Source organism: Astatotilapia calliptera, chromosome 18 (assembly GCF_900246225.1).
Source record: "Astatotilapia calliptera chromosome 18, fAstCal1.2, whole genome shotgun sequence".
NCBI lineage: Eukaryota > Metazoa > Chordata > Actinopteri > Cichliformes > Cichlidae > Astatotilapia > Astatotilapia calliptera.
The window spans coordinates 13,855,028-13,927,116 of NC_039319.1; the positions used below are offsets into that span (position 1 = coordinate 13,855,028).

Below are 72,089 nucleotides of genomic sequence, written 5' to 3' on the forward strand. Positions count from 1 at the left end.
TTTCACAAACACTGTAGGCAACTTCTAACTGTTCCTTACAACCGTTGGGTTTATAAAGAGAAGTAATTAAAAGCATAATATGGTATGGCCCCCAGCAAATGAAAAAAACTGCAACAATACACAACAGCACAGCTACAGTCTTGTGCTTCTTTCTGTTTAAACCTTGCAAAACTGTCTTGAGGATGGCAGAATAGCAAAAAATAATGATGACAAATGGGAGGAAGAATAGCAGTGATACTTGGAGATAACGTCCAAGCTGTTCATCAGATTTATCGTAGCAATAGTTTTTACCATCCAAGTTTTCAACCTCTACTTTCATTGCATCATGCAGGGATGCTGAGATGCTGATGACCCAGGCAGATATACAAGCACCGACTGCATACTTCTTTCTTTTAGTATGATTGCTATTCAACTTGTGCAGCACCACAGCAATAAAACGATCCACTGTCATGGCAGTCAGTAGAATGACACTGCTGTACAAACCAACAAAGAATGCAGCAGTCACGAATTTGCAACTAGAGTCCCCAAAGACCCAGTGGTGTAGGTGATGAACAGCCCAGAATGGAAGTGTGATGGTGAAGATCAAATCGGAGCAGGCCAGGTTCAGGATGAAAATATTTGTGATATTTTTCAGATTCTCGTAGATGAAAAGAACACATAAGAGGAGGCTGTTGCATGTGATACTGATGATGAAGATCAAGATGAAGAAGGGACCAGTGATGGTGGGAACATTAATATCACAAATGTATGCAGCATGATCGCTCACTCCATCATAAGTGGATGTGAAGTTTGCCATTTTCAATTTTCTGGAAAACATAAACACAAACCTACATTTTAAAAACGTAATTAAACACATTAACTCAACACTTTTCTGTAAACAGAAATTGTTGATTTTAGTTTAAGTTTTTGTATTTTAGGTAAATATAAAAAGTAATTATGTAGCACATTTGTAATAAAAACAAGTACTGATCAACTTACCGCAAACGTCAACTGCCACGTTGCTGACTTGCACTATGATGTGAAAGCTGTGATAGTCTTGAGATAAGTAATAGTTCCTTTCCTCATTTCACACGAAATCAGAGATACCGCCCTTAACATAAACCACATCTTGAAAAAATAAATAAATAAAACCCCATAAAACATTTTGTCTTTTAATATTTTTGACATAATTTTACACAAAAAATTTTTGCAAGTATATAAAATATAATATGAATATAAGATTTTTTGTTATTCATTTATTTGTGTGTTGTTATGTATGGCATAGTCAGTAGATCAACATGCTATCAAAACTACTACATTAACAGCACTGAAAGGCTCTTTGAATTAGAATTAAGGATTAGATAATCACAGGTAACTACATTGAAAAAACTTTATGTAATACAACATGTTACACATCCTCACCCACTGTATTCTTCTTGTTTCAGTTACCCCTCTGCAGTACCTGGTAGGACGTCACTCTGACCACACCAGCCTGAATTCTCTCAGATCTTACAATCTGCATGACACACTTCACAGCAACACTACCAGTGGGAACAGTAATTTTGGAATAACATGTTGGCAGTTAATTCCTAAGTGAAGCAGATTTGTAATGTACATGTTGCAAAGTCACAATAAAGATAAAGATATTCTTTTTTTAAGAATCATGAATTTACGTTAGAAATTTTGAGAACTGCCCATGTTAATGAATAAGATGTCTTTCTTCTGGATTTCCCGACATTAAGGCACCACTGACAGCTCTTCAGCATTTGTCAATGATGTCACTGTGAGTTGATTTTGCCTACTGCGAAAGCTGTTGTTGTTGTTTTTTGGGGGGCCTGAAATCTTTATCAGATTTTTTAGGTGGCTTTTGACTTTAACCCCCACAAACACATAAAACACGGGATTAAGGCAGCATTGCGAAAATGCAAAAAGTCGAGTAATCTCAAGCGCATAATCCAGGTTTTTGCTATATTGACAATCTTCCCCTAATGAGTCACTTTCTCTGGGCCAGTAGGAAAAGGACTGCAGAAATATCACTACATTGTAAGGTAACCATCCAACAAGGAAAACAACCATGAGAATAAAAATTAGTTTCCATGTTTGTTTCTTCTTTTTTGTTCATCAGGATGAAGCAACCTGCACATGATATGAGTGTGGCAAAACATGAATACCACTGAGGTAATTAGAAAGAGGATGTTTCGCTGGTAGATTCCCCACAAGCTCCCAAAAGAATCTGCATATACACAGTACTTTGACTCTGAAACTTTGCTGGCAGCGAAAGCTAGACTAGATAGCAGAACGCTAACTAATAATAATAATAATTTATTATTTATATAGCGCTTTTCTAGGCACCCAAAGCACTTTACACTTTACAATTCCACTATTCATTCACTCTCACATTCACACACTGGTGCAGGCAAGCTACAGTTGTAGCTGCCCTGGGGCAGACTGACAGAAGCGAGGCTGCCATATCGCGCCATCGGCCCCTCTGGCCAGCACCAGTAGGCAATATGGTAAAGTGTCTTGTCCAAGGACCCAACGACCAGGACAGAGAGAGCTGCCCAAATGATCACAGATGCTACAATACTGTAAAAACCTGTGGCAGAAATAATGTCAGACAGAGGCTTTAGATTGGATTCATAACAGTGAGCAGTCATCAGGATGAGGAGGATACCGCTGCTGTAGAATCCAAGGCAGAAGATAAAGTTCACTATTTTTTATGCATGCTCCCCTAAGGTCCATCCGTGCATGTTGTAGTAGGCCCAGAAGGGCAGAGAAGCTGTGAAGAAGAGATCTGATACAGCCAGATTCAGGATGAAGGTGTTGGTGAGGGATTTCAAATTCTCAAACTTGACCAGCACCACGAGGACCAAGATGTTGGCAAAGATGCTGAGAATCACCACAATGGAGAAAAACACCAGAGTGAAGATTGCTCCAAATTGGATGACACTTGTTTTGTTACAGAGTTCATAGCTGTCATAATCATAGTCCCAGGTAAAGTCATAGTAATCATCATAGTTGTATAAAGTTGAGTCCATTGTATCCACTTTCTTCTTGCACAAAAACAAAATCCAAATTTTAAAAAAAGGCTTTGTTAGTCAAAAAATCAAGTACGTCAAATTACACAGTAAGACATGATATTATGACAACTTCAGCTTCATTAGATGTTAATCTATCATGCTGTTTTACTCTGACTACATTCACATATTTTTGTTTCATCACATTACGCTAGTGATATTTAGCCACTAATTAAAATTTTAGATTCATTTGCTGAAGTTAAGATTTCTGTCTCCATCCCAGTGCAGAGAAAGCTGATTTTACATTTTGCTCTGAGATTTATTCAAATTCTTCTAAATCCTCTATGATCCCAGAAATATGTCTCCATCTTGTTTCTTTTCACTTTAAATATTCATGTAAGTATGGAAAGGTTTTTTATAAAATGTATTAATGATATCACATCTATTTTCTACCTACAAATTCTACAAAATCTCTTATTTTTGGAGGGAATTCATATCAGCCAATAAAGCATGACATAAAAAAAGATTCATGAAAATTAAACAACAAACATCTTTTTCCAATAATAGTGTTTGTGTTACTTTGGTGTTGATGTGTTTTATAGGTCAGTGAGCAGCTTTTGTTTTAAAATTTGTTCTAAAAAAGAAATAAAACAGAGGTTAATCAGTCCATACATATTATTTAAAGCATGAACTCAGAGTTGTGACTACCAAGAGGAAGAATGTTCAAGAAATTAACTTCACATCTAAAATTCACATCTAAATCTCATTTTTACCCACAAGAATAACCACAGCAAGCAAATTAGTAGAGCTCACCATCAAAGTTAACCAGCCAACACCACTTTAGACCTTGAAATGGGACAAAGAGAAAATATGTTGATATATCATCAAAACTAAGAAAACAGTCAAATGGGCTTATACTGTAATTAATCATATTTACAGTATATCTCACTTATTAATTAATATTGCAACTACACAAATTACCTTCCGCTTGAGCTGAAAGTATACAAAAGTCAACTGTCCAGTTTATATGCAAAATATACAAAACAAAATTTTACGAAAAATACAAAAAAAAATGTCAAATGTCAAAAACAATCACTCAAAAAAAATATGCAAAGCAAAAATGATCGAAATGCTTTTCAGTTTTGTACAGAATAAAAGCAAACCTACAAAGAGTGTGGTAACTAACCACCCAGACTTACTATAAACAATTTAGCTGGTTTTCATGCACCATCACTAAGTTTGTTTGAAAGTGCTCGAAGGCAATAAGATGCAGTAATGTAAAATTTCCACGTTCCAAGTTTACATTACATAGAAATTTGATAGCTTCTTCTGAAACAGGGAGGAGGTGACCTATACAGAGGGCTTATAACTATGAGCTATAAACAAAACAGTAAACATCTGCAACACAAGCTCCAAAAAAAGCACAAATACAATAAGCAGCAATGTTTTAAATTCAGACAGAGGCAGCAGAGAGAAAAAAACAGACTCAAACCTGTGACAGCTACAAAAATCAGGTGAATAAGAAACAAGATGTGCACTGACTTTTCTACCTAATGCAATATGTTGCATTATATTATAAAGGCTTCTTAGGAACTTTATTCTGCTGTGTAGACTTTATATTTTCTCTTAGTTTTTAACTTAACGTTAACTTAACATTACTATTGCGTTTCACATTCAGTCAGATGTGACACCAATATATTTCCTCACAGTGTTTATCTTACCATTAACGTAACATACGTTTGCAGCAATGATGCTTGTGGTTTACACAAAACATTACCAAAGCTCACCATATCTTGGCTCAAATGAAGACTTGTTTGATGCTTCTGTTTAACTTACATCATCATTTATGAATGTTAATGATATTTTTCCTGTTTTATTTTGCTTATTTAATTTTTTTTTCTGCCCCAGAAGGATACATACTTTTTAACATCTACTTGCAAGTTACAATGTGTATGAATGTGATCCTAGCTCTGACACAGGCAGTGGAGATGATTAAACCAGCAGGAAAAATTGGAAAATAATTAACTCACATTTTTGTGTATATTCTTGACAACGTGTAAAGATTTGATATTTACACGTTTTAATATTTAGACGTTTGATATGAAGAATTGCCTGACAGCATCTACACCATGACCTCCTCTTGATCAGTGGGAGCTCACCAGTCGTAGAGTTTAATCATAGATCTGCATAGTAAGTAAACTGTCACACATACAATAACTCAAGTATGCCTTTAAATATAAAGTCTTTAATGTGTGCCATGCAGCATCATTTTAGGAGTATATTGTTAATGTAGGCATGTGAGTAAATGAAGCTTAAAAAATATGTTGTCTGTTACACATGAGAGGTGGAACGTTAAAATTACCCTCATAGGCAGATTTGGGAAGTCTTTTTTTTCTTTACAACATAGGCTAAAGTAATTAGGGTATCTTTGTTTGAGCCTAATCACACTCTTTTACATCACACTCTTTCTCTGAACCTCCATCTGTGTCTGCTTTGTGATAATATATTACAGAGCAGTAACAAAGTACTGTATTTAAGTAGAATTTCTCATTTTTCATCTGCAGTCCGATGTCATTGCTGTATATCCTGGTGTGGATCAGTGAATCGATGTCTCATTCACTCTTGACATACAGCTTGATGTCATCCATAGCCAGTCTTGTCAGTGATCTCACTGAGGCAGAGCCCGCACTTGATTGCGACTTGGGCTTGTAGTCTTATACACCACATTCCCATCGAGTTCCTGATAAAGGCTCTTAGGGTCCTGTTGATTTTGTATAGTTCTAGGCATTTCACAGGTTGGTCAGCCTATAGTCTTGCAATGTCGGGCAACTGCTCTGTCTACCAGTAGCTGGTGTTTTGCGCCTCTGGTGCTCTTGCCAATTTCTTTCTGTGCCCCACTGAAGAGCTTATATTACCCTAGTTCAGGAGTCGGCTCTTTAGTCCTTATAGTGCGGCTCCGTGTGGTTTGGGAAAATAAATTAGAAGTATTTAGCTGAAGTGTATGTAAGTTGTTTTTTAACTTGTAGTTCTAAATTGGAAGATTATTGTGATATTGAAATATAAAAATAGAATTCTATTCTATTTTTTTTTTTTTTCATCGCTCAAAATAAGCGTCACACACACACAACAGCATAGATAGCACAGACGTAAAGGCGGCAAGGCGTGATTGCGGGTGCCGCTCAGGTGCGTCCGCCTCCCCTGCAGCGGCGCTGCAGACCACGCCCCGCCACAAACATTAACCAGGTAAAATACATATTTAGGCAGAATTTTGCAAATATCTATTTTTCATTTTTTAGCAGCATAGTGCTTTTTTTTTCCAGTTATTTTTTAAAAGTCAGGTCAAGGCTCCAAAAGCCCAAAGGCGACATAACAGTTTTTGTTTGCTACATGGATCATTTTAGTTCAGCTGGGTGTCTTTCCTTTTGTTATATTTCTTTAAGAGTTTAAAATGTGTTAATTAAATAAATAAAATTTTATTTTCTCTGTAGCACTTCAAGGATTTCATAAGCAACACACCAATATATACAGTGTTATCTTCATTTTAGATGTCAAAAAGTATTTGCGGCTCCCAGTGTTTTCTTTTGCATGGAAACCGGGTCCAAATGGCTCTTTCGGTGTTAAAGGTTGCTAAACCCTGCCCTAGTTCTTTAGCAGCTTCACTGGTTGCCCAGAAGCCAGGATAAACTTTAAAATCAAACTTCTCACATACAAGTGTATCCATAAATCTGCTCCTTCCTATTTGTGTGACCTGCTTCATATCACCACTGTTTCCCGCCCTCTCAGATCCTCATCTGCTATTCATCTTACTGTCCCGTCCATACGTCTTATCACTATGGGGAACAGAGCCTTCAGTCGCTCTGTTCCTCGGCTCTGGAACGCTCTTCCTCCAGCCATAAGAAATATAGACTCTCTTCCCGTATTTAAGTCACAGTTAAAAACACATCTGTTCAAACTGGCTTATTCGGTTTAGTGCTGATTTTATCTGTTGTCAAGTTCTGTTTTGCAATTTTAATTTATTTTATGTATTTTATGACTATTGCTCCTTTTATTCATTTTGTTCTTCTGTAAGGTGACCTTGGGTTTTTGAAAGGCGCCCTCAAATAAAATGTATTATTATTATTATTATTATTATTATTATTATTATTATTATTATTAGTGAGCCATGCCTATTCACCTTAGTCGCTATGATGTCTGACAAGAGCTTCCATGTGGTACTCTCGTGTACTAATATTATTTTATTATCATTTCTATAAGGAGAGATCACTTGGAGGAATTGAACATGATTTATTGTGACAAAGAAATGAATGTAATTCGCGATAAGACTCTGATAAACCCCCCAGAATCTAGACGCTGGAGGTGGTGGTGAAGATGAAGACTGAGGCTTGAATAGAGCTTTGGCCGAGGTGCCTGAGGTGGAGATGGGGAGGAGGTGGGTTACATGAAAAGAAACTCAAAGAAATCAGACATGTCAATATTGAGATTGACAGCATGGGAAAGAAGCCAGGATGTAAAGAACAGAAATATCAATATTAATATTGCAAAGGTTCAGTTACTTTTGCAAAGTTGCTTCACGGAGCTACTTTTTACATTTATCTTACTTTTAATAGATTTCAGATCCTTTAATTTCTATTTTTACCTAAATAAAGAAGTTGGCTCAGTACTGTAACTTTTACTGGAGTATTTTTTTTAACGCAGGTGTCTGTACTTCTACTTAAATAAATAATGTCAGTACTTTGCCACTGCTCTGTTTTGTATCTTACACTGTGATTATTGTTAAATGATCAATGATTTCCCCTCCCTTCAGGTGGAGTGGTGACTCCACTTTTGGGAGGACTATTACTTTCTGGGCATTTCTTCTCAAAACAAGTATATAGAATTCGATTTTAATTTAAAGGACCACTTTAAATGGCGAAGCAATAATATGACAGAGATCTTTAATTACATTAAGTGAGCCTACAGGGGTCGCTGAGAGTCAAAGAAACAAAGGGTCACAGCAAACATTGTTGCTTGCATAACATCGACATTTTCTTTCTTAAATGATATATCTGCACATCTGCATTACATAAATTTGTCTATTAAGCACCTACCCTATGTCACTCAAAGTACTGCTCATTGTATTGCATATCACACTAGTTTGACTCTACCTGGGATGCCAAAAAATGGGTGTTAATGGAATAATCTTCACATGCCACAGAAAAGACACATTTTCCCATGAGACAGCAGAAAAGACAAAACAGATTCACTGGATTTAAGCAACATTTTAAAAAGAAGAAACAGAAAGTGATGGTGCAGCATAAAATACAAATTTTTACACACATACATCCTTTAGTTGGCACATTAAACACCTGAAAAATAGATATATATTGTTTCAAGAGAATATATAAAAGATGTAAATTCAAATGAAAGTATTTACACACTGAACCAACAGTTCATTTGTGCCTGCTTAATGGATCAGTGTTCAGTTACTCTTAACAACAGAGCTCTCTGCTGTGAAAGCTACATTCTGAATAACAAAAGTCTTCTGACTGGTGTCTTTCTTTCTGTTCTTCCTGCACAGTTTTTCACAGCACAAAAGATTAAACAGATGCTTTTGCGAATCCTGTGAGATCATATACAGCAGCGAGTTCATACAGCAGTGAGAATAGGCAAGCATTTCACAGATATGGTAGGCAACTGCTAACCGTTTCAGTACCTTACAATCTTTGTTTGTATTGAGAGACTTGATTAAAAGCATAATATGGTATGGCCCCCAGCAAATGAAGAAAGCTGCAACAATACACAACAGCAAAGCTACAGCCCTGTGCTTCTTTTTCTTTAAACCTTGTAAAACTGTCTTGAGGATTGAAGAATAGCAAAAAATAACTAGAAAAATTTGCATTTCCTGCGAAAATGCAGTGTGGATGCTTAAAGCTGAAGCTGTATGCAAAAAGTAGCTGAAAAAGCTGAAAAGTTGCAGAAATTGTAAAAACTTTGCAGAAGCAAAAGAAGTTTGCTAAAATGGAATAACTTAGCAGAACTGCAATATCTTAGAGGAAACATAATACTTGGCAGAAATACAATAGCATAGCAGAATTTAGCAGAAATATTGTAACTTACCAGAAACATGATAACTTCTCAAAAATACAAGAATTTAGGAGAAATAGTATAAGATAACAGAAAGAATATATTTAGCCAAAAATACTTAAACATTACAGAAACACTATGATTTAGAAAAATAGTACAACAGAGCAGAAATATTGTGATTTACCAGAGACACTGTGATGAACTATGAATATTGTAATTTTAAATTGAGACTATGTTTTAGCACAAATATTATAATTTGGCAGAAATACTATAATTTAGCAGAAATACTATATTAAGCACAAATCCTATAAAAAGCAGAAATGGCATGATTAAGCACAAATACTACATTTAGTAGAAATACTTTGTTTTAGCACAAATCCCATAAAAAGCAGAAATACTGTACTATGATTTAGTAGAAAAACTATAATTAATCAGAAATACTAAATTTAGCAGAAATACTATATTAAGCACAAATACTATGAAAAGCAGAAATAGTATGATTAAGCATAAATACTACATTTAGCAGAAATACTATATTAAGCACAAATCCTATAAAAGCAGAAATAGTATATTAAGCACAAATCTTATAAAATAGCAGAAATAGTATGATTTAGCACAATAGTAATAAGTTAAACAGAAAAATTGGAAAAGCAAAATGGACAGCTGAAAAAATGCTGAACATGCTGAGGGTCCCTCAAATATACTTGTTAAATGACAAAAATCTGCAAAAAAATTTATTACAGCCACACAATCACAAATATGTACACATGAGGAAACACACATGCACAGAGAGACCCACACACAAGATCCAATTCAGTCAACCAGTCTAAATATATTGAATTTAAATCTTAGAATGAGATCATCCCATTAAAAGCCTTTCTCTCTCTCTCTCTCTCTCTCTGTCACACACACACACACACACACACACACACACACACACACACACACACACACACAGGGAGAGAGAAGTAAGTTTCTAGGTCAGCCTGGGAGCTGGTGAATTTGAATCCACCAATCAGAGAGGCTGTGCACTTTTCCCCACCAAAACAGGTGCATCTGTTTACACACGCAGCAGCACAGAGAGACACAGGATTTTTGCAGTCTATTTCTCATAGTGACGACTCCCCTCAAACAAATGACCGTAATTTCCTAACCGTAGGGGCTAGAACGGTCATTCTTACACCGTTTTGTTCAGAAGAGATGGGGGAATCTTCAAGTGTTGACAATTTAATATTAAAATATGAATTTTTAGAGATATATGACATGGATGACTTGTTGACTTAGAAGCCACGAATTCCCCAATATGCAAATTTGAATACCTGGAGCCCACATACATGATTGGCTGGCTGGGAAGCTGTGCAGGCCCTGATTTGTGGATTTGAATTCCTCAGCCCTCAGATATGATTGGCTGGCTTAGAAGCCATGAAGGCCCCAATATGCAAATTTGAATGCCTCAGGACACATATATGATTGGCTGGGAAGCCGTGCAGGCCCTGATTTGAAAATTTGAATTTCTCAGTCCTCACAGAGGATTGGCTGCCTGGGGACCTGGCAGAAATATATAGAAATACTATGATTAAGCATAAATACTACATTTAGTAGAAATACTATGTTTTAGCACAAATACTATAAAAAGCAGAAATACTATAATTTAGCAGAAATACTATATTAAGCACAAATCCTATAAAAAGCAGAAATAGGATGATTAAGCATAAACACTACATTTAGTAGAAATACTATGTTTGAGCAAAAGTACTATAAAAAGCAGAAATACTATAATTTAGAACAAATAGTATAAAAAGCAGAAATACTATAATTTAGCAGAAATACTATGTTAAGCACAAATCCTATAAAAAGCAGAAATACTATAATTTAGCAGAAATACTATGTTAGGCACAAATCCTATAAAAAGCAGAAATACTATAATTTAGCAGAAATACTGTATTTAGCACAAGTACCGAAAAGTACCAGAAATACTATGATTTAGCAGAATAGTAATAACTTATTGAAACACAAATGCACAGAGGGACACACAAACACAGGCTCTAATCCAGTCAACCAGTCTAACTATATTCAATTTAAATCCTACAATGACATGCTGCCAAATAAGGGCAGGGTCCTCTCTCTCCCACTAAACACACACACACACACACACACACACACACACACAGAGGGAGAGAGCTGCCAAATTTAAATCCACCAATCAGAGTGGCTGTTTACGTTTTCCCGCCAAAACAGGTGCATCTTTTTACACACGCAGCAGCACAGAGAGGCACAGGATTATTGCAGCCTATTTCTCATAGTGAGGACTCCCCTCAAACAAATGACCATAATTTCCTAACCGTAGGGGCTAGAGCGGTCATTCTTACACTGTTTTGTTCAGAAGAGATGGGGGAATCTTCCAGTGTTAACAGTTTATCATTAAAATGTGAATTTTTAGAGATATATGACATGGATGACTTGTTGACTTAGAAGCCACGAATTCCCCAATATGCAAATTTGAATACCTGGAGCCCACATACATGATTGGCTGGCTGGGAAGCTGTGCAGGCCCTGATTTGTGGATTTGAATTCCTCAGCCCTCAGATATGATTGGCTGGCTTAGAAGCCATGAAGGCCCCAATATGCAAATTTGAATGCCTCAGGACACATATATGATTGGCTGGGAAGCCGTGCAGGCCCTGATTTGAAAATTTGAATTTCTCAGTCCTCACAGAGGATTGGCTGCCTGGGGACCTGGCAGAAATATATAGAAATACTATGATTAAGCATAAATACTACATTTAGTAGAAATACTATGTTTTAGCACAAATACTATAATTTAGCAGAAATACTATATTAAGCACAAATCCTATAAAAAGCAGAAATAGGATGATTAAGCATAAACACTACATTTAGTAGAAATACTATGTTTGAGCAAAAGTACTATAAAAAGCAGAAATACTATAATTTAGAACAAATAGTATAAAAAGCAGAAATACTATAATTTAGCAGAAATACTATGTTAAGCACAAATCCTATAAAAAGCAGAAATACTATAATTTAGCAGAAATACTATGTTAGGCACAAATCCTATAAAAAGCAGAAATACTATAATTTAGCAGAAATACTGTATTTAGCACAAGTACCGAAAAGTACCAGAAATACTATGATTTAGCAGAATAGTAATAACTTATTGAAACACAAATGCACAGAGGGACACACAAACACAGGCTCTAATCCAGTCAACCAGTCTAACTATATTCAATTTAAATCCTACAATGACATGCTGCCAAATAAGGGCAGGGTCCTCTCTCTCCCACTAAACACACACACACACACACACACACACACACACACACACACACACACACACACACACACACACACACACAGAGGGAGAGAGCTGCCAAATTTAAATCCACCAATCAGAGTGGCTGTTTACGTTTTCCCGCCAAAACAGGTGCATCTTTTTACACACGCAGCAGCACAGAGAGGCACAGGATTATTGCAGCCTATTTCTCATAGTGAGGACTCCCCTCAAACAAATGACCATAATTTCCTAACCGTAGGGGCTAGAGCGGTCATTCTTACACTGTTTTGTTCAGAAGAGATGGGGGAATCTTCCAGTGTTAACAGTTTATCATTAAAATGTGAATTTTTAGAGATATATGACATGGATGACTTGTTGACTTAGAAGCCACGAATTCCCCAATATGCAAATATGAATGCCTGAGACCACATATATGATTGGCTGGCTGGGAAGCCGTGCAGGCCCTGATTTGTGGATTTGAATTCCTCAGCCCTCAGATATGATTGGCTGGCTTAGAAGCCATGAAGGCCCCAATATGCAAATTTGAATGCCTCAGGACACATATATGATTGGCTGGGAAGCCGTGCAGGCCTTGATTTGAAAATTTGAATTTCTCAGTCCTCACAGAGGATTGGCTGCCTGGGGACCTGGCAGAAATATATAGAAATACTATGATTAAGCATAAATACTACATTTAGTAGAAATACTATGTTTTAGCACAAATACTATAAAAAGCAGAAATACTATAATTTAGCAGAAATACTATATTAAGCACAAATCCTATAAAAAGCAGAAATAGGATGATTAAGCATAAACACTACATTTAGTAGAAATACTATGTTTGAGCAAAAATCCTATAAAAAGCAGAAATACTATATTAGGCACAAATCCCATAAAAAGCAGAAATAGTATGATTAAGCATAAATACTACATTTAGTAGAAATACTATGTTTTAGCACAAATAGTATAAAAAGCAGAAATATTGTAATTTAGCAGAAATACTATATTAGGCACAAATCTTATAAAATAGCAGAAATAGTATTATTTAGCACAATAGTAATAAGTTAAACAGAAAAATTGGAAAAGCAAAATGGACAGCTGAAAAAATGCTGAACATGCTGAGGGTCCCTCAAATATACTTGTTAAATGAAAAAATCAGCAAAAAAATGCACAGGGAGAGAGAAGTAAGTTTCTAGGTCAGCCTGGGAGCTGCTGAATTTGAATCCACCAATCAGAGAGCCTGTGTACTTTTTCCCGCCAAAACATGTGCCTCTTTTTACACACGCAGCACAGAGAGGCACAGGATTATTGCAGCCTATTTCTCATAGTGAGGACTCCCCTCAAACAAATGACCATAATTTCCAAACCGTAGGGGCTAGAGCGGTCATTCTTACACCGTTTTGTTCAGAAGAGATGGGGGAATCTTCCAGTGTTTACAATTTATCATTAAAATATGAATTATTAAAGATATTTGACTTGTAATGCACCATAACTGAGTAGAGCGAAGCAAAAACTGCCTTGACTTGCCCTCAAACAACGCTTTCTAACTCGAAATCTATTTGGAGTATCGATATCATTCTTTCACCGTAAGAGACAGCAGGCTTTGGTGAACAATCATGGAAATTTTCAGGTCTCTGTGGAAATCCAACAAAAAGTTATGACGAGAGAAAAAAGTGGTTCATTTCCACAGTTTGAAATCTGAAGAAATCTGAGCGAAGGACGAATTTCCTACCCTCAAACAAGTCCAACTCATTTCAGAACGGTAATAGGTGAGAAAGAAATTCTTGAATTGTGAGCGTCAGGGGTGTCTGAAGATATTCGGGGACAAGCCTCATGTCTTAACTTTGCTTCGTTAAGGAGATATGACGATTCGAATATGCCTCTCATTACAGAAATCCAGCGGTGATTTTGAACAAGCTCTCCATTCACTTTATATGGAGAGTTTTCTGACCTTGTGTTAGTCTGAGGAGATTTGCAAAAATTCTATAAATCCCACAACAATGATGGTGACATTTTCTGAAAGCCAGCAAAAATACCTACGTTTTGATGTATAATTTGTGGAAGTTGAGTGAAAATTGAGCAAGTAGCAGGAAGTTGTTCGGACATGAAGTGAAAATTGCAAAACCTTCAGTGGCACACTGGAAGCCAAGAGCATAGCAACCATAACAACACATGTATTTTGTGAAAAATCACAATTTTGCAACTCAAAACTTTAAGAGGCATAAAAGTAAAACAGTAGAAGATTTGAAAAAGCTGAATCATACCTGAATAGCCAAATAATTTGTGAACATTTTAAAATTTGAATGGTTGTTCTAGGTGAAAATATGAGGAAGTAGTTAAGTTTCAAAAACAGGCAAAATTTAGCAGAATTGCAGAAGTTTCCCATTCATTTCAATGGGACAAATTAAAGGAAAAAAGCTTAATATTTTAAAAAGTATAATAGTTAAAAATAGCAAAAATCGTAGCAGGAATTAGCAAAAATAGCTGAATAGTTTAAAGTTTGAACGGTGAAAATAGCACAAAAATTGTGGAAGTAGTTAAACGGCGAAAAGTGTACGGAAGCAACTAGAATAATAACTAGAAAAATTTGCATTTCCTGCGAAAATGCAGTGTGGATGCTTAAAGCTGAAGCTGTATGCAAAAAGTAGCTGAAAAAGCTGAAAAGTTGCAGAAATTGTAAAAACTTTGCAGAAGCAAAAGAAGTTTGCTAAAATGGAATAACTTAGCAGAACTGCAATATCTTAGAGGAAACATAATACTTGGCAGAAATACAATAGCATAGCAGAATTTAGCAGAAATATTGTAACTTACCAGAAACATGATAACTTCTCAAAAATACAAGAATTTAGGAGAAATAGTATAAGATAACAGAAAGAATATATTTAGCCAAAAATACTTAAACATTACAGAAACACTATGATTTAGAAAAATAGTACAACAGAGCAGAAATATTGTGATTTACCAGAGACACTGTGATGAACTATGAATATTGTAATTTTAAATTAAGACTATGTTTTAGCACAAATATTATAATTTGGCAGAAATACTATAATTTAGCACAAATACTATAAAAAGCAGAAATACTATAATTTAGCAGAAATACTTTATTAAGCACAAACCCTATAAAAAGCAGAAATACTGTACTATGATTTAGTAGAAAAAACTATAATTAATCAGAAATACTATATTTGGCAGAAATACGGTATTTGGCACAAATCTTATAAAATAGCAGAAATAGTATGATTTAGCACAATAGTAATAACTTAAACAGAAAAATTGGAAAAGCAAAAATGGACAGCTGAAAAAATGATGAACATGCTGAACGTCCCTCAACTATACTTGTTAAATGAAAAAAATCAGCAAAAAAATCTATAACAGCCACACAATCACAAATATGTACACATAAGAAAACACACATGCACAGAGAGACACACACACAAGATCCAATTCAGTCAACCAGTCTAAATATATTGAATTTGAATCTTAGAATGAGATCATCCCATTAAAAGCCTTTCTCTCTCTCTCTTTCTCTCTCTCTCTCTCTCTCTCTGTCACACACACACACACACACACACACACACACACACACACACACACACACACACACACACACACACACACACAGGGAGAGAAAAGTAAGTTTCTAGGTCAGCCTGGGAGCTGGTGAATTTGAATCCACCAATCAGAGAGGCTGTGCACTTTTCCCCACCAAAACAGGTGCATCTGTTTACACACGCAGCAGCACAGAGAGACACAGGATTTTTGCAGTCTATTTCTCATAGTGACGACTCCCCTCAAACAAATGACCGTAATTTCCTAACCGTAGGAGCTAGAACGGTCATTCTTACACCGTTTTGTTCAGAAGAGATGGGGGAATCTTCAAGTGTTGACAATTTAATATTAAAATATGAATTTTTAGAGATATATGACATGGATGACTTGTTGACTTAGAAGCCACGAATTCCCCAATATGCAAATTTGAATGCCTGAGACCACATATGTGATTGGCTGGCTGGGAAGCCGTGCAGGCCCTGATTTGTGGATTTGAATTCCTCAGCCCTCAGATATGATTGGCTGGCTTAGAAGCCACGAAGGCCCCAATATGCACCGAGAGCTAAGTGACATATATGTATATATATATCTGTAATACCATGTACAGCATAATCAGCAGATCTAAACACAAATGAAATTGCTACAGCAACAAAAGGTTCTTTGATCATAGAAGAGTTTGGTCAGAAACTATAACCACAGATAAGTACATGAAGCAAACTTGATTAAACATAACATATTACAACATATTACAAAATATTACAACATATTGCACACCATCGATGTTAAACAGAAGTTTCCCACTTTTCTATTCTTCTTGTTTCAGTTGCACCTTTCCAGTAAATTACACGACTGCACTCTGACCCCAGAACAACTTGAAGTCTTTATGATCCAATCATCTGAATGAGGCTGTTTGAGTTACGATCATAGGTTTGGCAGGATGAACAGCTCTATAATATTTTACTCAGACTTTGCATTAAAAAGTCAGTTTCTGTTATTAGTAACTGCCAGTCATTTCAATTTGTGCTTCTTTTTTTTTTATACCATTATCTGTAAACTCCAGAAACATAAGTCTTAATCCCAGATATCTCAAAAAGTTTCTGAGACAATCAAACCAGCTCTTCTGGTTTGAAATCATATAGACCACACTCCATTATGATGTTTATGATGACAATAAACCTCTTGAATATGTGTGCATACTTTGATCACTGATGGCTAAAGACATGAGGAAACCAAATGCAGTTTCACAAAGAAGTAGCAGGTTATGTTGCTCAGTCTATTTTTGGCATTTTATTTTTTATTTAATGTTATTTAGTGAATGTTAATATAAACATATTTGACTGAATAATAAATGGCAAGCAATAATCTGATGAAAATAAGCCGTTATGCTGCATTGATATAGGTTACTGATCAGTAATTTTAAAGAAGAGTCAGAAAATGGTTGTAAAAAGCACCAACATTGGGGGAAATCATTTTGGAAAAACATATTGGCAGTTCATTCCCAAGTGAACCCAGATTCAAAAGAACAATGAAATCCGTTTGAGACATTTTGAGAATCAACTATGTTAATGAACAAGATGTATTAGTTCTGTTTTTTTACAATATCAAGGTGCCTGTGACAACTCTTCACCACTTGTTATCGATATTATTGTGTGCCGGTTTTTACTGTTGCGAAAGCTGTTATTGTTTTTTTTGCGGCCCAAGCTCTTTAGCATTTTCTTCAAATGGGTTTTGAATTTAACCCCCACAAACACATAAAACACGGGGTTAAGGCAGCATTGTGAAAAGGCAAAAAGTCGAGTAATCTCAAGCGCATAATCCAGATTTTTGCTATATTGACAATCTTCCCCTAATGAGTCACTTTCTCTGGGCCAGTAGGAAAAGGACTGCAGAAATATCACTAAATTGTAAGGTACCCATCCAACAAGGAAAACAACCATGAGAATAAAAATTAGTTTCAAAGTTTTGTTTCGTCTTCTTTGCACAGGATGAAGCAACCTGCACATGATATGAGTGTAGCAAAACATGAATACCACTGAGGTAATTAGAAAGAGGATGTTTTGCTGGTAGATTCCCCACAAGCTCCAATAAGAATCTGCATATACACAGTACTTTGACTCTGCAACTTTGGTGGAAGCAAAAGCTAGACTGGAAACCAGGATGCTAACGACCCAAATGATCGCAGATGCTACAATACTGTAATACCCTGTGGTGGAAACAATGTCAGACAGAGGATTTATAACAGCTATATAGCGGTGAGCAGTCATCAGGATGAGGAGGATACCGCTGCTGTAGAATCCAAGGCAGAAGATAAAGTTCACTATTTTGCATGCATGCTCCCCTAAGGTCCATCCGTGCATGTTGTAGTAGGCCCAGAAGGGCAGAGAAGCTGTGAAGAAGAGATCTGATACAGCCAGATTCAGGATGAAGGTGTTGGTGAGGGATTTCAAATTCTCAAACTTGACCAGCACCACGAGGACCAGGATGTTGCCAAAGATGCTGAGAATCACCACAATGGAGAAAAAGACTGGAGTGAAGATCGCTCCAAATTGGATGACACCTGTTTTGTTGCAGAGTTCATCGTAGTCATAATCATAGGGGTACGAGGTTGAGTCAAGGCTGGTGCTGATAGTATCTACGTAATCCATTGTATCCACTTTCTTCCAGCATAAAGGGAAATTTAAAAAAGACTGTTAGACAGGTATATCAAGTAGGTCAAATTTCACAGTCTTACTTAAGGACTTATAATATTATAAACCTTTGTTAGACAAGGCTATCTAACAAATATTAGCTAATGGTCAGTGACTCTGTATTTGGATGCATATCTCACTTTTCTCACTTACTCTCTATTATAATATTTAACCAAGAATACATTTTAAAAGTTATTTATATTTATGGACTTAAAAATGTATTTATGTAGTATATTCTATGCACTGATTTGTGTTTTTTGACAGGATTTTATCAACGAAAACATCAAAGAAGAAATGCAGCAAACCTAGAAGCTAGCAAATAAAAACTAATCAAGGACTGTTTGTGACTGAGCCACTTTTGTGTATATTTAGTCATTGCAGTGGGTACAAACTGGCTTGGAGAAACATTGCAGGTTGAGAAGGTACAGCACATTGTGAATTGCCTGACCAAACAGTCTGGTAGAGAACCTTAGAGAAGATGAAGGGCTCAAAGCTTTAAACATAAACCAAAACTTACTTTACCTTTTCACCCTGACTTTTAACTGAGTATGCACTATGGAGAGCGATTAGAAAGCAAAAGAAAATAATATAGTATGTGTAGATTATATTATTTAAGTTTATTTTCTATATTTTAGCTCATACTTTTAGCTGTTTTGCTATTTCTTATTTTTACTAAGTATATTTTTCAGTTTTCTTATCAGATTATTAGGCATACACACAAAAGGTGATTTTGTTTAAAGTTTGATTGACTAATTGGTCATTAGAGATGCACTAATCGACCAGTCAGGAAGAGGAGCCATCTGATTGCCAGAGTTCTCTGTCCTGAGCAGTAAGTCAGCCTCCCATATGTCTGACTGTGAACTTCATTCCAAGTGTCATTCAATTGTGCACAGATACTCACAGGTGCATACTAATGTGTCGTTACCATGGAAGCTCTTCACTGTGAGTGAAGACACAAAGTTGAATTTTGTTTGTTCATGCCATCAAGTACAGGTTTTAGAAATAAAACTGGAACATGAAAAATTGGTACTGAGAGACACTTACCAAAAATTGGAAATTGGAATTGACTAAGAAAATCAATGCATCTTTAATGTTGATCAATATGTAAATGTTGGAATATTGCAAGTAATCGGGATTGGTGGCCTGTTCTTTAAAGCATCAGTAATTTCATGTTTTATGAAAGCCTTGTGATACAAGGCTTATGTTAACACAAGAAGTATCATGTAGAAAATGAAATAAATCATATCAGAATCGGGGTGTAAAGTTAGTAAATCTAAGTAAATATTACCTTACCACACAGAATAAAGATAAGCTACTCCAAGAAGTTTTGTAATTTGAGAAAAAGGAAATTGTTTTGTGTTGCTAGTATAATTTGCTTGAGAACTTTTTTGCAAAAATCCATTCTAAGTAATAAGTAGGATTTTTTTTGAAAACATTCTAATTAAAACGTAGAGTTCTAGATTTATTTATGTCAATGCAACTCAGTTTGTTCATACCTGGCAGAAATATATAGAAATACTATGATTAAGCATAAATACTACATTTAGTAAAATACTATGTTTTAGCACAAATAATAAAAAGAGAAAACTATAATTTAGCAGAAATACTAATATTAAGCACAAATCCTATAAAAAACAGAAATACTATAATTTAGAACAAATTAGTATAAAAAGCAGAAATACTATAATTTAGCAAGAAATACTATGTTAGCAAATTATAAAAGCAGAAATACTATAATTTAGCAGAATACTATGTTAGCACAAATCCTATAAAAAGCAGAAATACTATAATTTAGCAGAAATACTATTTAGGCAAAATCCTATAAAAGCAGAAATATTATTTAGCAGAATACTGTATTTAGCACAAGTACCGAAAAGTACCAGAAATACTATGATTTAGCAGAATAGTAATACTTATTGAAACACAAATGCACAGAGGGACACACAAACACAGGCTCTAATCCAGTCAACCAGTCTAACTATTTTCAATTTAAATCCTACAATGACATGCTGCAAAATAGGGCAGGGTCCTCTCTCTCCCACTAAACACCACACACACACACACACACACACACACACACACACACACACACACACACACACACACAGGAGAGAGAGAGCAGCAGCCAAATTTAATCCACCAATCAGAGGGGCTGTTTACGTTTTCCCGCCAAAACAGGTGCATCTTTTTACAACCAGCAGCACAGAGAGGCAAGAGTTATTGCAGTATTTCCATAGTGAGGACTCCCCTCAAACAAATGACCATAATTTCCTAACCTAGGGGCTAGAGCGGTCATTCTTACACTGTTTTTGTTCAGAAGAGATGGGGGAATCTTCAGTGTTAACAATTTATCATTAAAATTGAATTTTTAGAGATATATGACATGGATGACTTGTTGACTTGAAGCCACGAATTCCCCAATATGCAAATTTGAATCCTGGAGCCACATAATGATTGGCTGGCTGGGAAGCCTGTGCAGGCCCTGATTTGTGGATTTGAATTCCTCAGCCTCAGATATGATTGGCTGGCTTAGAAGCCATGAAGGCCCCAATATGCAAATTTGAATGCCTCAGGACACATATATGATTGGCTGGGAAGCCGTGCAGGCCTGCTTTGAAAATTTGAATTTCTCAGTCCTCACAGAGGATTGGCTGCCTGGGGACCTGGCAGAAATATATAGAATACTATGATTAAGCATAAATACTACATTAGTAGAAATACTATGTTTTAGCACAAAATACTATAAAAAGCAGAAATACTATATTTAGCAGAAATACTATATTAAGCACAAATCCTATAAAAGCAGAAATAGGATGATTAAGCATAAACACTACATTTAGTAGAAATACTATGTTTGAGCAAAAATCTATAAAAAGCAAAATACTATATTAGGCACAAATCCCATAAAAAGCAAGAAATAGTATGATTAAGCATAAATACTACATTTAGTAGAAATACTATGTTTTAGCACAAATAGTATAAAAAGAGAATATTGAATATAAGATAGCATTAATGGTCATAAAAGGGGGGAAAGCCACAAAAAGGCTACATACATTCATTGTGTGCAGTGCACAAAGTGCTGTTGTGTGTCATTGTTTTCAATTTTCTCCATAGTTTCCTTAATCAGTGTCCAGGTTTTCACTAAATCAAATGCACAAATTAATCAAAATGTGTGCACAAATCTGCAATAGCAGTCACGCCTGAAAAATGTTCCCACTCTGTAAACATTGATTGAACCTGTACACACTCTAAACTTTAACGTCACTTTCAGCAAAGGTCAACCTTAGACTTTGACTGAAATGAAAGAAAATCAAAACTATACTGTACCTGCACAAAGGGGGTCTGCACACCAGGGTCCTCAGCAAGGTTGTTAGCGAAAGGTTGGTGAGAGTGGTTTTGAATATCACAAAGGTGAACAGAAACTACGCATTTTTTTCAGTTCATCCAATAAGCAGTGATTGTGGGACTTGTGTTTCACATGTGATGAAAACATGTTCCCTGTAACTGAAAACACTTAGTGGTGTGTACAGGTTTCATTTGTAAATCTGTGTTCTACCTGTAACTGTTTATTGAGAAACTTTCATTACTGCAGATAAACCAAAGACAATGAAAAGAGCCGATAGGGAAGAGATATCAAATCAGTTTTCCAATGCATCAAAGGTAGTCCTTTTACAATAAATAGACATTCAGGAAGTGCTGTTGCCTTAGCCGGATGATTCTAAATTGCCCATGTAAGAATAGTGAGAATGAGAATGTGAATGTTTGTCTGTCTGTCTGTTAGCCCTGCGTGAGACTGGCGACCTGTCCAGGGTGTAGCCTCCCTGTCCTCCTACTGTAGCTGGGACGGGCTCCAGCCTCCTCGCGACCATGATAATCAGATAATCGGAAGATAATGGATGGATGGATGGAAAGAAGTATGTGTCTAATTTATTAATATGTAACCCTTAGTAAACACAAATTACATTTGATGTCACTTCATGGCTGTTATTTAACCTACCTACCCAGATGCTGAGTGTTAAGAAAAGTCTGAGCAATAACTAGAACAGAAAAGTCAATAATGTGAATAAATGCACACTGATTTTGTGCGTGCTTGTTTGAGGGCATATGTCTGTGGTCACTTTGGTATTTTTATCCTTATGAGACTGCTAAACTAACAACAAGAGCTTTTTTTTCTAAATAAATTCAGATTCAGACCTCTTTGTGTACCCCAGATATTTAATGTCAGTCAGTTGTTTTGTAATTCTTTTATTTAGCTTGTTTTTATTTATTTATTTATTTATTTATTTTTTTTACGTGAAATGGTCCCTTTATTTAAGCAGCCAACAAGTTCTTACGTTTTTGAATTCTAACAACTGGTTTTAAATACCCTGTACTAATTTTTTACTTTCTATTATGAATTTGAACTCTTAAACGGTTTTACGTTGTATTTATTTTATATATTGTATCGTGTATATCCAGTATTAGACTGTATTCAGCTTTCTATTTTACCTTGCATTTATTTTATCTATCATGTGTATTCCGTGTCATATAAACATATCATGTTTTCAGCTTTCTGTTTATGGTGTGTCTCAACCAAACGTGAACAGACCTCGGCCATACACCGTGGTTAGTCAGCCGTCAATCATTTCCAGAGCCCGCCCCTCACCGGCAGCAAGTTTCTGCTATACCACTGATAAACTGGACAGTCCGGACAATTTTATACATCAAGTACGTGTTTTGTATTGTGATTTATTCAACAACGAAGTCTTTATCCTTATTTACAACCAAAGTAGGATGATTAGCGACAGAAATGTAGATGAAATAAACCAGGAAACGAGTCGCTGAGAGCAGGTGCATGTCCATCCTGTAGCGCTCACTGTTTTGACAAATCGATGTTTATGTCGCGGTTTGTTGCATTTTAAAGTGATAGGAGTCAACTTTATTGGCTCGTCATGGCGACGGTGGATAAATCTAGACAAATCTTGTCCCAGTGCGCTCTGACAAAGACGATGTAGCGACAAATTGTGACCTGTCGTTGTTCCTTTGTACATGCAGTTAAATTTTGTTAACTTTACTGTTACTTCGTTTTACAGCCACCAGAGCCTTCATGAACCTCCTACTTTACAGCAGGAGGAACTAATTTAGGACTGCACTGTTTACCTCCGAGTGTTTTCTGTGTGTGTGTGTGTGTGTGTGTGTGTGTGTGTGTGTGTGTGTGTGTGTGTGTGTGTGTGTGTGTGTGTTCTGGAGAACTCGTGATGACGTGCTAGATAACTTGAATTTCCCTTTTTTATCCCTCTGTGAAGAATTGCCTGAGTACATCCCTACAATGGCCTCCACCTCAGTTGGGGATAAACAGTTGCAGAGGATAATCAGAGATCTGCATGGTAATCAAGCTCTCCACACATACAGCAAACCCCATATGTGCATTACAGTAGATACAATATCATGCAATATGCATCAGGTGTCTTGTCCAAAGGATTCTGCAATATTTACATCAGCCAAAGATTTTTTTTATATGTAAATGTTTATTTGTTTGTTTGTTTGTTTTACCAGATGAACTATACACTAACCAGTTACAGCATTTACCAGCATCACCAGACAAATACTGTGTCAAGTCTCCACCTGCCACCAAAAAAGCTATGACCTGTCTGAGCTGTTTTGGCAGCTCGTTTGGGAATGTCCTGGGGTGCAAGAATAGGGAATCAGTTAAGGGTCCAATTTTGTGCAGTTGGTCTAAATTCGGTGTCACCGAGCTTTTCATGTACTTTATTCATAGCTGAAGAGTTTGAGTTTTTGCACACCTGATATGTACAGAACCTTTTTTCATACTGTATATCAACACTGTGTGTTCAGATTAAAAAAAAGAAACAAAGCAGTCACATTAAAAATAACTCTGCAAGATTCCTTTTTTTCCTCACAGAAAACATAAAAAAGAATCAATTACAGTAAAGTCCTTTAAAAGCTTTTCAGTATCCAAACCCTACTTGGGCCTCCATACTGTAAATAGGTCATGTTTCTGTACATCCCATTAAGTTTAGAGGCTAAGTCAACATACTAGGATCAGTTTTTTTTGGTGTGTCTCATAATTTTGCTGTGGGAGGTCACTATCTTGGGGAATAGTCTTCTTTTGCAATTATGTTTAAGGTGTGTCTTAGTAGTGTCCACATGACCCAAGATTTCCCGGCCAAACACGGTATTATAGTGACACGACCAAAGGTATTCACTCCACCTGTCTATGGCTTGAGTGACGTGGCTGCTTGGTTTAAATGTCACAAAAATATTCTGGGACAAAAAAAAAATCTATCTACACAAAATCACATATTTGTGTTTGGGTTAATAATGCTCTTGTTCTTCTTTTTTAAAATGTAGATGCAGTGATAGAGTTAAGTAAGGAACACAGGGAGTGTGGTGAACCCATAACGGACGACTTCGCCAACCTGCACAAGTTCTTCTACAAACTAGAATACCTGCTGCAGGTATGTCGCCATATCAAAGAGAGTAGCATTGGGTAAATTAAACCATAAGTACCTACCACTCCCCCCACACACTCTTCCTTTATCGTATGTGCTCACATAGCCCTTAATGGATCTGAGCCAGAGAACGCATCAGTTAATCATAGCATCTCAGCACTTCCATCTAATGCTTGCTTTTCCCTTTATTTCATTCATTCTTTCTTTTGTGGTTTCACAATTTTATGCGTTTTTCTGCATAACTGGGGAAGTGGTCACACATTGTCTTGAACATATTTGTTAATTGCTTAGCAAAAGCTATTTCTGCTGGAGCCGTTACTAGAAAGACAGTTCCTGAGGCATGTCTAGCCATCAAACTATGTGCATGCTTTACCCGATCCAGTTGACCTAAACCTTGGGCCCCGCTCTTTCTCAACCAGATCAAGGCACAGTAAGGATAATCACACCAGAGTATGGCACGAAGCGATCACACTCAGTAAATACTCTCCAGGATTGTATAGATTGCCTAGTGTGAATACACCATTAGCTTCTGGTGGAAGTGGCTAATTTTAAGGGGATCCCGGTGTAGCCAGTGGATTTCTGAGCAAAGAGATCCATTTCTGCTTGCAAAAAAAAAAAACACAGAACTATTTACCTGCATGTAACAGAAGCCTGGTCAAACATGACTTGTCAGTACTATTGGGAGTGCTGTAGACTAGTGTTCTTAAGTTATGAACTCTTAAAATGAAACATTTCACAAGACTCATCTCACAAGCCTTCCTGTATTTAAAGGTTATGAGTCCTGATACCAGTGAGTAATTTCTTTAATGTGCTTGAGCTGTTCTTGTAAAGTCCAAGTTGAAGAAAATACACATTTGTGTAGCTCAACTATGTCTTTTTCTTTCCCTTAATCTTCTTGAATTACATTAACAACTACTAAACACTAGCAACTCAGTCACCACGGTGATGTAGTACAGTCCACATTACAGAGCACGTTGTTTATGAATGCAATAATTTTGTGTCCTTTGTGTCTCTTAGTTTGACCAAAAAGAGAAGACAACCTTTCTTGGCCAGAGAAAAGACTACTGGGATTACTTCTGCGACTGCCTGATTAAGATCAAGGGAGCTAACGATGGCATCCGTTTCGTTAAGTCCATCCCTGAGGTAATCCTCCTCTGCAGCACACGCGTACACTTAGTCACCCTTCGTGCCTCAGCCCTTCCATGGCGTGAAACACATGCGCACATGTATACAGACAGTGACCGTATAACCATGTAACTAATATTCCGACCAATCAGGTGCACTAAGGCTCAACGCTGCTAATTCACATGCTATCTTACACTTGTGCCACCTGTACTGTTTCCTCCTCACTTTTTGTCCTGGAAATTCACACTGGTGAGCCTCATACTTCAATAACTATTCATGATTTGGACCTAGTTTGTATTGTAATGAATTGGTTTCCTGTTGAACTGTTAGTAATATTTGGTGGTTAAGTGATCAAAGTGTTCTTTGTGTATTGGTTATTAGCATTTACAAGTTATGTTGTTCTATTTGTAAAGGCAACAGCTATGACTACGTTCATTATCTGCATATTTCATGGTTATTTTCCTGCATTCCAATAGACGTTGGGTACCCACTTTTATAGATGATAATTTTAGGGTACTGAATTATGTGCCAGATAATTTTTGACTTATCATCTATTTTTAAACTATTTTTGTAATTGTTTATCACAAGCCTGTTAATATTTTTTTGCTGTTAAGTAATCCTTGATTTGATAACATAAGGAAGACAGATCTGTGGTTTAAAGTTTTTTTGAGGGGGGAGGGGTGGGGTTTAAATGGGTCAGCGTGTTTATTTTCAGAAGTCACACAGTCTAGTCAATAACATCTGACTGATAATTAATAATTAAAAACCTTTGGCACTCTGAAAACCTAAAACATTATTATTTTTTTTCTCTTCTTTTACTGTTTTTATTTGCTGTCCATTGGTCAGAGACATAAAGACGTCTCCAGCTGGTGTCTGTCTGGTGTATCTGTGTCTCTTATCTTACTTAAATCCCTCCATCTGCCAATGCATTGGAGAGTCTAGGCTTAGAAATAACATTGTACATCTATTCTCTATATGGTGATCATCTTTAAATTTAGATATCTTTAAGCTGAACTGCGATTTATGCAGTAGAATTAAACATTTCCATGTTAAATTGAAATGGCCAAGACTGTTGCTGAAGACAACTAAAACTTTGATCCTTAAAGTCTGCGATGAACAGATTTTACATTTACTAACCTCAAAAATGGCAAAAGAGCTGTAGTCTTATTTTTAAAAGTCTTAACAGTTTCCTTTTAATGCTTTATACAATAATATTTTAGGAAGTAGAAACTGACGTCTGACCTATTTAACAAGTTAGATAAGAAAAACAGTGGAGGTTAGTCCACCTTGGATTGAGTTTGCCAGTGTTGTGCATGTTTATGACAAAAGAGTCTATTTTTGTGTGTCCTCAGTTGAAGACATCACTGGGGAAAGGAAGGGCTTTCATCCGCTACTCGCTCGTTCACCAGCGTCTTGCTGACACACTGCAGCAATGTTTTATGAATCTGAAGGTCACAAGGTGAGAGGACACATCAGCTCAGATTAATCTAATGTTCACTTAACGCATCGAAATATCGTAACATTTAAGACTAAAAATAATTAGATGATTATTTTTAGTCTTAGTGTTATGGGCAAAAGAATTCTGTAAATGATAGAAACTGGAAACACTATCTGTAACACTATTTTACATTTTAAAGTGGATATTATGTGCTTTAGTTACATTGAGCAGTTGCTTCTGTGATCACTTCCTAGTGATGTCATTTTCTGTACTTGGACAAGGTAGCGCTAAACATGCCCCAAAATCTGTAACTTTAAACACTTATTTTTAAAATCTAGTTTTAAGTCTGTATCAGTTTATGCAAGCAGGACCCGATGGTATGTTTCATGTCTGCTTTAAGAAGAAAAAAGCATGATATCAGATTGAATGCCTGACTTAAACATTGAGATCTATGGACATGTTCCATGACAGTTCAGTTTAGTGAGAATATTAAACCCGTTTCGATGCACACTTAGGCTTAAATTCATAAATACTATTGTTTTCATGGTAGCTGATGATATTGAAATCTAAAAGGTCAGCTTTAATGTATTCTATGCTGCAAGTTGTGAAATGACAAAATTCTGGATACTGGGCAGTGATAAAGCTGACATTGCGCAAATGACTGCAGTTAAGGTTTAATATGGAAGCCCGTTTCCGCCACTAAAAAAAAAAAAAAAGGATCCATAACTCAAAATTTTGAGTTATTTTCTTGAAATTTCGAGTTATTATCTCGAAATTTCGACATATTAACTCAAAATTTTGAGAAAAGCAACTCGAAATTTCGAGTTAGCGTTGCCAATCAGTAATCTACGTGAATGACGTCATTTCCATGTTACCCGGAAGCTGAAGCCCTCAGCTACAAATGCTACAGCTAAGCTACCGGTATTACATCCAGTCGTGAATGCACAGATTGCTGAGTGTTTTCAGCCTGGCTTCACAAATGATGTGTTATTAGCTGAATCACATGATGTTACTATCAGCAAACATACTTTAATTTGTTGGGATCCGTTTTTGAGTGCGCGGTCCTGCGCCATATGCTTCCGGGTAACAAGAAAGCGACCTCATTCACGTATATTTTTGATTGACAGAGCTAACTCGAAATTTTGAGAAAAGTAACTCGAAATTTCGAGTTATTTTCTTGAAATTTCGAGTTATTATCTCGAAATTTCGAGTTATGGATACTAGCTTTTTTTTTTTTTTTTAGTGGCGGAAACGGGCTTCCATAGTTTAATCTCCACTTATCTGAAAAGAAGAAATTATTTACAAAAAACTGACAAAACAAAATTAGGAAAACATAATTTAATAATGGAAGCTTAAAGTATTTCCCTGGACTAACCGATTAATCAAAGCTAATTAGAATGTGTAATTCTGTTGACTGCATGCATTTCCTTCATGGCTACATGCAACATGAACAGTGGTTTATCTCTAAATGTCCTAATTCATCAAAGAGTACTTGTTATTGAAGATAAATTGATACATTTTACAGTTCCTGACTATGACAGTTTGAAAACTGTTGCCAAGATGTGTGTTTTACTCCAGGCATACTGTACTGCTTTGTTTTGGATGTTCTTAGGAAGTGTGATTCTCCCTTCCTTTTTTATGTCCTATTTCTCCTTTTCGACTGAAATCACAGCAACCAAAAAAAAACTTGACCATAGACCTTTGTAGCACTGCTCAGTTCCTGTCTTTTCTCAAATCAAAATGTCAGTTTTATTTTTGCGTTAAGGAAAAAAAGAAGTAGTTTATTCTCCACGCATAGTAAAACTAAACACAGCAGTTTACACCAATGACATGCTTAGTTTGCAAGTTTCTCTTCACATAAACAATATTCAAAATGTAAAGAAAATAAAAATGCAAATAACAAAATGCAGGTTTAAGTAATAAGTAATTAACAAATAAAGAAATGAGTTAAAAAAAATATAGCTCATCTTAAAAACCAGAGATGCAGTATCTGTGCCTTTTGCAAATAAAGGAAGCGCTGTACAAATTAGACGCAGTCTAATGGGCCATGTTTGGCAGTATGAAAGAGAAAATATTTAACTTATATTTAAACACAGTGGGTTTTGTAAGTATTTTACATTCAGTAGTGATTCAGCGTAGTTAGCAAACACACTGGAATGAGGAACCTCAGGAATGGACCTGAAACAGGTTTGGTGTTTTGGTGGTGGGTGGCAGCTTCTATGTTTGAGCAAATAATTCTTCACCTCTGGGGTGCAAAAGCATTTTTCCCAATATGAACTATGAAAAAAACAAAATACCATTTCATACGACCTTTGGTGCTGGACTGAGTGCGCTTAGAAATAGTGCCTAGAAATAGTTTTTCTTTTCTTTTTTTTAAATTTCAAGACTTTGAATACTTCAGTAAAAACTTTCCCTGTTTTCAGTCTATAGGCTCAGCTTATGTAAGTCTATAGGCTCTGTGTAAATCTGTGCCATCACAGATTTACACAGATTGCAGTGTAAATCTGTGCCATCAGATTTACACTGCAAACATGCTGACAGTTGTTTTATTTAAACAATTAAAGCGTTCTCAGAAAGGGTAGCCTCATTACTTTATGTCTTCATTTTATGTCTGAATTATTTTTTAAATCTTTGAAACCTTTATTTCTCTGTTCTCTAGATAGCGCAAAATGTCTTCTGTTTTTCAGTATATGAGGGAGTGTTTATTATTGTTGATAGAGCAAGGAAAATGAATAGCAAGGATATTGATATTTGGTTGATATAAATAAATACATTTTATTTTATTTTTTTGGTTTCCCTTTCCACAGTGCCAAATTTGGGAGGAAAATATATTTGGGGGTTGAGCAGCAACTACTGAGACTTGTTTTAAGCTTGGGCATGCTGTTTGTGACAGATTGACCGACACAACCACACTGGTGAACTTGTAACAACTTCTGGTCAAAGAACCATCCCACAGCAGTGTGTGACCAAGTTCTTGACCAGCATAATGGGGAGGTGCCAGGCTATTGTGTGTATGGTTCCTCCACATGCCTCCACTGAGGCTGCTGTTTATTTAACTAATACATTGTTGAATTTGAATGTATAAGCGTTGAATGGATTTTAATGCAACTTTGTGTAGAGTCATGTTAACAAGAAATTTAAAATTTGCGTTACTTTCACCAAGGTGTTCATGGGTAACTTAATGAGTTACTGGTTGAAAATTAACAAGAAGTCTTATAACTTGGAAACAATTATTATTAAAAGTGTGATGTGTATTGTCATTATGTAAAAGGTACGGTATAAAGATATAAAGATAAAATATCTTGTCACGTTTAACAAGGTTAACAACAACAAGGTGACAGTATTGCTTTATAGTGCTATTTAAAGCTGTTTTTTACTGCCATTGTTTCTATTGACAAGTTGTGGGCATAAAGGGAAAGCTTTAATTTGAATATTAGCTTTGTATGCCAATGTCTGTGATGTATATCATACCTTTAAATGTATTTTTTCTGAATGTTTCTGTTTTTACTAGTTGAAATTCTCTGACTTTCATTTTGTGAGTTGTTTTTTCAACTTTTTTTTCTATTCTTCCGATAAAGTGACTGGTATTATGCCCGGAGTCCTTTCCTCAAGTCTCACCTGACTGGAGACATAATCAACAATCTTTATGAACTCAACCAGATCCAATTTGATGTGGCAGCCAGAGGTTATGACCTTGATGCAGATTGGCCAAAATTTGCAAGGTATGTATGTATGAACAATAGAAGACTAAAAAACTTTATAACACATAATTCTTCAACCTGGAAAACATGTAAGGTGTAAGAGACTAAATATCTAGACTGAACACATTATTTTTTTGCAAATGTTGAATTGTGGTGAAAGCGTACTGGGTTTTTCACAACTTGAAGTTAACACCTAATTATCTTATCTCCCTGCACATTCACAGTTCTGTCTTTTTGCTGTATTGCTCGTGTGTGCGTAGGTGTGTGTGTGTGTGTGTGTGTGTGTGTGGTTGCTGACAGTGTGTGAACTTGGATCATTGTTTCTTCTATCAGCAGCTTTGTCAAAACTTTCAACTTCGTTGCAATAAATTCAAGCAATACTTTCATAACCTTGCTCCTCCGTATTTGTGTGATCTTACATACATATAGAGTGCACTTTCACCAGATCTCCGGACTATAAATGCCCTCTACATTTAAATCACGACTCAATCTGTTCAGAACTGCAAACCCTTCATTATAACTTGGTCTTAGTCTATTGTTACCTCAATTAGTTTTATAGTTGTGATTTTATTTGTTTACTTTATGTTTTTATTTTGCTGAAATAATGTAAGGTGACCTTGAGGGTTTTTAAAGGTGCCTATAAATAAAATGTATTGTTATTACTATTTTTACAAGCTATTAGAAAAGACAGTAGAGTCCTGCACTCTTTTTAAGAAATTCTTAAAAAGAATTTGCTGCGGTTGTCAATTCTATTTCCAATGAGTAGCATGAAATCATCACTTTCTAATTCCAGAGAAGAAATGTGTAACGTCTGAGTGACTTCCTTGCTTGTATTTGTGTAAATTGACTCATATTTTCCCCACTAACAAGAAAAGCATAAAAGCTGGACTACATTTCAAATCTGTTCGTCCATTTAACATACTGCTAAAATTAAATTAACTTTTCTCATTTCATCGAATGAACTAATCTCATCTAAAAGTAGACTTTATGGCAGTCTATGGGATTTTTTTCGTTTTTTATGTTAATCTTTTCTACAGAATTAAATGCCACTGAGTGTGGGCTCCCACAGTAAAATTAGGCAAAATAGTTCCTTTTAAAATGAAGAACTAAGAGTTTTTTAAAATGACCTCAGTTATACTCTGTAAATATTGCATATTTTCTTGGGTTCTTTAAAATCTTGGCATGTTCTTGGTATGTGTATTGTATATAGGTGTGGTTTTTACTTCCTGTTAACCATTTCTAAATAATACAGTTCTTTCTGGTATATATTACAGAAAATTAGCAGAACTTTAAAATAAAGCATTTTCACTGTTTGTCATTATGTGACCCTAATATTTGGTGTCTCATTAACAAAGGCGAACATTAGGATCTGGCTCCTCAGCTTACCTTTGGAAACCCCCGAGTCGCTGCTCTAGTGTGAACAGTCTGGTTAGCAGTTATTCACACTCACAGGTACACAAAAACTGTTATATCAGTATTTCCCACAATTTTCTGGTTAAATGTGACTAATGTTTAATGCACCTGACCTTTGCTCTCTCTTTTTCCATGCACTGAACAGGGTCAGGAGTTCCTTCCAGTCCCAGACTTGAGCCACAGTGGTCTTGATGAACTGGGAGAACTGGGGGAACCTTCTTCCTGCAGCATTGCAGAGAATCTGCGCATTGAGCTTGACCAGTCCGAGCTCAGACAGCAGGAGCTTTTGGTGCGGGTTCAGGAGTTAGGCAAGGAGGCTGCGGAGCTGAAAGATATTGTAAAACACCTTCAAGAACAGTTGTCAGCTCAGAAGTCTGCCAATTCGACATCTACAGCAGTCCAAAGTAACCCAGAAACATACAGTGAAGAAAGAGTTAATCACTATCAAACCTGCAGGGAACCGATAAGAAGTGAACTTCAAGATAGACTCACAACTGCTGAGAACAAAAATATGGAGCTTCTTTCTAAGTTAGATGAGGCTCTTAAAGAAAGGGGCCAACAAACTGCTAGTTACTGTGAATCAGCCTGGAAAATCCAGGAACTCCTGGATAAACTCAAGTCTGCAGAGGAGGGGAGGCTGGAGGCTAAGAGAGAGGCTGAGGACACGGCGAGGCACTGTGAATGTCTGTCGCAGCAACTAAAACTCAGGGAAGAAGAATTGAAGAATGCTAAGGAGAGGCTAGCTGAAGTAAAAGCTGGAGCTGATGACGAACGGGAGGCAGCGCTCATGCGGTTAGAGGAGCTCCAGAGTGCGGTTGGTCGAATTCAGGGGGCATTGACTTTGAAAGAGAAAGAGACAGGGAATTTGAGAGCACAGCTTCAGGACCTGCAGGCCTCACTGGAATGCAGGGAAAGGCAGGCGGAGGAACTGAGAAAAATGCTCCAGGAAGAGAGGGAGGAGGTAGAGAAGCAGTGTAGTCTCAGTAGCAGCCAGAATGAGGAACTTGAGAGTCTGAGCTTGGATTTAAGAAAAACGCTTAAAAGCAGAGAGAAAGAGCTAGCTGCGAGTTCAGAAAGAATCAAACATTTGGAGGAGCAGTTAGATAAGCTAAACGTGGGGAAAGAAACAGTGGCCCCTCGAATTATTGATGATGAAATAACATCTTGCAGTCAATCAGAGAATACTGCAGATGACAAAACACAGTTCAGCAGTCTAATGGAAATAAATGCTAAGCTTCTCCAAACGGTTAGGAAAAGTGAGGTAAGCATTTCCGAGCTAACTGAGAGCAGGGCTGCCCTGTTAGACCAGCTAGCTTCTTTGAAGGCGTCTGAGAAGCACTTCAGAAGTAGAGTAGAAGCTGCAAAGATGAGTGTGGAAGACAGAGAGAAAAAGCTTTTAGATGAAAACCTGAAATTGGAGGAGATGGTTCAGAAGGCGTTTATGCAAAGGGAGCAATCTGATGCTCAGTTAAAGAAGCTGGAGCATGAGAATACTGAGCTTCTCGGCAGTCAGTCCACACTGAAGAAACAGTTAGCCACAACTCAACAGGAACTGGATTCATTCACTACCAAAGCTGAAAAGTTAGAGAAGAACATTATAGCGTCGCAGAAAAGCCAAGCAGAGTTACTTGAAAAGCTCCAGGAAACCGAAGCTAAGCTAAGAGACCAGACTGTAAAATGTGAGCTTCTCCAAGGTCGAACTGATGAGCTAGAAAGCAGGAGTGGGGAGCTGCTGCATGATGAAAAAGGAGCCGCAGAGAGCAACGAAAAAATGCAAAAGCTTCACAGTGAGCACCAGACTTCCTCAGTGGAATCCAAAGAGGCCCCATTCAGGCTGGTTATAGCTGAGGCACAACTGGAAGTCAACGTGAGAGAGGTAACCAGGCTCCAGGAAGAGGTGGTGGAGCTTAGGGCACAACTCCTGGCAGGAAATGAGGAGAGGATGAAAGCTCAGGCCCTGCAGGAGGTGACAGAAGCCTCCAGAGAAGACCTTCGTGTTTTAGTAGAACAACTGAAGGCCCAAGTGGAGGAACTAAACCGCCGGCATGTGGATGAAATTCTTAGATCTCGCGAGCGTGAGGAGGCTCTTATTCGTGAGCGAGATGGCGAGGCACAGGCTCGAGCCGGTCTTGCTGCAGAGGTGACGGCCTCTAGAGAGGAGCTTGATAAGCTTAAGATGCGTTACAATGCTTTGTGTCTGGAGAACAGTGAATCAAGGGAGGCCCTTCACAGAGCCAACACAGAGACCGCAGAACTAGGCGTGCACGTGTGCATGCTGACCGCTGAGAACGAGGAGGCTCGGCTGCGCTGGGAGGGTCAGTCAACAAAGCTGCAGGAGCTGGAGGAGGAGGCGGCTCAGGAAGCAGGAAGGCTGAATGCCTGCATGGAGCAGCTGCGCAAGGAGAACCAGGAGCTCCACAGTCAGCTCCCAAACACTGAGAATTTGATGGCATCCAAGGAGAAACTGGAGAAACAGTTGAGGGAGGCCCAACAGGAAGTCGAAGCTGTGCGGGAGATGAACCAGGAAGAGAATCAACAACTGCAGTTGCAGCTCAGCAGTGAAGCTGTGAGCCATGAAAGCCAGCTCCAGGTCAGGCAGAGTAAAGTATACATGTACAAAGTTACTGTTGTCTTCCCGTTTATGACATACTTCCTTGTAAACAAAACTGTTTCTTATAAACTGAAAAACAGTTTTACGCAGCTTAATTTTTTGAAAGAAATCTGTTAGCGAAATTACAGGTTTCTTTTTAATGTTAACTTTTGAGCTCATTCTTTTAATGCAAATTTAGGATTGTGCATCAGTCTTGTCCTTGTAAGCTGTGATTATGGTTGGTTGGCATTGTTCATGTGTTCTTCTTAATGAATATGTCGCAACCCATCAGTGCTGGTATAGAGTTACTTAAGTTAAAGAAGGAAATAAAGCAGGTATTTATTTATTTTTTCCTTTTTCTGACCATCTCTTTGCTCCTGCTTTGATATATAACTGAAATATTAGTACAGACTGACCCTCTTGTGCACTTTTATCTCGAGTCTGGTCGTTTACAAAAATTCAGATCTTACACGATGAGCTGAAATGACGCTAAAGTTGAGCACTCAACAAAAATGACATTGAAACCCCTGCTACGTGCTGCATTTGCATATGAGTATTGCCACATAATGTCATTCAGCATCATGTGTTTGGAAATATAAAGCAGATTATTCAAGTTTCAGTCATGAGTACATACATAAATGAAGCCTGATCTAAGTATAGCATACAAGATCTTAAATGGAGTCAGGACATTTGAGAAAAAAGGTGTTACTTTTGGAGCAGTGGTCCCAATTTGCATTTGTACTGCACTTTCATTTACATGTGAAAGCCTCCCCGGCACTAGAGGAGATTTTCACGCTTTGCGTTTTTGTAAAACTGCCAGAAATTCCACAAATTCTATGTCAGTTCGTGGAAGTTTTTATCTGCTGCCTACACTTTTCTTTGAAATAATATTATCCTCAAATTGTACAGCAATTTACAGAGCTGTTTGATGATTCCACTTTTTAATATAGTGAGGTGAGCGACAGAACCTGCACCTGGTTATCGGGGAAAATCACTGGTTATTACAGAGAAATACAAACGCATTCCCATATTCTCAAATAATTTCATCTGCAGTCCTGAGAATAAGTAACCATACCACTGAACTCTTGCTAAGATGCAGACACGTGCTTTTAGAAAAAGTTGCACAGTCTCACTGCACTGTACACGAGCAATATAAACAAGTCATCTTTTTTGTTACTACTAAAATATTTAGGCCATGATTTTGAAAATAACTAGAATGTATAGAAAGATTTATACCAACTCGGCTAGAGTGCAACTAGATATGTTTTCTACATACCCTGCTCAACGTTAATGATGAATTTCTGATTATTTTTTGTCCATCTAGAGCACGATTCAAGAGTTAGAGGATGTTAAATTGCAGCTCCAGACTGAGCATGAGAAGGTAGTTGCCCTGGAGAACAACCTCAAGGGGCTAGAGGTAAGAGGATAAAAAATTCAGTACGGTGTTGTAAACAGAAAGTCCATCCATTTTCTTCTGCTTATCCGGGGCCGGGTCGCGGGGGCAGTAGCCCAAGCACAGAAGCCCAGACCTCCTTCTCCCCAGCCACCTCCTCCAGCATAGCCAAGGCGTTCCCAGGCCAGCCGAGAGATATAATCTCTCCAGCGTGTCCTGGGTCTGCCCCGGGGCCTCCTCCCGGTGGGACATGCCCGGAAAACCGCGCCCATGAGGCATCCTTGTCAGATGCCTGAACCACCTCAGCTGGCTCCTTTTGATGTGGAGGAGCAGCGGCTCTACTCTGAGCCCCTCTCAAATGGCTGAACTTCTTACCCTATCTCTAAGGGAAAGGCCAGCCACCCTTCGGAGGAAGCTCATTTCCGCCGCTTGTATTTGCGATCTCGTTCTTTCGGTCACTACCCACAGCTCGTGGCCATAGGTGAGGGTATGGACGTAGATCGACCGGTAAATTGAGAGCTTCACTTTTACACTCAGCTCTCTCTTCACCACAACAGACCGGTACAGCGTCCGCATCGCTGCAGCCACTGCACCAATCCGTCTGTCGATCTCCCGCTCCCTTCTCCCATCACTCGTGAACAAGACCCCGAGATGCTTAAACTCCTCCACTTGGGTTAAAGAAGAAAGTTAAAGAGCCAAACTACCAACAAACAGACTCCTCTTAAAAATAATTTCTGTTGGTTTTTGACCATTAAAACCAACAGGTTATGGTCCTGAGTGGGAAATTCATGCAAAGAAAACAGCTTCTGAATACTGCTTTATGTGAAGCATTTTGTATTTTACATCTCTAATTATTTTAGAGAACTTCCCTGAGATAGTTATTTTTTTCCCACATTTATTTTGAAGGCTCTTTGTCTGTTATTCATCGTCATAAAAGCCACCTGAAACTCGCATTGGTTTAATTTTGCAAGAAGATTTTTAGTTGTGGTCAACATGCTGACAGTATTCACATAGTGAAGTGGTTTTACATGTGGAAATGGAACTTCTTTGCTGTCTAACACTGACCACACTAAAGTCATCGCTGGAGGATGATGCGTGACAAAACGCATGTGTAGCTTGCGCAGCTCGATCTGCATTTTCATGTGTGGGGTTGATAAATGGGAAAACAAATTGCAGTTCCATTCTGTATATTGTCAATTGAAGTAACCATAATGTTATATTCACAAACATAATTCACAAAGAGAAAGAAATAAGGCTGTGCTTTGCTGCGCTGATTGCAGGCTGAGAATCAGAGATACTGCCAACAGATTGAGGAGACAAACATCCAGATGGCCGAGTCTGAAAACCTCATCCAGCAGAAAGAAGACGAGATAATCCATCTGAAAGGGAATTTATCAAGGTGAGATACTGTATTCATAATCACACATTCTGGACCAAATTAAAGCTCCTGATGAAAGTTTTTAATCTTGTCTGTTGTGAGCTGTCTAGCCCAGAAACAACCAAATACACGTTGTCTGTGTTGGTGGCACGGAGTCGAATCTCTCTGGGTACTCCCTCTTTGTCACACAGTCTAAAGACACCCATGTTAGGTTAATTGGCAAGTCTAATTTGGCCGTAGGTGTGAATGAGAGCATGATTGCTTGTCTCTGTGTGTTAGCTCTGTGATGACTGTTAGCCTTTCTAGGGTGTACCCTGCTTTCCTAGTGACAGCTGGGATAAGGTCTGCATGGATGCTCGATCCTCCATGTTTTTTTGGTCAGCATGTATTTGTGCTATATGCAGATCTGAGGAGGCGTTAGCAGTTGCTCAGCGGGCCTGTCAGGAGATGGCTGAAAACCTACGGAGAGTCACACAGGACAAACAAAGCTTTGACGTGAAAATGGCTGCTGAACTGGATGATCTTTACCGTACCAAAATCAATTTGGAAGAAAGGCTTGTGGAGCTCATCAGGTATAAACGTCTTTTCTTTTTCCACAGATTAGCTTAATACAAAATCATTTCTGGGGGTTCAGAAAGAATCAAACATTTGGAGGAGCAGTTAGATAAGCTAAACGTGGGGAAAGAAACAGTGGCCCCTCGAATTATTGATGATGAAATAACATCTTGCAGTCAATCAGAGAATACTGCAGATGACAAAACACAGTTCAGCAGTCTAATGGAAATAAATGCTAAGCTTCTCCAAACGGTTAGGAAAAGTGAGGTAAGCATTTCCGAGCTAACTGAGAGCAGGGCTGCCCTGTTAGACCAGCTAGCTTCTTTTAAGGCGTCTGAGAAGCACTTCAGAAGTAGAGTAGAAGCTGCAAAGATGAGTGTGGAAGACAGAGAGAAAAAGCTTTTAGATGAAAACCTGAAATTGGAGGAGATGGTTCAGAAGGCGTTTATGCAAAGGGAGCAATCTGATGCTCAGTTAAAGAAGCTGGAGCATGAGAATACTGAGCTTCTCGGCAGTCAGTCCACACTGAAGAAACAGTTAGCCACAACTCAACAGGAACTGGATTCATTCACTACCAAAGCTGAAAAGTTAGAGAAGAACATTATAGCGTCGCAGAAAAGCCAAGCAGAGTTACTTGAAAAGCTCCAGGAAACCGAAGCTAAGCTAAGAGACCAGACTGTAAAATGTGAGCTTCTCCAAGGTCGAACTGATGAGTTGAGCTCATCAGGTATAAACGTCTTTTCTTTTTCCACAGATTAGCTTAATACAAAATCATTTCTGGGGGTTTTTGTTTTTATTCTTAAGTTCTTTTTTACCTTTTTCTTTTGGTTAGGCTATTCTGCAACCATCACATTTCAGTCTGTCTCATAAAATATAATGTTAGCATTTTAAATAAACTGCCTCCAACATTCCTAATAATGGAGTTTAACTTTAAGAACAGTCCGTATCAAATTGGCTGTCAAAAATCATTCTACTGGTATCAGTATAATCTAAATTTCTGGTACCGTGACATCCACACTGGAAGGGCGGATTTTGAAAAGTGTAAAAATATGCTTGTGCTTGTTGCAGGGAGAAAGATGCCCTTTGGCAGAAGTCAGACGCTCTGGAGTTTGAGCAGAAGCTGCGGGATGAGGAGTCGGAGAGGGACGTTAACTACTGTCTGGGCTGCCACACTCAGTTCAGCTGGTGGTTCCGCAAGTACAGCTGCAGGTGATGGTCCATCAAAACAGAAACTGCTTGGAAGCACCAACCAGTAAAAGCACACTCATTTCTTTCACAGCTTCTCAACACTCTGAGGTCATTCACTGCGTGTTTACACTGTGGTTGTGTGATAACTGTTTTCTCACACATTCCTCACTTGGTTTACATTGAGCATTGCAAAGCACTTCTACAAACTTAGTTCTGCAAAAGACTGTGCTTATTCAAAACATGCACACATGTGTAGGATATGATAATGCATGACCGTGACCCTCAGTGACCTGAGGGAAGTGAAGACAAAGTCAAAGTGACTATGATACAGAACTCTTTGTGCCTCATGAAGCTTTGTGATCATTATTCAGATACACTCTGTTCTACCACTGAATGGTATCCCTCACAAATGCATCACTCTCAATTCAGCAAATGTACACCTTGTCGGGTACCCGGTTGGACCCTCTTTTGCCTTCATAGTTGCCTCAAACCTTCATGGCACTAATTTGAGAACTTGCGGGACGTTTCCTGAGCTGATAGGAGTGACACTCGGTACAATCTTCTGGTGATGCAATCCGTCCTTTTCAACATTCGGTGTGTTCTAAATTCAGAGATGGTCTTCTGCATAAACTGGTAGTAACAAGTGGTTGCTTTCCTATCAGCTTGAAGCAGCGTTACTATTCAGCTCTGACCTCTGGCAAGGCACTGTTACTCAGAACTGTTGCTCATTGTAGATTTCCTCTTTTTAAAGCCATTGTCTGTAAACCCTACAGATGGGTGTGTGGGAGTATTCCAGTAGATCAGCAGTTTCTTAAACACTCACACGAGCCTGTCTTGCACCAACAACACGATCAAGTTCAACGCCACTTAAAGCTTTCTTCCCTGTTCTGATGCTCTGTTGGAGCTTCAGCAGGTCGTCTTAACCACATTTACATGCCTAAATGCTCTTCCTTTACTTTTACCTTACATCAGTAGTGCTCAAGCTTTACTCATAGGTCATTCAATTGAGCTTTTTTCCTGTTTATCCACTCCACCTCTGAAGTGGCTGTTATGAGTCACATGTTTTGTCCCATAGCACTGCTTTAGGGTTTTAGATCAAAAACTGCTGACTACCCAGAGATGAAGGCTGAAAACTAAGGAACTATCAAGTCCTACAAGTTACATTTTTACACGTCTTCTGTTTTTTAATGCCCTTTTTTTACCTTTGATAGTTTCATTTCTTTTTGTGCAAATCTATACTTCACATAAAAGGAACTACAACGCACAGGTCAATTCTCTCCAGTGAACATTTCACAGCGAGTTGCACTAACACGCTCTGTCTCAATCTTTTTGCCTTATTCTAGGCTGTGTGGTCGTCCTTTCTGCTACTACTGTTGCAGCAACACAGTGAGCACCCAGCAGGGTGGCAACAGAGAGCGCTGCTGTAAGGACTGTTACAACCAGCACAGTGCAGTAGTTGAGCGCCACCCGCAGGAAGAAGTGACTCACAGCACACCGGGAACACCATTTAGGCGCTTTCTGCAGGCTGGCCTGGCTGTAAGCGGTGTTTCAGGTAGTCTCCTACACACTCACTGGATTAATGTGTCAAAGGATAAAATATTTACATATTTAATTTATATTGGGGACACGGTAGTGATATACACACTACAGTAAGAGCTAACAATAAAGATCTATGGTGAATATGATGTTTATCTTCTAGGAGCAGGTGGAGATGAGAAACTGGACGATGGTGTTTTTGACATTATCACAGATGAAGAAGTGATTGGGGCGTACGACAGTGAATCCCTGTCTTTTGTCCCCGCTTGCTCGCCTGGACATGGACAGCAGGGGGCAGCACAACTGTAAGTATCTCACACACAGATGGACAGATATAGTAAGCAACAGGATTATCAGACACTGCATGGCAGATTAATAACAGCCACCAAAACAGATTTTCTATTTGCACCTGTCCTTTGCAACATGCCTCCTCTGAAACAGTCTACTTAGTGTGCTCCAGATTAATCAGAAGCAGCCAGAAATAAGCATGACTGCTAAAGTGATTATTGAAAAATTCACTTACCCCAGAATATAATTACAATTTTATATTTAACACATTTGCATATCCCAAAACAAATGACATATGCTCTAAGACATAGATTTGTACTTCTTTAGCAGTACGTTGGCGTCTTTGGTATGTGAAGTCAATAAGCTATTACTTGTACTTGAGGTCTCTATTCTTGAGGATTTTATTGTTAATTTATTTGGCTTTTATTGTTGTTTTTAAATGTATTTAAGTAATGTGCAAAAGTCTTGAGCCACTCCTCAGTTCTTCATATTTTTCTTCCAAGCAATCCGATTTTCCCGTTATTGTTTTTTTTTTTTCAGTTTTTCTTTGGACATTGGCAGCTTTTTTACTTCTTCCCACTCCAGTCATTTTACTGGATCATTTTCAGAAGAATGTTCTTTTTTGCTTTGTTTAACAAACTCAAGCCAGTCAACACTGATCTATGAGTAATTCAAGAAAGTCACCTAACTCGAAGGATGAACCAGTGTTGTGACTACACATAACAGAAAACTTGTACCATCGGATTTTGATCCACCATGCAATGCCATCTGGAATTTATAGCTTGGCAACAGCGTTCATCCCAAACACAATGCCAGTTAGACGATCACTGTCCTCCCCAGAGACTGGACATCAACATTATTATTGAAACAGTGTGGCATCATCTCGACAGAAATGGTAAATGGCCTGTATTTGTATAGCGCTTTACTAGTCCCTAAGGACCCCAAAGCGCTTTACACATCCAGTCACCCACCCATTCACTCACACATTCACACACTGGTGATGGCAAGCTACATTGTAGCCACAGCCACCCTGGGCACACTGACAGAGGCGAGGCTGCCGGACACTGGCGCCACCGGGCCCTCTGACCACCACCAGTAGACAAGGGGTGAAGTGTCTTGCCCAAGGACACAACGATCGAAACTGTCCAAGCCGGGGCTCGAACCGGCAGCCTTCCAATTACAAGGCAAATTCCCAACTCTTGAGCCACGATCGCCCGAAAACAAAACAAAAGGTAGAAACATCCAAAGAAGAGCTTTGAATGCACTTCAAGAAGCCTGTAGAAGTACTGGTGTACTTCTACAGGCTTCTCTATGGTTCTATGATGACTGCTTAAAGAGATCACAAGAAAACTTGGCCAGGCTGTGCTGAAGAATAAAGGTGCTCATACCAAATATCAACTTTGTTTTTGTTTTTTTTTGTCCCGTTTGGATCTTTAGCCATCAGAATTGTTGTCTTAAGGCCAAAAAAGATGCCAAGCGGATTTATTTTACCATGTGGATCATCATGGCCTTGCCATATTGGTCCATTTGATTGACCTTTATTATAATTATGTATTTATTTTATTTTATTTTATTTTCGGTTGTTACAAACGGGACAGACATGACTGGGGGATAGGACAGGGAGAAAGAATGAAAGAAAGAGAGGGAGAGAAAGAAAGAAAAACAGAGGGGAGAAGAGACGGTGAGAAAGGGGGGAAGAAAGAAAGAAAAACAAATATCGACTTTCAATTTGTGTGAGCGCATGATTCTATCAGTTGCTGCCATGGTTATTATAACTAACTGAAACTATATTTCAGTAAACTACCATAAAAATAAAAACTAGACGTCTGATTAAAATTAAAAACACTGGATTATATAAACTGAAACAATTTTGTAAAACTTGAAAAACTAGTGAGTTTTTTTTATTAAATAGATTTTGTTTTTAAATGATCAAAACTTGCCCGATGAGGCTTTGGTAGATATATTTCTTGATGCTTTAGATGTCTACAAGACTGTGAATCAACTGCTTCCAAAATTCAGTGTTTTTATTGTAATAACTGTTCTGATTTTCTTAAATATTGCCTCCCACATATGCCCTTCTTACAATAATTTTCATTTGTTTAGCAAAATATAATGAAAGAAGGGGAAGCTCAAGACTGCTGCTCAGTCTCATACATGTATTCAGTCTAGTGTTTTTGTAAGCTTCAAAAAATGCTTGAATAATGAGCCGTAAAGTATGTGTTGATCTGAAATATAAATGCCGTTTTGATTAGAAACAGCAGTGCCAGTGCGGGAGACGTCACATCAGAGGATACTGACGACCTCAGCGCTGCGGTACAGGACGCAGAGATCTGCCTGCTGAAATCTGGAGAACTGACGTAAGTTTCTGTGAAAGTTACACCTGAAAGCCACAAGTGTAGTTGCATTTTGTGAGGTCAAATGTTTTGTTTGGGTTTCTAATTTTCAGAAGAAGTTTCTCTTGTCTTTTTGTGATAAAAGTGTTGAACTACATTCTAAAAGGGAACTGAAAAATGAAGCAAATCTGGTTTGGGGGTTATCAACTTCTCTAAATATTGTGCAGTACATGTTGCAGATCCACAGTTTCACTTCTGGTGTAACCTGGAGCTGGTTTGTTCAGGCTGTGTGGAAACTTTCTGCTGTTAGCACTGTTTTTCAGTTACAGTGTTAAAGAACACACCTTTGATAAGGTCGAAAACTGTAAACAGGACTTTGAATTTCAACATTTTAAAGGGAAACAGTCTATTTATAGATTCAGGGAATGCACTACTTCAAACGTGTAAACATGGTCTAAAGCGAGTCATATAACGAGATGATTTATGCCACTCAGTGAGCGTCAGATGGAACCAGTCAAGATTAAAATGATTCAAAAAGAGTGAAGTGAAATTCCAGACTTTTGTAATCATTTTCTCATCACCACAAGGGGTGAGCAGCTCAAGGTTGCTTGCTAGCCGCACACTGCTAGTATTATTCTTCTTGTTATCAATCGATCTGACAGCTGATCAATGAAGGTTTGGTCTGTAGGATTTCAGACGTTTCTCATTTCCAAGATAACTTTTTCAAATTCCTTTTTAATCAGAAAAGAAATGTTGCAATGTGAGCTTGTGTTTTTGCACGTCAATCTTTTCAGCTCTACAGAGATTTATGGAATTCTGCAGAAATCTTCAACATACCGTAGTTTTTGGGTCATAAGCCGCTACTTTTTTCCCACACTGTGAACACTGCAGCTTATACTGACATGTGGCTAATGCATCTTTTTTTTTTCATGCGGCCAAAAACATTTTGCCTGGTAACAGAAGACCAATAAAATTGATAAGTAGTATACACAGTGGGGCAAAAAAGTATTTAGTCAGCCACCGATTGTGCAAGTTCCCCCACCTAAAATGATGACAGAGGTCAGTAATTTGCACCAGAGGTACACTTCAACTGTGAGAGACAGAATGTGAAAAAAAAATCCATGAATCCACATGGTAGGATTTGTAAAGAATTTATTCGTAAATTAGGGTGGAAAATAAGTATTTGGTCACCTCAAACAAGGAAAATCTCTGGCTCTCACAGACCTGTAACGTCTTCTGTAAGAAGCTTTTCTGTCCCCCACTCGTTACCTGTATGAATGGCACCTGTTTGAACTCATCATCTGTATAAAAGACACCTGTCCACAGCCTCAAACAGTCAGACTCGAAGGACACCAGGAAAAGTATTGTAGACCTGCACCAGACTGGGAAGAGTGAATCTACAATAGGCAAGCAGCTTGGTGTGAAAAAATCAACTGTGGGAGCAATCATCAGAAAATGGAAGACATGCAAGACCACTGATAATCTCCCTCGATCTGGGGCTCCACGCAAGATCTCATCCCGTGGGGTCAAAATGATCATGAGAACGGTGAGCAAAGATCCCAGAACCACACGGGGGGACCTGGTGAATGACCTGCAGAGAGCTGGGACCAAAGTAACAAAGGTCACCATCAGTAACACACTACAACGGCAGGGAATCAAATCCCGCAGTGCCAGACGTGTTCCGCTGCTGAAGCCAGTGCATGTCCAGGCCCGTCTGAAGTTTGCCAGAGAGCACATGGATGATACAGCAGAGGATTGGGAGAATGTCATGTGGTCAGATGAAACCAAAGTAGAACTTTTTGCTATAAACTCAACTCGTCGTGTTTGGAGGAAGAAGAATACTGAGTTGCATCCCAAGAACACCGTACCTACTGTGAAGCATGGGGGCGGAAACATCATGCTATGGGGCTGTTTTTCTGCCAAGGGGACAGGACGACTGATCCGTGTTAAGGACAGAATGAATGGGGCCATGTATCGTGAGATTTTGAGCCAAAACCTCCTTCCATCAGTGAGAACTTTGAAGATGAAACGAGGCTGGGTCTTCCAACATGACAATGATCCAAAACACACCGCCCGGGCAACAAAGGAGTGGCTCCGTAAGAAGCATTTGAAAGTCCTGGAGTGGCCTAGCCATTCTCCAGACCTCAACCCCATAGAAAATCTGTGGCGGGAGTTGAAAGTCCGTGTTGCTCGGCGACAGCCCCAAAATATCACTGCTCTCGAGAAGATCTGCATGGAGGAATGGGCCAAAATACCAGCTACTGTGTGTGCAAACCTGGTAAAGACCTATAGTAAACGTTTGACCTCTGTTATTGCCAACAAAGGTTATGTTACAAAGTATTGAGTTGTATTTTTGTTATTGACCAAATACTTATTTTCCACCCTGATTTACGAATAAATTCTTTACAAATCCTACCATGTGGATTCATGGATTTTTTTTTTTCACATTCTGTCTCTCACAGTTGAAGTGTACCTCTGGTGCAAATTACTGACCTCTGTCATCATTTTAAGTGGGGGAACTTGCACAATCGGTGGCTGACTAAATACTTTTTTGCCCCACTGTATACGGTATATATTTTTACCGGTTGTTAAGAGACATTGTAAAAAAACCATAAGCAACGTAATTTGTGTGTTACGATACGTACGTGTACTTAAAGGTAGCCGTGTTACAGGCGCTGTTCGAGGAAAAGAAGCATTTGCAGTATGAATTTTTGTATGTTACCATAACGTTTATGTTACCATAACGTTTATGTTACCATGTTTATGTTACTTTACGGATTAAATTAAACGTTAAAAGTCCTCACATGTAATATTTCTGTGTAAATATCTCATATTACAGGTGAAATGCATACGGCTTAAAATCTGGTGGGCCTGTACAAGTACAAAATTGATTTTCTTTCTAAAATTAGAGCATGCAGCTTTTAATCAGGTGCGCTCTGTAGTCCGGGAATCACGGTACTTCTTATTACCACTGTGTTTTGAGAAATGTTAGCGTTTTAGCTGCTCTCAACCTGCTGCAAATTCAGTCATGTAGCATAAGATACCAGCCAACTATATTTGTAATTAATATTTTTTACAGTTTAACAGAAATATGACCCTGAAGTTACTTATTCTAGCTCATTAACAGTAAATGTGGTGTGTTTCTTAAGGTGTTTGATAGATATCGGAATACTTTTTTGTGCACAGTGACTGGATAAACTGAAAAAAACCCTGAAAAATATCAAGTAAATTGGAAATTAGGATTTTGTTTAAAAAATGGATAAATGATATGAGATTAAACTGGGTTGGGTACTGCAGTGCCACTGTTTCAGCGTGAAATGTTTCGTTCCACATGCTGCAGGTTCTCTGTGCACTTCACGGTGGATGACATCGCAGCGTTTGGCGACAGCCCCCGAGAGCTCTTCATCAAATCCAGCTGTTACAGCACCATCCCCATCACCATGAGCAACCGTGGTCCTACCGTGTCCTGGACCTTCACATCTGAACCAAAGAGCATCTCCTTCAGTGTGGTCTACAGGGAGAGCACTGAGACTCCACTGGAACAAGCCAAGGTGAGAGCCCAGCATGTGTATAACCATGGGTGAAGGACACGTCCTCACAGAGATACATTTCCATCCAATTCCATTCCAATAAAGTGGATTTATTCAACTGTAAACCGATCTCCAAAGGAATATAAACTCACCAGTGAACATTAACGTGAACATTTGATCTCATTTGATAGTTGTAAAATGAAAAGGGTAAGCAATATGAAAGAATAGAATTGATCTACAGAAAACAGTCGCTCGCATATGCAGCTCATCACAACACTGGGTTTGTTGGTTATCTTTCAAACTGATTTTTTTTAGCACTGACTCAGTCTCAGTGTTCTTGGTGTTCAACAAACACAATTTAACAGCTGCTGAACGCAGTGGAGCATTCAGCAGCTAAATAGCCAGATGTTCCCCTCAGGAGAGGATAGTGACCAAAAGGCACTACTGCCGTGACTACCGCCACACAAACATGACTCCAAATGAATAGTAATGGATGTGTTAATAGCCAACTTTTAACACTGATGCGATATGAAAATCAATCTGCTAGTCTGATGTCTTAGAATATGGAGGACTTCCTGTGCTTGCAGCAGTTGTCGGGGCTAAGCTTTCAGGTCATTACTTACAAATGAAAATTAATTTAAAAAAATTAAAACGCTGTCAGACGATAGCTGACGGTTTCAGATGTTTTCTGGCAAATGCCGCCATTTTTTTGCTTTCTATACAGATCGTTCACCTATGTGCATCCAAAGCCCGCTCAAACCTGATTGGTCAGTGTTTCCCGTTTAAATTCTGGCACTGATGGGTTGACATATACACAGATGTGCATACGGGTATATGTACACATGCTTTTGTATATAGTTTTGTATTTTTACTTTTGTTTTTTTTTTATTTTGGATATGTTTTTTCTATTTGCCAGGCAGTCAATGACAGATAAACTGTACATGTATAGTTTACAGTTTATAGTTTACAGTTTAGAGATTGTTTATATAGTGTAACCTTAATAATACCGTGGATGTGTATTTAGCCTAACCGTCTAACCACCAGTGATTGAAGTAAAAGTTTGTGTCAGTTTATTTCATCAAAGTCAACAAAACACCTCAGACTGCTGCAGGATTTTTCCTAAATATTTATTAGCAATAAATCAAGTCAGAGAGGGACAAGCGGCCTTTCCCAGCCTGCTGATAGTGTGGGGCTGTATTCTGTGACCCCTGATGTAATATGCAGTGTGCATGCAGAAGCAACTAAATTATTCAGTTCATATTTCCTCAGTGATAAAGCAGAGCTAATATTTTATTCTACTGTGGTTCTTATGCAGCCGTAGCAGAGCCGCCCACTGTGTAAGCTGCCCGGCAACAAACATAAAAATGTGTCAGGACAGGGTTAAAAAAGGTCACGGAGCAGTGGAGAAAGTCCGACAGCTTTTCTGCACATTTATTGGGATTTAGATTCAGTAAGCTGATTCTGAATTGGTTTCACAGTTGGTAAAATGTTGCCTCCTGTTGCCATCTTGTGTACACAGAAGAAATCCTTAACCCGGATTTCTCTCCTTTGCTCTCCGCAGGTTTTGATCCCTCTGACCCGTTGTAACTCCCACAAGGAGACAATACAGGGGGAACTAAAAGTCAGAAATCCTGGAGAATACACACTTATCTTTGACAATTCCTTCTCCAGGTTAGTCACGCTGTGCTCTAAACAACAACTGTTCAGAATAAGACTGAACAAAGCAGAACATAAAGCCTTTTCTCTCTCTCCTGTTTGTCAGGTTCATCTCTAAGAAAGTGCTGTATCATCTGAGTCTAGACAAGCCTGTGGTCTACGATGGAACCGACCTCCTCTGAGTGTGGCAGGAGCAGCACGAGGATGTGTAACACTGACTTTTTCAAACTGTCAAGGCTGTTTAAGCGCATAGGTATCACTTCAGAGTCTTCTGATGCTGAGCAGCCTCAGCGGAAAGGTCACAGCATTAAAACACATAAGTAAATAACAATATTACACTACGGTATGTCAGCATGCACTTTTATGAAAGCTAGTTTAAATATACATAAGGAAGGATATCCAAAGTTCAGGCGCTTTCGTATTTGAATGTGACCGCTTAATGTGTGTGTCAGTTAAAATCTTCTTTTCATAGTATGAGAAGTTTTATGTTTTGATATCCAAAAGTATCAAAATCAAACAAAAAGGGTTGAGAAAGTGTTTATATACACTTTAAAAAAAAAAACAGGGAGGGATGTGGGGTGTTGCGTAAATAAGATAAAAATTCTTTATGAGAAAAAAAATAATATACAGTAATAATTGTAGTACATTGTTCCCAGAAAAGCTCTGACTGCTGGCAAACACATGCGATTGAGTCATAATCAAACAGGGAGCCTCTTGTTGTGAAAGCGTCTGTGGTTGCAAGCTGAGATCAAATCTAATCACTTGATTTATTAACGGTAACTTTGATTGTAAAACTTTTCAGTGGAAGAATTCAACTCTGATGTTAACAGAGTCTTAACTGACGCATCAGTGGACATTAATGCTGCGGTAGAATGAGCCCAGCAGTCCTTTCACATATCTTTCTTACTGTTGCCTTTTCAGCTGTCAGAAATTAGATGAAATGGATGTGTTGCAATCATGACGAAGCTTAAATGGAAGAAACAGAACCACAGGAAGAACCCGGAAAGCATTTGGTTTTATTTATCTTGAGTAAACAGGCTTTATTTCAGTGCTTTGTCTCTAGTGGTTGCAGCTGAAGACAGAGGGGAATGTGGCTGCTTGGGTTCTGTGCATGCAAACATTAAGAGTGTGTGCAAGCTTTCCCATCTTCATTACGCACATATCAAAATGTAAGTTTCAGTGCTTCAGTATTTAGTTGTTTTTCCCCATCAGTTTAACCATCACTCTTGATGGTTTTACATTTAAAGTGAGCAAAAATGGGACAAATTCTCATGAAAAGCACAAAGCTGTTACTGTCTCTAGAAAGAAAAAAGAATCATCTTTAGAATGATTTTCTTGGGGGTTTTTTTATGCTTTTGCTGTGTAATGTTCTGGATGAGTTAATTAGAGTGTTTTGTTATGAGAAATGTGCAAAACCTGCAGTGTGTCAAACAGAAAACACGAGCCTCAGCCTTTAAATCACACAAGTCCAAAAATTCTGTTACTTTAATACTTGAATTTTTTCATATGTGGACCTTTAAAAGGTTTAATGTGGAAGATGATCCAAGTTTTCAATCAGCAATCCTCTCAGTGTCTCATCATTTAACAATACTGACAGAGTAACATTGATTTAACTGCTTTGCTCTATCCAGAGGTTTTACAAAATCTCTTCCACCATTTTAAACCCATTTTGTAATTTATGTTGTGAAGAACTGACAGGAGAAAAGAAAATAAGGAAAAATGCTAATTGATTTTTATACATCCGCTCATTAAGAGTGACAAGTTGCCAAGTATATTTTACAATTCTTAAATGGGAGTTTCTATTTAAAGACACTGCGACATGACTGCTGTATAATGCACTTTGTGAAAGGGCTTTTTGTCGATATGTATCCCATGAGCCTTTGTGCCAGATGATGAATGAGGTTTTTTTCTCCTCCATATGTAGGCAGTGTTTGATTGTAGATGTTTACAGCTGGATTTACCAGAGGGAATCTGCCGGCACGTCTTATGAGAACTAAATATTTATACTAGAAATGATGTACGTTTATGGTTAATAAATAAGGATTGTGTGATGAATGTGTGGTTGCATTTTAATCTGAAGCATATCACTGTGATGTATTTGATGGTCACATTGTTTTTTAGCCACACTGGTCTGTGGATGTCAATCTGCTCACGATGGAAGTGTCTCGACAACCACCAGAAGAGCTACCATGCACATTCACGCATGTACGGTTTGCAGAGGAGCAATTCAGCTGAATTTGCTGAAGGTTGTGAGGTTAACAAGGAGTAAAAGCTAGCCTGATGTTAAAATCCCCAACTGTGAAGCATTAGAAGGCATGTTTACAGAAAGTAGTTTTGGCCTATATAGATAGTTTCCCCTTCATAGATGCTCTGTGGGGGGTGATTTTTGCTTGTAATCTCAGAGGAGCTACGGTGTAAACAACAGGGTTTCAGTGCTGGAGCTGATACAGTGATCATCGTGGGGAACGTTTGATGAGCTCGGTGAGCTGATTAAGACCAGAGGGAACTCAGTGAGTTTGATGCGCTCCATGCGACGCTGTACCAGGACTGTCACGCCCTGACTGCACCGACCACAGCATGATCATACCTGGCTGTACGACTTCTATGGCGGACAGGAACTAGAAGCCGGTAACAGCAATCTTACCAGCTCGGGATGAAAAAGGATACGTTCAGTGAAACATTTATTTACATAACAGGTGACTACTGGATCTGTTGTTGTTACACCGCGTTTATTAAAATGTACAATGTATGTACAAAAGCAGAAAAAATTTTTATGTTACATTTTTGGAAAGAAACAGCAGCACGTTATTTATGATTCAAACAGCTTTAAATGAATGAACAATTTTTAATTTGCATATTTTAGTCACATAATGCTGGTATCCACACTGCTGGAGTTGGAGTGATAACATTATATATTTTTTACGATTTCTGTGTAGTTTTCACCTTGTGGGTTAGACTGCTCCCTGTGGTGAGGATAAATTTCCCAACCCACCTTACTTTACATCTACAATCTCAAATTTCACATTAACTGCATTTGTTGTTAACTTAACAGCATTTTTCTCACTAAGCAGCAAAATGTTCTCAAAGCACAGAGTTGGTATGTTAAATACAAAAGACTCCTCAGCCTGCTGTTGGTACTCATAATGCAGTGGACAAAGAGACATAGGCAGCATGTAGCTGGGAAAAGGTTGGGGAAACGGTCCAAATTACAAATCTGAGAAACACAAAAGAAATATTAAATCTGAGGGAAACTACAACATGTAACTTGCATACAATTGTAAGTTACATTTTTATCATATTCATATGAGTATTTTAGTTACTGAGATTGTTAACTTGCATTCATAATTGGTGTAAATTTAATTTGATACTCTGTTAAAATAGTACAGTAAGACTGTTGTAAATATACTGTGTACTCAAAGAACTGTTAGGTGGTCTGTACCTGACATGCAGAACTACATGTGCTAGCATGTCCTTGTAAATGTCCTGTGTTAGCATGCTCTTATTAGCTTATAGCTCATTGCACTCAAAGTGCAGGATATTGTACCTATATCCTTAAAATCGCTTCTTCTAGCAATCCTTTTTTAAAAATGTATCCAGGTAAAAATCTCATTGAGATTAAAAATCTCATTTCTTCTTTCAGCAGCTCTGTTTTTACCATCTTTACCCCATCCTCCTCTGTCACACCAACCCTCCTTCACTATCTATGAATCTTCTCTGTGGTGTTCCCCCTTTCTTCGTCTTTTGTCTTTGTCCAACAGTTGCACATTTTCCGCCAGAACCCTGTTGTTCTGGGCCCTGACTGAATCAGTATGAAAATCTCATCCGCATGTTTGATTTGGCAATGATTTCATGGCGGATGCCCATCCAGATGCAACCATCCCAGTTTTTTCCAGGCTTGGGACCAACACTGGAAGTACTGTGGCTTGAAGCCCACTGTCTCTGCTGTACAAAATCATGATCAGATATAAACATCTAAATGTCTTAGTATATCATTTTTAAAATCAGAATGCATGTCTGAATATTTTTGGTTAGCTGAAGCTTTGCACCCTTTCTCCTGAAGCAGTCACTTCAGCTCTGAGCAGCTACTGCATTAATTGTGTTTACTGCATTTTAAGAATTTGTCTTCTTACCCAAAAAACCCCCAAAAAGAAAATAGGAGAAGGGAAGTATAGTTTGCTTCACGTTTCTTTCTCATTATGCCTTTATTTTGCCACTTCTTGTTCTTCTTCTAGTGTGAATCCATTACATCTTCTCCGTGTCTGGGACACAGCTTAAGTCGTGTTATTTTAAGGATCACAGGATGTGTGTTTGCCTTTTCGTACATCAGTCTGTGTCTGTGTGTGTGTGTCTGTGCGTGTACACATGGTATTGTTCTAAGAGGGTGTTTGTCTCAGAGATAGTGTTTATGTCGCACAGGCCATTCTGTTTCTCAAGGTTAATGATCTCATTGTAAATCATGTCACATCCACCTTCCCTCTCCCTGACTCCCCTCTCTCCTGCTTTTCTCTCTTCCTGCCTGTCGCCTTCACTGAATCTGTCATTTGCTCTGTTGCTGTGCACATGTATGAATTTGCGTGTCTGTCGGAGGCGGTTGTTTATAATAGTGACTGCGTGTTGAATGTAGATGGGGACATTCACACGTGTGAGCGTGTAAGGGGAAAATCACATTGTTGCACAAGTGTGCATACGATGCACATTTATATGAAATGTCATTCCACAATAACAGTACATCACACTTTCCTTTATAGGTGGAGAAACTGCTTTACAGCCTCCTCTGCTGTTCTGCTCTCGTCGTCATGTATCTGACAGTTACACAGAAGTGTGTCTTTTCCCCCCCGAAAACTCATTTATCAGTCCAACTTCTCTTTTCTAGTTGAAAAAAGTAAGCACATGCAGTCCTTCACAGTATTGGTAGTTACCAAAAATCATGTTTTATGTGTCTGTAATCATTAATCCACCAGCATGTTCCAGCTTTTTGATTGAAATATTTTTAATTCTAAAAATCTAATTATTTTTTACCGTTTTACAGAAAAAAGTACTGCACACTATTATTGTTGATTAAGATGCCAAATTACAGTTTTTTAATTTGCATTCCTGAACAGATTAATTAGTTTTAGTGGTCGGATGTTTGATTTATTTCTGACTTCCCAGAAAAGTCCAGTATGCCGACTCAAACGTGGTATAAAAACACAACATCAGTTCATTAAGTAGGTTTTTAGTTTTAGACAAGTTTTTGACAGATTTCTAAAATATATTTCTTTTTTATGACATGTTGTCTAATAAATTTGTTACGCACTGTATTTGTGTTCTGCTACATAAATTAAAAGGGATGCAACACCTTGCAACTAAAGAGTAAAATGTGTGAGGTACATTATCTCTGATGTGCTCTTGTTTGGAGTGGAAGATATTAGCACCTCATAGGTGACAGCTGATGAAGAATCAACAGAAAAGTCTGTTTTTATTATCTGATGATTGATGTGAAAATGAATTACAGTATTTTGTTGTTGTTCTTTGTTTAATGCTATAAGAGATCTACTAATGAAGTTAATCATAGCATGCACTAGAAACTCTTGAAACTTTTTTTTTCTTCGTTCATGTGTAAATGGAGCTCATAGTGCAAGACAGTGCCCTAAAAAAGTATCTTACCTAACCTATTAAATAGAACTTATTAATTAACTTCTTTTGGAATGCAGAACAGTTTTGTCTTTAAAGCCCTTTTATTCACTCATATTATGCTGTAATGGTGTGTAATTCTAAAGCTTGCACACATTTAGCCTGGATCTCTGCAGCCCCCTGGAGTCTTTGAGCTCAGGACGTTAGCCCACATTGTTCTCCATCTCACATTGCTCCAACTGATTGCTGTTGACAATGCTGGCACGGTAATGTTGAGGTTGGCAGAATCATGCACATGGGTTAATCCTAATGTGCAGATTTCTGACTCACTGTCCATCAATCATAATGTGTATTATATCAGCATTACTGGCAGTAAAATGAAATGAAAAATTCATTTACTGTGCATAGGTGGGTGTTTGATAGCCTGTGTACAGTCAGAGCAGCGAATTAGCCCAACACAGTAGGGAAAATACATTTTTGTTGCTTATGTAATTTTAAAAAATGGATAGTTTGTCTCTTCACTGTAAACACAAAAAAACATCCTTTGTCAAAATACTGTGTGTTTCTAACATATAACTTATAGTACAGTAGACCTAAACATCTCCAATTTGCAGTGGATGAAGTCTCAGACCACCCACTGTCCACAGTTACACTCCTGTTTAGAGACCTCTCATGCTTTATTAAAGTCTTCCCCTCAGACACCTTAACATAACCTGTACCTGCGTGACACTGCATTATCATAACTGAATAAAGATGGGTCTGAGTGAGTTGGCAGCCTGTCTATGTGCAGAGAGCACAGCACTGATCTGGACTTGCCGCTGTGTCCCTAGCAGTCTACGCATGTCTGTATGCATTGTGAGGTTAGACACACGGACACGCTGGTGTGTCTTTGTGAATGTGCCTCCATCTGTTTGCTCACTGTATGTGTGTTTCCTCTCTCAACACTTTCTCTGCTCAGGATTTGCAGCCCCCTGTAGTGGTAATGACAGGTCGCGTTGGCCCCTCTCAGACAGTTTGCTCCTGTCAAATATAGTTTCATAGTTTCAACCAGACACTTTCAGCTCCTGCTGCCCTGGGACCCTCCATCACAAGCTGCAGGCCAGCCAGACATTTTGCTCACACAGCAGCAGATCTCGTTTTCCTCTGCTGGACTCCCCTTTCCTTTTTTTGAACTTTCTCCTGTTTCCTGATTTCTTATGGCTTCACACCTGTGCTGCAAAAAATGCACAAGCACACACAGCCCAAGTTAGGAATTGTCCTCCAATGTACTCATACTTGCTGTTACACAAACTTCTTAGGCCAGTATATAGCTGTGTGTTTTACATGTTTACATCAGGTAAAGATACCTTGTGAGAAGTTAAAAATAGATATTCTAATTACTTTGGGTAAGGGGCAACTAATGGGGCATTTATAAAATGCAAACCTTTCAAAAACTAAACCTTTGTGGTAATTACATTAAGGACCACATTTTGCTATGGTATCACGTCCTAACAGTCTGAACTGACTGATGTAAGCTTCCCTAAAAACAACACATAGTCTAGATTTTTAACTACACAGTTTTTGTGACATGGCAGATGGGGTGCAGCACTTTGGCGACAGTGGGAAGAAAAAGCTCCCTTTTAACAGGAAGAAACCTCCAGCAGGCTCCAGGAGGGGCGGCCATCTGCCGCAACCGGTTGGGGTGAGAGGAGGAAGACGCAACAAAAGTCCTTACGTTGGTTATAAAGCACTTAGACACATGTGGCTGAATGAGGCACATTGTATATAGTGCTTAAGTAAAATAGGATCTCAAAATTTTGGTGACCACTTTCAGAGCAGATGCCTTAATTGTTGCATTTATACTTTTATGTACTTTGTGACTTTTGTTTCAAGAACAGAAGTCGCAAAGTGATTTAAAATCTAGCAGATTGGAGCTGAACAGCTATGTACTCTGGAGGTGATTGGCTAATTGGAAACAGGTGTGACTAACACAACACAGGTGAAACTGATTAAGGGAGGGCAGCAATCACAAAGGAGACGTCACTAACAAAGACATTAAGTAAAAAAAATAACATTCAGTGTAAAAAAAAAAAAAAAAAAAAACACAGGAAATTACATAACAAATACCCCGCAGGTTTGACCTGGACATCCCTAAATAAATGATCCGGTTCCTTCACAGGTGGGGTCAACACACTTGGCTTTTTAAACTTGGCAGATTAAAATGAAACTACTTTCTTAGGAATAAAAAGAAAGAGAGCTTGAGGGAACAACAAGTGCACGCATTTCCTCCGAGAGTCAAAATGTGGAGTTGAATAAAAACCACAGTAACTAGTGATGATGACCTCATCATGCTGCATTATCCTGCAGTGGTCGCAGACCAAAGTATTATTACTACATATCACAGCTGTGCTGTGTGCTGTGCACACAGCTTGAGCCTGTATTTTTTTTGCTGCAGGTATCACATGAAGCAGTGATTTTTTTTTTTTTTTATGCGTCCGGAGTTTTGTTTCTCTATTTACAGCGTCTCAGCCAGGTTTGTCGAAGCTGTTGTGATGAATGCATAGGAGATACAGGAGGCCTGACACATAGATCCAGCAGGCTGATCATTAACAGAAACAGATTCACGAGGAGAAGCAGCAGAGAGCTTAGGAGAACGAATATAAATGTCCTCGTATATGTGCTGGATACACTATTTATATGAGTGAGTGGCTGCCTGAGAACCATATTTATTTCTTTTTTTCCAGTCGTACATTAATCCACCCACAAATCCCTACCATCTTAAATCACATATAGAAGCAGAAAGGGGAGGGGGAGGGTACGGCACAGTTGTTCATTACAGCCTTTCTTCTTTGTGGAGGTAGCTTGATGGCCACTGTTTCCATGGTAACTGCTTGAGCAACCTCTGCCCACAACATCTCAAAAGATCAGAGATGTTATTTTTAAAGAAGCATGAAAGAAGATGATTTCTGAAGCCCCAGGGAAACAAATTCTCGCACAGACGTGGTCGACCATTAGCGAATGTTGGGAGTCATTTTTGATGAAATGCACGGCAAAGGGCCTTGACATCTGCGTGTTTGTGTAGGACTTTAATAGCAGCTATGCCATTACAGAGTTCAACAGACACTGAAAAACAATGATACTCACATCCTGTACATCCCGAGTTTGTTCCAAACGAACAAGACGGTGAGTTTCGGAAACGTTTTAACTTCTTTTGCACAGTTTTCTCAGCTTGTAAAGTTTATGAAAACATAAAAATATAATACTCACTGTTTTTATCGCTTTCTCATCGGTAAGGATTTTTTGAACTTGTGATATATTTGCAGCAAAATTATTCATTTACTGCTGTGTTCACCAATAATGTGCCACTAGTGCCTAAAAGTTGTTGCCCTGCTGTCATGGTATTTAAAATATTAAAATTTCCATCTGCGCAGGCTTTAAAGTTCAGACACAAAGTTCATTGTTGTTTTGTTTATATTTAGTTATACATTTATGACAGGGTGAGGTGTTTGTCTGAGTTTACTTTTCCCTTAATTTTGTGTTACTATATACCAAATTAATAATAAACTTGTGTCATTATGTTTTCATCTAACACTTTTTTTGCTCTTCTTTCTTTCACACCCTCCCCTCCAGATAAGCCTCATTTAATGTGAACTTGAATCTGAATACCTCACTCACACGTTTGATTTCATTTCCAGGGGACGATGTAATGTGTCTTTTTCCACATGTACTGGACTCAGCAGGACTTGGCTCAGACAATAAGAGTCTCTCTCTCGCTCTCTGTTCTCATTTACTGTGTCTGGGGTTGATTTGTCACCCCCTCCCCCCTCTTTCTTGATGAGGGACTTCAGATGAGTGTATACAGCAAATCCTATGTAGCGCTGCAGGCTCCTCAGTGGACACACTTGCCACCGTGTGTTTCCATGGAGACGCAATTTGTTCACGTGCCCCTGCAGCTTGTGTCATTGACTTCAATTAGTGCAGAAGGCCATCTTGCCTGAGCACATACTTACACAGAGAGCCAGCCTCAAAGGTGGGAGAAAATTGTCAGAGGAGATCTAAGAGCTTGGGATCTGTCCGAGACTGCTTTACAGGACTGCGGAGCTTTGTGGCGTAACGGCATTCATTTAAATACTGGGACATTGTCAAAACAAACAAAAAAAGACTCTTGGGACTAAAGCTGCAGCAATCAATGGAAACTGTAGAGCCAGTCATGTATACTTTATGTCAGTAGCTACAACAAGCATTCTTTTAAAATTTAAGTAGGTGTTTTTGACTGCTTAACCCAGAAATAAAGACTGCTATAAAGAAAAGACCTAGATATAGACTTCTGGTGCTGGATAAAGGAGGCAGGGTTCACCAACAAAAAGCGATGTCGTAATAGCGGACTGTCAAATCCAAAAATTAAACATGAGTTCAAAAGTAATTCAATTTCTAGAGCAGAAGTAATCAAAAATGCAGGGACAAACAGGACTTTACAAAAATGGAGCATACAGAAGAACATATGCAAGACTATGGAGGCAAAACGACAAATGGCGAGCTGAGTACATATAAACGTAAGGCTAAATGAAATAACAGTAGTACTACTGGTGCCCATCAAACTACCAGTGCTCATGTTAGGGAACAGTGTCAACACAACAAAATGCATAAAACAGGCATGGTTGGCAACACTGACTACACTGAGAGCACAGCTTGCACTTTGTGTTTGATTTGAGGAAACATTATGGAGATTAAACTCAACTGCTATACAACTTATCACACTATGTGCACAGAGTACTATATGAGAGTGTAATCTGAATTGAGACTTGTAAGGTGAAGGGATCTAAATAGCTTATCACTATAGTCAATAAGGAGGTTTATGCTACAAGCTAAATTTAAGCCAAGTTTAAGTGCTTTCTTGTATATATTCAGTGCTTTAACTGTCACACCCTAATCAAGTGTCAGGTATAGATAAGTCCAATGTCTTAGCCAAGGATACTCCTGTTGCCATTATTTTTGTATGTATTTGGCGTTTTATCGAAGTGAATATCCTCTAGACACATGTGACATCTGTTTTATTCAACACAATGTCAGGATATTCTGCTCAAAATTAAAAATGTTAACCTTCAGCAGTACTGAAACAAAAATGGTCAGAAACATATGCCATCTGGTAGATAAAGCAGATCACTGCATGTATACAAAGTCTGGCCTGCTTTTAGAGGAAATGGTGAAATATCAAAGCTCAACTGTTGTTGTTTTCCCTCTGGAGGCCACGGTAATCTATCCTATCCCTCTATCCAAAAATGCCCACGCTCCAACTTTAAAATGAATTAGTCCACCTTAAAGAAAGGTGAAGGCTGTCCCAGGTTTCATTTGCCAGAAGATAATTTCTATTTCCATGTAGACAGACAAAAACATTATTGGCAAATTGGCAGGATGTGTCTTTAAAGTGATTCAACCTTGACTATCCCAACTCATTACAAGCACACTCCCAAGCTGCATCTGTAATTACTGTGAGCAGGTGCATTACTCAGCCTCATCGCCACAGAGTTGGAGATTTAATTTAGAGATGCTGCCCGGGATATTAACCCCGCTAATTACCACAGCGAGCTCTACGTTCAGCCACAGGGATGAAACGTTGTGGACCACAGGGCGCGGAAAAGCACACAATTACTTTCTCTTTTATTCAGAGGGGAGCACAGGTGGAGAGGACGTGGTGTTTGCACAGAGGAATTGAGCTCTTGTGGGCAAATTGTGCGAACACCGTGGAAAACCGCTTCTTTTTTGTACGGATGGATACACAGGAACAGAGGTTTTTGAAGTTAAAGCGGAAAATTAAAGTTAGTCAGTCCCAGATTTGTAAGGTCTTCATTACACCCCCCCCCAAAAAAAAAAATGCTGGCATTGAATTAAATGGACTGACACAGCAAGAAAATATGATGCTGATTTTTTTCTCTGGTGATGAGCTCAAGCATGTCCACTATTGTTGTAATAAGAAACATGATTATGTTATTTCGCTGACTCAGAAAATTATTTTTATTTATGGTATGTACACTGTTGTTATTCCCAAACTTTTTTCTGCACACCCAATGCACTGAACACACACGGTCACATAACACTAGATTGATTCATTGATGATAGGCAGTCCTGTTTAACCTGTCAGCCCTTTGAAAAACGTATCCAGTTTCTATCTGGGCAGAACCATGTGTCACTTTTATTTAGCCTTGCTGCACTCTCCCCTCCCACTCATTCCCATCCTCTAAAATGTGCACCATAGCCCCGTCTATCACCTGCTGCTTTATCCTCCTTATTTTTCCAAAACTCAGTAGCAGTGGTTAGCATGCATGTATACTGATAAATACCCTATATGGACAAAAAGAAAAGGAAAACTGCATGGCATGGTGTTTCATTTTATAGCCTGGATAGCAGAGGATCAGTCTGTGAGAGCCTCAGCACTCACACACTGCACCTAACCCCTACAGCACCTCCTGTAGATGGTGGTCCAACAGAAGGGAAGGCCCATCTCTTCTTTAGCTGGGCCCCATTTGCTAGGCCCTGGCCACCAGGTGCTCTCCCTCACTCTTGAGGCTTTACTTCAAGATTATGGACAGAATTTCTAGGCTTACCCAGATGGCTCCTAGTGAACAAGAGACCTGCATTATTTCTAATGTACAGCAGGGAGCAACTCTACAGGCTTATTGATTTCAATTGACTTGTTACCTCAGTAAATATTTTCTTAATACGTTTGTGGTTTAATTAATTTCAAGTCTGACTTAAAAAGGTGTGACACTTACTTTGCATATTTTAGATATTTAGAGTTAAATACATGAAACCATACGAGTGTACAGTGTTCTCGGTTTAGCAGCCTCTTATCCTGTTTCACCTGGTTTGAAAATAATCATGACAGCACCCAAATGCTCCACTTAAAATTTCAAAATGGAGCGCAGAACTCAGTGTCTTGCCATCTTTTATAAACAGTGCATGCAAGGAACAAATCTACATACAGATTTCCACGTTTATTTGTGACATTCTGCACATACCAAATAATTTATTTGAAACTAAACTTAAAATACGAATTTAAATCAAATAAAGTAGCTTTTTATTTAATCATTTGAAATAGATTTTTTTTAAAGAAATTCTTTCTAAAGACTGGGTTTGCCAAGAGAACAACAAGGAATTAAACAGACAAATGATTCTGCCAAAAACTACAAATGAGTGAAGTATCCAGTTCGTGTGGAATAAAGGATCAAGGGCAGAACAGGTACAATTCCAAACGCTCGTCAGTGCAAATTTAACGGGGAATGATCACACTGATCCCTTTAAAAAAAGCTGTAATTCCCTCAGATCTCACAATTTTAGGTCCCTCTGAATGTAAGAGGATGTAGAGCTTGATGACACATTCAGTCACTGAGCAGAATTAAAAAAAAACAAAAAACCTCAATTTATTCATCTTGAAAGTAAAATATAATCCACAGAAAGTCCAAGAACAACCTGTCAACAAGGGCACTGCTCTGTCCACAATAACTCCTTCTCACTAATGAGCCAAAATGTAAAAAACAAAAAAGAAACAGTCAACATGTGTAAAAAACCAAAAAAAAAACAAAAACCCAACAACGAACTTTGAAACTGCACATATTTGATTACTTGCTCTTGCTCAACCTTTTCTTCTCTCACACAGTCTCAAAACACTGTGGCATTTTTTATTTCATGTGCATCTGCGTCAGAATTTTTCCTTTCATTGGAAAACAGAATAGGGTGATAGCTGCCCTGTGATCTTTTATTCATCCATTCGTCCTCTTCTCCACACTCCTCGCCTCCGCATCAGGGAGCTCAGCATCTGACAGCCCTCACTGAAAACCACCAGCTGGAGTGACAACAAGAGGAGAGAAGGAGGTATAAAAAAACGAGAGCAGAGAAAGTGTGTGTGTGTGTGTGTGTGTGTGTGTGTGTGTGTGTGTGTGTGTGTGTGTGAGTGAGTGAGTGAGTGAGTGAGTGAGTGAGTGAGTGAGTGAGTGAGTGAGAGAGAGAGAGACATGGACAAAAGGGCAGTTGGGGGCAGAATGTGATGACAGCAGCCCGGCCCTCGAAGCAGAGCAGATGGTTAGGACAGGACTGGCTATGGTTCCAGATCAAAACCTCACCTCTCAAAAGTCACAAGCTTTGAAGAAAATGAACTTTTGGGTTTCAGCTCACTTTGTCCTGTTTTATATTTATCCTCTTTTTGAAAATGTGAAGCTCCTGGAATACATTTTTAGACATTCGCGGATTAGATATGTAGTCATTTGAACATCAAGAATGACTGTCGCTATATTTACTTTATTTTTTATGTTATTATTAAAAATAAAAGCACAGGCCATTATTAGACATGCTAGTTAATCAAAGCATGTAGTGATGTTATGTGATGCTAAGAAAGTACACGACTCTCTCTCTTCATAGTCAAAGGTTTTACATATAAATGCATAAAAAAAGTAATCTGGTCCTTTGCGGGTCAAGTTAAATACAACCTTCGATTTGCGTAGTAACTCAGTGCCCTTAATCAAATTTATTTATGATTAACTGATCATCAGTAAGTGTGATTACTTCTATAATAGCAGACATCTTTAGCAGTTTGCAGGTCTGGAGCATTCAGATGTAGTGACATACTGTCAAGGTTAGCAGTGATCTTAGAGAAGCAATTATTGCTTCTCATTCTAGGAAGTATTAGAAGGTCATTTAAAAAAAAATCTGAATCAGCCTTTCTACAAAGAGGAAGATTATTCACAAATGGAAAACATTCAATACAGCTGTCAATCTTTCCAGGAGTGGAATTCCAAGTAAATTCTCTGCTAAGTTTCGATCATGCAGTGCTCAGAGAAACTGCAGTAACAGTGCAGGCCTCAGTTAGCATGTTATGTGTTAACATTCATGACAATACAATTAGAGAAAAATAGCAGCTTAGGTTGTAAAGCTGCATTTGAAAAAAGCACAAGACTTAAGATACTGAATTTATCAGTGTTGTTTGGAAAGATGAGACCAAAGTGGAGATGTTTGGCCATAGTGCATAACACCACATCATGAGGAAACCAAACACAGCATGTTGGCAAAAATACCTCAAGCACAGTGATGGAAGTGTGGTGATTTGGGTTTTGCAGCCACAGGACCTAGGCACCTTGCAGTCATTGGGTCGACCATAAACTTCTCAATACCAAAGTATTCTAGTGTCAAATGTAAGACACTAGATGTCTGACAGCTAAAGATTTGCCCAAACTGGGAAAGGTTGATGAAAGAAAAGAAGGCGTTGCATTTGTCAAACTCCTCACTCCTCAACCTGAAATGATTACTTTCGTTATCCAGTTGTTAAGTGATGACATATGAAACCTGCTTCCGGGTCCAAACCACACTGTGTTTATTAAGGCTGTTGTCTTTTTAACCTTTTTTGTATCTTGTTCTATTTAGTCTGAACAAGCCCTTAAAATAGTCTGTGATCACTGTCTGCCTCTCTGGGTTTGTATTTCTCTATTCATCTGCAGCGTGTTTTAAAGCTCAAGTTTTAAAACCTTATGATGTAACTTCAGCCCATTAGCTCACAGTCTGCCAGAAACCAAATACCTGAACATGTCAGAAAAGATTCACTTTGAGGCTAACAAAGATTTGAATGGGTACATAAAGCTGAGGAGTAAACATTTTTTCACACAAACTAATCCAAACTATACAGCAGTATATTAATGACTAACCTCATATTCCATATGGATCATTTCAGGGGTTCTCTTTACTAATCAGTTTTCAGCATCTTTTTCCTGCCATGCAATTGAATGTCCAGTGGTGACCCTCAAATTAACTATTAAGGGGAAAAAAGCTAGCATTGATCCACCAGCTTCACTGTGCTAATGCATTTATACTATCTTAACTGTAGCTCTGTAGCTAGCCACCACCAGTGTTGGTCAAGTTAGTTGAAAAAAGTAATCAGTAACTAATTACTGATTACTTCCCCAAAAACTTAATCCCGTTACTTTACTGATTACTTATTTTCAAAAGTAATTAATTACTTAGTTACTTTTTAAAAACACGATTTACAACCTGAAGAGGTGATAAAGTGATAGATCTTTCAGCCCAATTCTACTTTTTCTACATAATCCATCATACAAAATGTAATCAAATGGAAAAGTCTCTTTTTAAAACTTGTTTTATTAGTTTTAATCTTTTAACTTTATGCATCAAGCAAAAATGTAATTATATGCAACATTATCTGACTGGAAGAAATTTGTTTAATATTTAAACCTATTTTCTGCACATCCCAGCACATAAAATAAAATATTTTTTGTGTTTACACTCAGTCTTTCAAATAGATGCAAGTAAAACACAGCAGAAAATAAATAAAGTCAAAGACTCAGCGGTCCTTTTGCTCTATTTTCACCTGTAAAGCAGGAGTTGCGTAGGCGGAGGTTTACCCTGGTGCAGGTGTGCCGCGGCGGTCAGTGGAAGAATCTGCGAGTTTCTCTGTGAATTTCCCATTACGTCATTGCGCACTCGGTATTTGCTTGGAAGTTTAGGGGGGGGGGGGGTTCGCTTTAAAAAGAAGTTTTCTTCCCACGCACAACTGACGCTAATGTTTTTGTCACTTTTTATGGAATCAAACTTAAAGGAAGGTCAGTGCTTCCACGCTTTAAACGCTGCGCGCTCATACTCTCTCCCGCACTCCATATATTATCCACTGTTGATCTGCAGACAGCTGTTGTCACAAACGTCGCACTTGCTTAGTCACTGTCATGAGACATTCTCGCAAAAAGAAATCACGGTTTTAGTAACGCAGTAACGCAGCGTTCCTACGGGAAAGTAACGGTAATCTAATTACCGTTTTTGCAATAGTAATCCCTTACTTTACTCTTTACTTGAAAAAGTAATCGGATTACAGTAACGCGTTACAAGTAACGCATTACTGCCCATCTCTGGTCACCACACAGCATAACATTATATGCCAGTTAGCCCAATTTCAGTAACATTACAAATATTGCTGCTGTTTAGTTTTCTGTCCTTATTTATGTCCAAAGTGATAGCAGAACTGTATGTCTTCGTTTTTCAGAAATCCATCAGTCAGAACGTGTTATATCATTGTTAGATCAAAGCTACTCCCTGCTAACATTTAATGCTGTTAAACGTCATGAAACCTGCTTTTAATGGATGCCTGGATGTTAAACTTTATTGTTACACCTGGTAGGGCAGCCACAGTGATTATTTTATTAAAGATGAAAGAATTTAGAAGTTTATTTGAGTTTGGGAACTGAAGAAGAATATTGGACCTGAAAGCGTCTAATGGCGTCAGACATAAGAGGCAGATTGTTACTAGATGTGGCTCTACAAACTAGTCAACTATGGGGTGTACTTAATTTTTCACGCGGTGCTACTATATTTTGTCTTAGCTTTTGTTAAATAAAAATATAACACAGTGTAAGATGTCATGAGTTATAATTCATCTAATTTTAGAACCTGGCAAACACTAGATCATTTTTTGTTATATCCTGTATAAAACCTTTTTGCCATGGCTGTATATGGTTTGTGGTTCTTTTATTAACATTTTTCCATTGTAACTCTTGGACTGCATCAAACATTTTAACTTATTCTTCAATTCATTGTTTTGGTTTTACCACCCACGGTTTTACTGTTTCCATCTCACCGCGCTCACCAGAGGCATTGGCCTCAATCCCTCAGGTGCTGGAAACCTAAGCCTATTTTTTCCTTCATGAATCAAAAAAAAATTATTACCAAAGACCACCATCTGATTGACCCATACTTTGGTTTAGAAAAAAGGCAAAAAAAAAAATCTTCTGTGGGCTGAGAACATAATATAGCTCAACTTCACTTGAAGAAGGAACCACCTGTCTGCTGCATCTAATTTATTATATAAATTATAATAAATATAATAATGCATATAATTTAAATTATTTCATCAACTCATCCTATTTGTCTGTTTCTTTGTCTGTTTTCTATTTTCTGACTTTATCTGCCCTTTTTCATTTTTTCATTCAAATCATCTCAGCACCCAATTCCAAATTCAACCCTCACAGATGAGAGCTCTGCTTATTTCATCACGGCTTCTATGTTTTGTCGAACAGTCACATCAGTGAAATGACATCGGAAATTTCCAGCATTTCCTGGTGCCTGTAAAACACACTTCTTGTATCCATAATTTCTTATTATCGTATTATTGTATCATTTTTTATTGTATCTTATTAAAACTGCTACTTGTCTGAATCTTACAATCTTAAAACAGGTCTTAATTTGGCTTAAATTTTGGGGTCTTGCTGTTCTCCTGATATAAGGCAGAGATGCCCCAGTAATGTTTCTGTGAGAAGCAGATTTAGGTCCCCACAACATGATTAAATCCTGACTCACACACAAGTCGCCGAGCCCCAAGTTGCCATGACAATCTGATGAAAAGGACTCGTGATTGAATGGCTCCGGTGAAAAATGTACATGTGCTTTGATTTGATTGCAACAGATTACCATTATTTCAGCTTTCACATAACAGACAGTGATCATTAATTCTGATGAGTACCCAACCAGTTTAAATTTGCTGTAAATTGTAGCGCCATAAGTGTGGCTTCACTGTTTCTGAGGGTGGTTTTGGGAATAAACATATGATTATTTGTTAATATTTAAAAGGAAAGTGAGACATTGTGAATATAAGTCTGTGTGGGACACATATTATATGTGAAATGCATCATCTGAAAACTGTAACATAAACCAGAAATGTAAGAATTCTGATACCAAGTATCAGGAGGGGTTAGACTTGATCTAACCTGTAACCCATAAAAGAAATGATGCTCACTCTGTATATTGTGTGTATTTAGAGTAAAATATGTATAATATCTTATGACTTATTAAAATAGATGCATCACAGTATGAGCAGCACAGGGGTTCATTAGATCCATTAGATGGTGACAACAGTTTTAGAGAAAACTGATAACCATAAGGTCAGGGACAGTGCTGACTACATATTAATATTTGAATAGAAAGGGAAAAAATGTTTTCTCTAAATTTTGTTTTGCTTGTTTTTGAGTTTGCTTATAGGATATTAGATTTTTCTATATGATATTTGGGTTTGAAGACAGGACCCAAATGCAGACACTTGAGACAGGACTGGACTTAACAAAAAGCAGAGCTGTTTATGTAAGCTGGATGAAAACCACGCACGAATACAAAACAAAAGGCAAAAGGAGACAAAAACTAACGATAACCTAAACTGGGAAGTACTAGTAGCATGGAAACATGGAACATAGGTGAGACACATGGAGGGAGACAAACTGACGCTCCAGCAAGAGACAAAGGGGAAGTGACACAATAAATACACAGGCAGGTGATTAGGAGAGTGGAGTCAGCAGGGAAACACAGCTGGAACAAATTAGACACAGAGACACAGGAAGCAAAACTAAACACAAAATAAAACAGGAAACACACTGAGACACAGACTAAGACACACAACTTGACGTGGGAATACAATAGCACCCATAGCAGACAGACATGACAAAGCTGAAAGACAGAGCGAGCCAGGGAGCTAGAGACGAGAGAGAGAGAAAAATTGCAGGACAGAGAGAGCAACAGAGGCAGTCACGAACAGAAGGAAAACAAAAGGATAAACACACAGGGCGCAACTGACTCTCACAGAAGACACAGGGACGAGACAAAGACACAAAACCTAACAAACAAGAAACCATGAACCAGAAGTACAAATAAACTCAGAGACACTAACAGAACTAAACTCAAAACTAAACCATACAAAACTTGAAGGAAAGAATCACAAATGCAAAATAAACTCAAAACGCTGGGTCAAAGACTCAGGTCCATGACAACAATGACACAACAATTAATAGATAGTACATACACTCGTAAGTCATCAAGACACAACAAATGTTTGTGCAGTGAAAAAGGTCTATTTATGATAACTGTCATGACTTATATAAAACAATCTGACTTCTGTGACAGATGATGCTTTGGTGTCCATCCAGTATCTATCCACCCACAATTCACAACATGCCCTACTACTGTTTGTATGCCTTAGTAACAACTGGTAATTATGTGTTGCACTGTATTATTATATTTGTATTGTATTGTATTTCCCTTCTTTCTACCTTCATGTTTAATGTGGGTCTTCTGTCCCATGTGTCTTTTATAGTGTGTTTCAGGATTTACTTTGATCGATGGTTTTCTGTAGCACCTTGTTTTTTGCTTTACTTTCTGTCTATTTGTCTTGATTACTTTCACCTGTGTGTTGTTTGCCTCCTGTTTCTTGCACCCATTCAGCCCTCAGTTTTTATATAGCATATAAATAGTCATGTCCGAATGTACCTTCTTTGTTCTTGTAAATGTTCCCAGTCTGCAGCCCTGTGTTGTTATAGCCCCTTGGGCAAGACACTTCACCCCTTGTCTACTGGTGGTGGTCAGAGGGCCCGGTGGCGCCTGTGTCCGGCAGCCTCGCCTCTGTCAGTGCGCCCCAGGGTGGCTGTGGCTACAATGTAGCTTGCCATCACCAGTGTGTGAATGTGTGTGTGAATGGGTGGATGACTGGATATGTAAAGCGCTTTGGGGTCCTTAGGGACTAGTAAAGCGCTATATAAATACAGGCCATTTACCATTTAGCGGAGGGCTACGGGCTAAGCTAAAGCTAACACCACACCGGCTGCCTTTACCCAGTATTTTCCTCGCCAATGTCCGTTCTCTGGCAAACAAAATGGATGAGATACGGCTCTCCATCTCTAACAACAGACGGATTATGGACTCAAATGTCATGTTTTTCACCGAAACATGGTTGAACAACAGCTGCCCGGACAATGCTATCGAGTTAGCAGGACGCCACACACACCGAGCCGACAGGCTAGCAGATGACTCCGGCAAGACCAGAGGTGGAGGTTTGTGCATTTATATTAACAATGCTTGGTGCATGAACTCCACTACTACTGAGAGTCACTGCTCACCTAATGCGGAGTTTCTAATGGTCAAATGCAGACCTTATTATCTCCCCAGAGAACTCACTTCAATCATACTCACTGCCGTGTATATCCCCCCCGACGCTAATGCTAGGTTAGCCATGAAAGAACTTTCTGCAGCCATTAACAAACACCAGAATAAACACCCCGAGGCTGCTTTTATTGTTGCTGGCGACTTCAACCACACCAACTTAAAGACAGTCCTCCCCAGATTCCACCAACATGTCTCCTGCCACACCAGAGGAGACAAGACTTTAGACCATGTGTATTCCAACCTGGCTGGAGCCTACAAAGCCACACCCCTCCCCCACATTGGACAATCGGACCATCTCTCCCTGTTCCTCACACCTAGGTATTCACCACTCATCCAATGTGTGAAACCTGCTGTGAGGACAATTAAAGTGTGGCCAGCAGGGACAGAGGCAGTGCTCCAGGACAGATTTAAAAACACAGACTGGAATATGTTCACCCACACAGACCTGGACCAGTACGCCTCATCTGTACTGGATTACATCTCCGAAACCACAGACAGTGTCACCACCCAGAAACGGATCACCATGTACCCCAACCAGAAGCCTTGGATGAACCGGGATGTTCGTCTCCTCCTGAAGGCCCGCAACACCGCCTTTAGGTCAGGAGATGCACACGCCTACAGCACAGCCAGGGCTAATCTAAAGAAGGGCATCAAAAAAGCCAAACACCATTACAAAAAGAAGGTAGAAGAACACTTCTCCAACTCCAACCCCCGACGCATGTGGCAAGGACTCCAGACCATTACAGACTACAGGACCACCAAACCCTCCCCCGCATCCTCTGATGTCTCCTTCCTCAACGAGCTCAACAACTTTTATGCTCGTTTTGAGCGAGGGAACCCCACAACCACAACCAAAGCAGACATGACGCCAGACCACCAACCTCTGACTCTCTCCCCCACCGATGTAGCAGCGGTGCTGAGCAGGATCAATGTCCACAAGGCTGCAGGTCCAGATGGCATCCCCGGGCGTGTTCTCAGAGCGTGTTCTGGGGAGCTTGCAGGAGTGCTCACAGACATATTCAATCTGTCCTTGGCCCACGCTGTGGTACCGGCCTGCTTCAAATCCACCTCCATCGTCCCGATACCCAAAAACTCCAACCCATCTTGCCTCAATGACTACCGCCCAGTAGCACTCACCCCCATCATCACTAAGTGCTTAGAGCAGCTGGTCCTAGCACACTTCAAATCCTGTCTCCCCCCCACCCTGGACCCCCACCAATTCGCATACCGCCAGAACAGGAGCACAGAGGATGCAGTCTCCATCGCACTGCACTCTGTCCTCTCACACCTGGACAACAACAACACCTACGCCAGGATGCTGTTTATAGACTTCAGTTCAGCATTCAACACAATCCACCCCTCACAACTCATCAGGAAACTGACAGACCTGGGCATCAGCTCCCTCATCTGCAAATGGTTACTGGACTTCCTGACCAACCGCCCCCAACATGTCCGGCTGGATAACCACTGCTCATCTACCATCACAATGAACACCGGTGTACCACAAGGCTGTGTGATGAGCCCTTTCCTCTACTCCCTCTTCACCCACGACTGCAGACCTGCTGATGATTCCAACACCATCATTAAGTTTGCAGATGACACCACGGTGATTGGCCTCATCAGTGACAACGATGAGGCCGCCTACAGGGAGGAGGTGGATCGTCTGGCTGAGTGGTGCGACACAAACAACCTGCTGCTTAACACCGAGAAGACCAAGGAGCTCATTGTGGACTACAGGAGGAATGCTGACCCACATCCACCCATCCACATTAAGGGGACGGCTGTGGAGCGTGTGAGCAGCTTCAAGTTCCTGGGAGTCCACATCTCCGAGGATCTCACCTGGACGACCAACTGCTCCAAGCTGGTCAAGAAGGCTCACCAGCGCCTCTTCTTCTTGAGGACCCTGAGGAAGAACCACCTGTCTTCAGACATCCTGGTGAACTTCTATCGTTGCACCATCGAGAGCATCCTGACCAACTGTATAACAGTCTGGTACGGGAACTGCTCTGCCTCGGACCGGAAGGCGTTGCAGAGGGTCGTGAAAACTGCCCAGCGCATCGCCGGAGCACCACTTCCTGCCATAAAAGACATCTACAGGAAGCGGAGTCTGAAAAGGGCTGGGAAAATCATCAAAGACCCCAGTCACCCATCACATGGACTCTTCACCCTCCTGCCCTCTGGGAGGCGCCACAGGAGCCTCCGGAATAAGACCACCAGGTACCGGAACAGCTTCTTCCCCACAGCTGTCAGACTCCTGAACTCTGCCTCCTGACATCTGACCCACGTTAAACTCATGGACTGAACATACACACACCCACAATGGAGAACTGTACCCTCAAACACACAATAATAACATGGACT

General features: G+C 38.8%; 3 protein-coding genes and 1 pseudogene across 7 annotated transcripts in view; 1 reads left to right on the forward strand and 3 right to left on the reverse strand.

Annotated features, from left to right (window-relative positions):
- LOC113011214 (chemokine XC receptor 1-like) overlaps positions 1–817 on the reverse strand; it is a 1,002-nt gene extending 185 nt beyond the window's left edge. The window contains exon 1 of the mRNA XM_026150655.1: positions 1–817. This exon is cut by the window's left edge and continues 185 nt beyond it. Coding sequence (XP_026006440.1) covers positions 1–817 — 817 coding nt within the window.
- Positions 818–1,716: 899 nt separating this feature from the next.
- On the reverse strand, positions 1,717–3,017 carry LOC113010780 (chemokine XC receptor 1-like; annotated as a pseudogene).
- Positions 3,018–17,308: 14,291 nt separating this feature from the next.
- LOC113010784 (chemokine XC receptor 1-like) lies at positions 17,309–21,996 on the reverse strand. Its single transcript, XM_026149993.1, has 2 exons — positions 21,918–21,996; positions 17,309–18,560 (listed from the first exon to the last, which is right to left on the reverse strand). The coding sequence occupies exon 2, from the start codon at positions 18,546–18,548 to the stop codon at positions 17,505–17,507; it is 1,044 nt and encodes a 347-aa protein (XP_026005778.1). The 5' UTR covers positions 18,549–18,560; positions 21,918–21,996; the 3' UTR covers positions 17,309–17,504.
- A 1,187-nt stretch (positions 21,997–23,183) lies between these two features.
- Positions 23,184–49,720, forward strand: fyco1b (FYVE and coiled-coil domain autophagy adaptor 1b). 5 transcript variants are annotated; one of them, XM_026149663.1, is made up of 18 exons: positions 23,184–23,297; positions 23,876–23,956; positions 24,942–25,048; positions 26,060–26,185; positions 27,520–27,626; positions 31,184–31,327; positions 32,662–32,758; positions 32,865–35,309; positions 36,634–36,726; positions 37,983–38,101; positions 38,485–38,652; positions 39,704–39,844; positions 41,167–41,375; positions 41,523–41,664; positions 43,906–44,004; positions 47,321–47,531; positions 49,072–49,181; positions 49,273–49,720. In XM_026149663.1, the coding sequence occupies exons 2-18, from the start codon at positions 23,899–23,901 to the stop codon at positions 49,346–49,348; spliced, it is 4,452 nt and encodes a 1,483-aa protein (XP_026005448.1). In that variant the 5' UTR covers positions 23,184–23,297; positions 23,876–23,898; the 3' UTR covers positions 49,349–49,720. The 5 variants fall into 5 exon arrangements, with proteins under 5 accessions (XP_026005448.1, XP_026005449.1, XP_026005446.1 ...); XM_026149664.1 differs by having other exon boundaries at positions 41,529–41,664; positions 43,900–44,004; XM_026149661.1 differs by having other exon boundaries at positions 23,185–23,297; positions 43,900–44,004.
- The last annotated feature ends 22,369 nt before the right edge of the window (positions 49,721–72,089 follow it).

Bases quoted from the DNA above. Each gene is read 5' to 3' on its own strand.
- LOC113010784 (XM_026149993.1), bottom strand. From the start codon at position 18,548: ATGGATTACGTAGATACTATCAGCACCAGCCTTGACTCAACCTCGTAC.
- fyco1b (XM_026149661.1), top strand. From the start codon at position 23,899: ATGGCCTCCACCTCAGTTGGGGATAAACAGTTGCAGAGGATAATCAGA. The intron at 38,653-39,703 runs GTATAAACGTCT...TGCTTGTTGCAG, and splicing joins AGGCTTGTGGAGCTCATCAG to GGAGAAAGATGCCCTTTGGC. The intron at 41,376-41,522 runs GTAGTCTCCTAC...TTTATCTTCTAG, and splicing joins GGCTGTAAGCGGTGTTTCAG to GAGCAGGTGGAGATGAGAAA.